We start from the raw sequence: 72,089 nt of genomic DNA, 5'->3' as shown, positions 1-72,089 counted from the left end.
AATTTAATATAAAGGTGGATTTTATGTGTTTTATGTCTCTCATATAATAAATTTGGTATTTAAGTTTTTCCTGACTCAATGCTATCTGCTACTTTCCCCCAAGACTGATGTCAGCCTAATAATTCACTAGATTTTAAAAATTAAATATCAAATCTCTAATAAATTTAAAGTAAATAAATTTAATGCTAATCTGGTGGACACATGAAAGAGTGGGTTTGAAACCTGTTATTTTGCCCAGAGCTCTACTTACATCCAGGTCTGTGTGAATTCTCTGTCCCAGCTTCCTGGGCCTGGCAGCACTGTTCTGAAGCTGTTCAGATCAGGTCCCCACCCCATCCCCAGGAAGCCCAGTCTAGAAATTTTATCTACAGAATCCCCTCATCTGGGTTCCCCAGACTACCAGAATAATGACTCTCAACCATGTTTAGTTAGTTGTGTGTGTTGCTCTCTTCGTGGATTAAAGGAAAGCCATTCAGTATGTTAGGAAATACAAGTTTTAATGGGGAGAAAATTGTATTTCAAGTCCCAGCTACTTCATTAATCCCTCTGAGACTCAAACTTCTCATTAGTAGAATAAGGACAACCTAGCTCAGAGATGCTAAAGCAGATAAAATATGTGCCTGTATTTGGCACAAAGATAGACTGTTGATATTGGCAGTGCAAAGAAGGGACAAACTATTGTTTTAAATACTTGCACTGTTTGAATAAATGTCCTTAGCAGAATTAGAGAAATTCTCAAAGAAAGAACTGCCTTTTGTCTAAGAAAATTCCTTGTTTTTTTCCCCAAGTTGATTGTAAAACTTGAGGCTCCCCGGGATATGGTTTGGAAGAAAAAAAGAGGAGCTTATGTTATAAAATAATAATAATAATAACTAAGAATTAGACCCATCCATTTCTGTTCCTTTTCCTCTTCTACTTGCAGCTTCCCTTTCGGTTCCTGATGATTTGGTCTTAAAGCCACGAGGGGCAAGACAAAGTAGCTGCTCACAGTGGCCCAGAGCAGTGTGCTCAGGCCCCAGTAGGGTGAGGAGGGCGTCCACGTGGAGCTCGGCTCAACACGCCCTCTCAGAGCCTGTGTGTGGTGAAAAGGTCATCTGGGGGGAGAGCCAGGAGACTGAACACATACAGTGAGATGGATTGACTTGTAAATGTATTAAACATAGTGGAAGTAGCTATCAGAAGAGGGAGTCACAAATATGGAAAGAGAGAAAAGTAAACCTTGTGGTGGCTGGATTGGAATTGTAGGCAGCAATGTGAACTCACGGTTTTCCATGTGTACAGATTAAGGAATAAAAATAAACATAAATATGTGTATATACATGTGAGAGAGAGATTACCAAATAGTATTTCATTGTATGAATATTCCATAATTGTTTATCCATCCTGTTGATAAGTCACTTGGGTTATTTATAGGTTGGGAGCCATTATGAATAAAGTTTCTGTGAACAACTTTACAAAAGTCTTTTTTGGGATATATATTTCATTTCTTTTGGGTAAATAACCACAAGTGGCATTATTAGGTCATGGGGTAGGAGTCTTAGTCTGTTCAGGCTGCTGTAACAGAATACTATAGACTGTGTGGTTTATAAACAACGGAAATTTATTTTTCAGTTTGGGAGGCTGGGAAATTCAAGATTAAGGCACCAGCAGAATCAGTGAAGGTCCAATTCCTGTTCATAAATGGCCATTTTCTCCCTATGTCCTCACATGGTGGAAGGAGTGAGGGAACTCTCGGAGGTCTCTCTTATAAGGGTACTAATCCCATCCCTAAGGATTCCACCCACCTGATCCTCTCCTAAAGGCTCACCTCCCAATATCATCACACTGAGGATTAAGTTTCAACATACAAATTTTGTGGGGATGTGAACATTCAATGTATAGCATTAGGTCTATGTTTAATTTTATGAGAAATCATCAAATGGTTTTCCAATGTGCCATTTTACAATCAGCAACATGAGAGATTCAGTTAGTTGCTCCACATCTTCACCAACATTAGCGCTTTTAATTTTAGCTATTTGAGTGGGTTTGAAATGGTATCACATTGTGATTTAATGTGACCTTCCCTGAAGACTAATGTGTTGAGCATCTTTCCACACGCTTATTTGCGATTTATCTGTCTTCTTTTATGAATTGTCTATTTAAATCTTCTGCCCATCTTTTAAAAATTGAATTATCTTTCTGCTACTGATTTGTGAGAGTTCTTCATATATTCTGGATATAGCCTTTCGTCAGAAAGTTGCATTGTGAATATTTTTCCTACTCTGTAGCTTGCCTATTTATTTTCTTAATGGTCTCTTTAATGAGTAGAAGATTACAATTTTGATGAAGTCTCACTTATCTTTCTTTTTGCTTTTGTGACTTAAGAGTCTTATAACTTTTTTATGTCTTTCATATAACTGTAAGAAAATCTTGCCTAAGTTTCAGGAAGATATTCTGTTTTCTTTTGAAACTCTAAAATTTTAGCTTTTCCATTAGGTCTGTGTTCCATAATGAATTAAAATTTATGTGCAGTGTGAAGTAGTGATTGAGGTTCATTTTATCCAGTTTAGTTTTCCAGTTATTCCAAAACCATTTGCCGAAAAGATTTTTCTCTCCCCACTGAAAACCCATGATGTTTATGTCAAAAGTCAATAAATACATATGTAGGGGTGTATTTTTGTACTCTCCATTCTGTTCAATTGATCTATTTGTGTGTCCTTACCTAAATAACACTCTTATCATGATTATAGTAGCTTCATAATAAGTGTCACTATCAGGTAGTATGAGTCCTCCAGCTTTGGCTTTGTTTCTCCCCAAGACTGTTTTGCCTATTCCAGACCTTTGTATTTCTGCATGAGCAATAGGATCAGTTTGCAAATTTCTGCAAAAGCCTGTCAGGATTGAAATTGAAAATGTATTGAATCTTTAGCCCATTTTGAGTAAACTTGACATCGCAACTATACTGCATCTGCCAATGCCTGACACGTATCTTTCCATTTTGTAGGTCTTTAGCCTCTCTCAACACTCCTTTGTAGATTTTAGTACAAAGTTATTATACATATTTTATTGAATTAATTCCTAAGTATTTTATATTTTTGCATTTTATTTTCCAATTGTTTGTTGCTGTTGTATGGAAATTTATTTTATTTTTGTATATTGGCCTTTTATTCTTAGGATTATCTACAGGAACACTCCTGTCATCTGCAAATAAAGACAGTTTCTTTCTTTATTTCAATCTTTAATTCTTTCATTTATTTTCTTATCTTGCACTGGCTAAGATCTCCAGTTACAAGGTTAAATAGAGTGCTAGAAGTGGACAACCCTTCCTTTTTCCTGAAGTTAGCAGGAAAAGAGTAAATATCTCCCCAACGTGTAAGATGTTAACTGTGGGTTTTTCAGAGATGCACTTTATCAGGTTGAGGAAGTTCCCTTCTATTCCTAAATTTCTGAAAGCTTTTTTAAAAATCAAGAAAAGGTGTCAAATTTTGTTATATGCTTCTTCTGCTGAGATAACTACATAGTTTTTCTCCTTTATTCTGTAACTCTTGTGAATTAAGTGTATTGATTTTCAAATGTTAAACTAACTTTATATTCCTGGGATAGCTTCAATTCATACTGATGTACAATTTTTACATATTGCTAGATTCCATTTGCTAATGTTTTGTTAAGCATTATCATGTCTATGTCCTCAGGTATATTGCTCTTCCATTTTTGTTTCTTCAAATGTCTTTGTTAGGTCTTGATATCAATATTTTGCTGACCTCTTAAAATAAGTTGGGAATTTTTCCCTTCTCTCTTTTTGATAGTATTTATGCAAGATTATATAATTTTTTTCCTTAAATGAATCAAATTCATGAATGAAATCAGGCACAGAGTTTTCTTTGTGGGAAGTTTTTGATAATCCTTCATAAAATATAGGGAATTTAGAGTTTCTATTTCTTCCCGAGTTACTTTTGGTTAAGTTGTATTTTTCAAAGAATTTGTTCATTTCACCTAAGTTATCAACTTTATTGGCATAAAGTTGTTCATAGCATTCCACTATTATCATTATAATTAATGTCTGTAGGATTGGTAATGATATCTCTTCTTGCATCCCATATATTGATAATCTGTATTTTCTCTTTTTTAAAAATTGATCAACATTGCTAGTGGATTATCAATTTATGAAACTTTCTGAAGAACCTATTTCCGGCTTTGTTAAAATTCCTTACAGTTTGTTTTCTAATATGTTGATTTCTGCTTTTATATTTATGATTTTCTTCTACTCCTTTGGATTTAATTTCCTTGTCTTTTTTTCATCCTTCTAAAGTAGAAATTTGGATAATTAACTTTTTTTTGGTATCATTAATATACAATTACATGAGCAATATTCTGGTTACTAGATTCCCGCCATCATCAAGTCCCTACCACATACCTCATTATGGTCACTGGCCATCAGCGTAGTAAGATGCTAGAGTCACTACTTGTCTTCTCTGTGCTATACTGCCTTCCCTGTGCCCCTCCCCTACATTATGTGTGCTAATCGTAATGCCGCATATTCCCCTTCTCCCTCCCTTCCCATGCTCCCAACCCCCAACCCAGTCCCTTTCCCTTTGGCAACTGTTAGTCCATTCTTGGGTTCTGTGAGTCTGCTACTGTTTTGTTCCCTCAGTTTTTTATTTGTTCTTATGCTCCACAGATGAGTGAAATCATTTGGTACTTGTCTTTATCCGCCTGGCTTATTTCACTGAGCATAATATCCTCTAGCTCCATCCATGTTGCAAATGATAGGATTTGTTTTTTTCTTATGGCTGAATAATACTCCATGGTGTATATGTACCACATCTTCTTTATCCATTCATCTACTGATGGACACTGAGGTTGCTTCCATTTCTTGGCTATTGTAAATAGTGCTGCGATAAACATAGGGGTGCATATATCTTTTTGAAACTGGGCTCCTGAATTCTTAGGGTAAATTCCTAGGAGTGGAATTCCTCAGTCAAATGGTATTTCTATTTTTAGTTTTTTGAAGAACCTCCATACTTCTTTCCACAATGGTTGAACTAGTTTACATTCCCAGCAGCATTGTAGGAGGGTTTCACTTTTTCCGCATCCTCACCAGCATTTGTTGTTCCTGTTTTTTTTCTATGGATAATTAATTTTAACATTGTTCTTTTCTAATACGATCAGGTTAATGCTATTAATTTCACTCTAAGCACTGCTTCACCTGCAGGTCAAAAGTTTTGAAATCTAATACTGAATTTTCACTATCATTCAATTTGAATATTTTCTAGTTTCTCTTAAAACTTATTCTTTGATCCATGATTATTTTGGAATATGTTTTTTAATTTCCAGATATTTAGGATTATCTAGGTTGTTTGTTTATTTTTAATTTACTACTCTGTAGATTTCAGTCTTTTGAAATTCATTGGTACAAAACAAGTGTGTAACTTACTATATGGAAAATGGAAAGTGGCCCTCAGGGAGGTGAGATTAAGTGCCATGAGAGTTAGAGGAGGGGGAGGTAAATTCCAACTAGGGTCAATCATGAAAGGCTTATGAAAGGAGGTGGCATTTGAGCTGAGTCTTGAAGGATGGGAAATAAGAACATAGAGGACAGAGCCTCAGGCAAGAAAAACTACAACCACATTCAACTTCCCTTAAAAGGATGAATTATGATTGCCTTTTATGAAACCCAACACCACAGATGCTGCTGGGAAAGTAAGTACAGACCAATGGCCACTTCCTATTTTAGAAACTGAAGGAGTACCATATATTTTAGTCTAGTAATAAGGGACAGGTTTGGTAACTTGAAAAGTATTTTCCTTTTATTTTTAGGATACCCAACATTCTAAGCTTTCTTTTCCTGCCCACAGTTCTGGGAGTATAACAAGAGGGATACACTGGGAAGCTTGTATTCCCAGTCTCAGCCTCTTTCCTCTGGGAATCTTAGAATTCTCAGTGACATTGATTTGTCATTCTAGTCACACAGCAAGAGTCACTCTTAGAAGTATCATAGGCAGGAGGCAAGTACTTCCCGGGGATCTATGTCATCTGAAAGTAGCTCCTGGTTGGAGCCCCTGGGCAGATGATGTAAATATGTTTAGGCCTGAAGCCATCATCCTTCAGCCAAGCACCTGTAGGCCACTGTTAGCGCTGCAGGCATGTTGGGAGCTAATGGCCAGCATCCCAGAGCTCAGGACAGGGACAGGATTTTCCTCCCCCTTCACACTCCCTGCTCTCCAGAGCTGCGTTTAAGTGCATCAAGTGAACAAGCAGGGATGATCTGAGCTTCCCTACCCCCATGAGCACTGGCACAGAGCAGGTGTGGCCTTTACCCTGCACTTCTGTGTTATTGCTTCTTAGGGGCTGAGCTCCCAGAGTGGAAGGGCTAGTTTGGAATGTTTTCTCATAACTCCTCTGAGGTGCTAACACCCACATTCCCACTTCAGTTTAATAGTCCTGCCAGCCCTGCCAGATGTTATGGGCTTACCTGTGTCACAGGTGCCCCAGGAAGAAGGGAGTGAAGGACTGACCTGAAATAAACATTAGCCCTTGATAGTCGACTCTCAAAAGAACAAGAAGCCACACCAGGGTCTGTCTAGGCCTTCAGTTTCAGATGGAATCATTGAATATAATTCCTGGCAAGAGAAGGGTAATCTAAAGTCAGGGCTAGAGCTGGTCCTCTGTGAGTCTACTGAAGCCTGTTTGAAAAAATCAGCTTGCTTTGCATTTGGCCTTGCCGAAGTGTGTGGCCTCTGGCCAGAGGCTGAATGCAGAGCACACAAGCATGCCTGCCCACCTGTGACACATTTCCGCCATATGTTTAAAATGAAACTTGCTCCAAGGACCCCACCTCCAGTGAGTGGCCTCTCCCTGATTTTTGCAACTCTGAGTCAACAGGGTTTCTCTCTCCAGGGTAGTGGTGAAGATGAAACTCTCCCTAGAATGTCCCTCTTCAGAAGTTCCTGACAATTTTGTGTCAGAGACCTGGACAGAAAGTGCCTCCTCTGGGATGGCATGTGGTTGTGTTCCAAGGCTGGGTAATCTCAACAAAACCCACCAGGTCAGTTCTTAGCACTGGCAGAGACTGGATCTGGTCCCTCACCTTTCAAGTGTGAAGGCAGAATATATGGGGAGCCTGTGGGCTAGAGGGCCCCCTAATGCTGTCTAGCCTAAATGAGTCTTACAGAGCTTAGGGACAAACACCAGAAACTCAGATCTGGTACCTCCTTCCTGAGGCATTGTTTAATGTTGCTCGTCCCCGTCTCAACCCATCGGTGATTTCTCTACTGCCTCCTCCCTGCCTTCACCTCTCTTTGCAGAGAGCCAGTACTTGAGGAGTGCAAGGTTTGAAAGCACTGAGGCTGAGGCTGGAAACCAGAAAGAGGCTCGGTTGAAAAAACTAATTGCCTCATTGGGCCCTATGGCATATGTTTGTTAGGGGAGGAGGAGGAGGATGGAATGCTAATAACCAGAAAGGCCAAGGAAGGCCTCCTTATAAATACTTTCTACAGATTCTGATAATGCATTTATAAGCCAAGCCAAATACTACAGAGACATGTTCCAAATGTAGTGGGTTTGATGGGTGGGGTAATGTCGATGTCAAACTTATTGGAGATATTTCCAGCATCTTCTCAGAATGAGCCCAGAGCAATAGCTATTACAACAACCTCATCGAAACAGGAGCACCCAGGTGTGCTCCACCCTTCACTTTAGAGGTTAGGCTTTGTGCATTAGCATACATTCCTGACACCAGAACTCCCTCTTTGTGCATAAGATGCTTGGGCTTCAGCATAACTGGTTTGCATTTAAATGCCCAAATATGATTATATAACCTTGATTCAATTAACAGGTCTGACTTCATTCAAGCCTTGCTCCAGAATGAGGCAAACAGTCTTCTAAATAATAATTAGAACAGGACAAACCAGCCTTGCAGGTCTCTAATGCTGGGGCTGGAAGGAACTTACAAGTCATCATATGGAATTGATGGGTCTAGAGGCCCAGCTACCAAGACCGTGTTCACTTGCCTCTGAGGTCCAGGGCTGTTCGTCTGGGGTTCCCTCCTCATAATGACCAGAGAGGGCTCTGACAATTGCTCCCTCTTTTCAACTTAGCAATAATAACATGGAATCCAGGAGAAGTGGTGTTGCTGGCCCAGATTTGTTTCATCAGCTAAAAGCAGAGCAAGGACTTAAATTTGATGCAATGAGCTTTAAGAGCTCATCAGATGCAACCTCCCACCCGGTTTAGGAACTGCTGACTGACAGCCCAGTTCAGCTTGGCCTCTGTCAACAACAGGAAGCCCGCTACCAGCATCAGTCTTGGATAGCTCTAAACTATGATATATCCCTTGTTTGACCCCAAACCCACTTTCTTGAAACTTTCATCCAAAGATCTGTTTTCCTTGGTCCTCCCAAGGATAACCTTGTCATTTCTTAACTTCCTCAGCTCCACTCCTTCAAAATAAATCCTGGATCCTGAAAAGCTTGCTCTGCTGAAGTATGTTGACCAGCAGCTTAGACTCATGGTTTCCTCGTAAACCCAATCACGGGCTCTGCCTTGACTTTCTAATGTTTCAGCTGTCCCACCACTGAACACCACCATGGCCCCAGCTGTGGCAGGGGTCAGAAGAATTAAGAAATCCAGTATGGTAGTACAAAGACATTTTGAAAACTAGAACAAAATTGGAGAGGAAAATTAAATCAATTAAACTTTTTACCAATATAGTGATATATGTTGATGAGGGAATCAGTTTTTTTTCTGGATAGATTTTGTAATGAATTGACAGTATCATTTATGATTAGTTCATAATGATATTATACAATTTTCATAATATTAAATATGGGTCCCACTGAGGGCCAGTTTGCATAAGGGGAAGCTAGATAACACAGTATTTTGATTAGACATCCAACATGAAGAGATTAAAATTAATCATCTCTTCCACAATGCATGGTACCTGGGAGGCCATGCTATAGTGCCCTTGTGTGCCTGCCTGTCTTTGCCACAAGACTGTGAGATCCTTGCTGATAGAAAGCAGGTCCCCTTTATCATTGTGTACTTGGGGTTGACACATGTGGGTTCTCAGTAAATGTTTGTTGGATAAATTGATTTGTAAAAGGTTTTTGTTCCCTGGCTGGTTTACCAGTTTGGAGGAGTTAATCAGTGGTATATTCTAGCTTCAGCTTTGCACTGTGCAACTCAACACACCTGAGTATTCATTCTATACTGGACATTTTAACATCTAGATCAGGAATCGATTTATAGTATAAGAGAATTATTTACTTTAAAAGTGTATTTGCAGCATCTTACTATGCAGATGGACAATGACTGTGAAGGGGTATGTGGGGGGGGGGACTTGGTGAAGGGGGGAGCCTAGTAAACATAATGTTCTTCATGTAATTGTAGATTAATGATACCAAAATAAAAAAAAAAAGAAAAGAAAAAAATGTATTTGGCCCATATCTGCTCTAAACAGTGAACTCTGCTACATTTTAAATGATCCAATTTACAAAACTTTGGTCAGCATTTCTTGGGAGCATATATGACATGTGAATGAATCCTATATAGCCACTAAAGATACTTTAGTACTTGTTGAATGATACGTTTTGAGTTCAGCTCTGCCAAGCTCAGGGATCAACCTTGATACTGTTTTGATCTTTTCCACACTTCTGCTGACATATGCCATCCAATCAAGGGCCTTGAGGAGAAGTAGGACAGAAGGACTTCAGCAGGTTAGGGTCGGCTCTCTCCACACCCCAGAGCCCTAGGCAGGCAAAGCCTGGGGAGTGTGACGTGTGAAGGCCCAGGCTCCCCGGCCTTGGGAACATATGAACCACAGCACTGTAAATTCAAAAGGCCTCTGGACTAAAGGGAAGATCCACATTTAAATGCTCCTGTTTCATCAGAACAGCCATCCTGTGAGGCGCTGTCAGATAATACAGCTGAAGCTTAGAGAGATTAGTGTGTCCCAGAGTCACACAGTAGCGAGTTGAGCTTCAAACCCCAGCCTGCCCACATCTACCCAGGGAGGACAGAAGCTTCTGAGGCCCTTCTAAGAGCAATCCCGGCCCACAGCCTCCTGTGGTGAAGGGCTTGGCTTCTTGGCAGGGCAGCTGTTGCCTTCAGGCTTTGATTTCTCACCACAGGTCCAACTGTCAACGCACAATTCCTTTGCTCTCTGCCTCTATTTGTAGATTACTTAGAAAAACATGTCTGGGAGTCCCAGTTGATGTCAGGAGGTGGGGAGGCAGCTCTGTATGACCGGGGAGCTGCCGAATTCCTGCTGTGGATGGTGCTCTAGGTTCTGAGCCCACCCATTGGGCACCTCTCCCACCTCTTTCCCTGTCTCCCTCTGCCTCCTTCACACTCAGTCTGTGTGGGAAGGAAAAAGCCACAGTGTTTCTGGCATCTCCAGGCTTCAATTATGTCTTTGCAGGTGTCAGATAGAGACCCTGGCTTCTGGTTAACCAGCGTGGGGCTCATCTTGGTCTGGCCCAATAAGCCAAAAAGGGGAAAGAAAATCTATCACGAGTCCCTCTTCACCTACTACAGGGGAAATGTCACTGTGGGACTATGGATGTCCTCAGGTGGTCTTTCTGGCCTCTGCTTGAGTGACCCTGTTTTGTGGTATCAGGGATGACCCCAGGGTGGCTAGGGTGAGCCAGCTCTCTAGGAATGAGGGGCTGAACTGAAATGGGTAATGTTTCACTTCCCAATGTCCCAGCCGGAGAAGCTTTGTATAAGAAGGCCTGATTGTCTTAGCCCCCAGTTCATAATCCCCTTGCCATATCTGCAGGATCATGGGCTTTTATCCTTGGCCCACCCAGTCTGATCACACCTCTTCCCCTATCCTGTCTGTGCCCATGCTTTGCCCTCACCGTACCAACACTTCATCTTCAAACACATCATGCCCTTTGATACCACAGAGACTCTGTTGTCCATTCTATGTAAAGTAGCTCTCCCCAGTCCTCTCTTAGCTGTCTATACCCAGCTCAGATGTCACCTTTTTGCTATAGCTGTCACAACATGTCAGGCAAAGTTAATTACTCCCAATTACTCTGAATTCCCATAGCACTTTGTACATCTCTCCATATTACTTGTCACATGATATGAGAGTATTTGTTCACATGTCTGTCTCACTGGTTGGGTGATGCACTCTTTGGAGGAGAGGGATCACCTCTTATTCCTACTTACATGCCCAGGGCCTAGAACATGGGCAGGGCTCCAAGAATGCTGGTGGAAGGTACACCAGCACAGCAACGGAGGATATTGTTCTGTGCTCCCAGGGTCCTGGACAGTGCCTTGGGCGAGGAGCACAGGACAGGACCCCAGGTGATGGACCTCTTTTCCCTCCCTTACCATGTTCTCTCGTGGGACTCAGTTCAGGGTGTGAAGGAGCGGTCCCCCCAGCTCTAATGCAAGGAATGTTTTTGGGGCAGAGTTTGATTTGGGGGCTCAAGAGTCCTTTTGAAGGGCATCAAGGTTACTTTCCAAACTATGCTGATGGCTCCCCAAGAGAGGCAGGTAGACACAGAGACAGAGTTGCCATCTATGATCTGGGTAACTTTAAACAGGTTATATGTCCTGAGACTAATGTCCTCATCTACACAAATGGAGAGATAATATATACCTCTTGTTGCTGTGAAGATTAATAATTACTAGTTGCTAAATTAATTATAGCGCTAAGGACTCTCCAGATACCACCCAATGAGAAAGTGACAGAGACAGAATCGGAACTTGACCACCCCACCACATAAAAAGACATGGAAAAATGAAAAAGATTACACAAATGTTAGCTACAGCTATTCATTAAAAGTGTACTTAGATCTCAAAACCTTATCCTCTTAGGAACTAAACTGGAAAAAAGAGACATTTTTCCCTGGGCCATGGTAAACAACTGTTACACGGAGTGCAAAGCTGAGAGGGAGGCAGGGACAACTAGTTGTCCACCAGCAAATTATGCCTCACCTTCCATAGGCTTAATTATTTCCAGGAAGTGGCTGCCCAGCCAGGGAGTACATTTCCTGGCTACCCTTGCATGTGGGTGAGGCCATGCAATAGGTGCTCCTACAGAATGTGATCAGAAATGACAGGTTCAGTTGCAGGTCGAAGTCGTTAAGAAGAAGGGATGAAGAGCCAAAAGGTAAAAAGAGCTCCAGTGTCCATTAATGGCTGAATCAATAAACAAAATGTGGTTTGCATACAATCGAAGGAAATCCTGACATGTGCTACAACGTGGATGAAGCTTGAAGGCACTGTGCTGAGTGAAATAATCCAGACACAAAGGGACAGATACTGTAGGGTTCCAATTATATGAGGTCCCTAGAGCAGCCAAACTCCAAGAAACAGAAAGTAGAATGATAGTGGCCAGAGGCTAGAGGACAGGGAGGAATGGGAAGTTAGTATTTAATGGGTCCTGAGTTTCTGTTTGGGAAAATGAAAAAGTTCTGAAGATAGACGGTGGTGATGGTTACACAACATTAATCCCACTGAATTGTACACTTAAGAATAGTTAAAATGGGAAATTTTATGTATATTTTACCAACAAAGGGAGTCCCAACCTTAGAAGTATAGAGGAGGTGGGAGCAACCAGGACAGGCTCTAGGGTTACAAACTGGCAGCAACTGCAGCAGCTATGCAAGCTGGTTGTCCACACTCTGGTCCCTTTGGCTTTGGTCCCTTTGGCCCTGTTGGCCACCCGGACACCCTGGCTTTGGCACTGAGTAAGGAGCCCCGATCTCAAGCCATGCATCTGAAGTGGCTTCAGTGGCCCAAGACACCAGGAGTGAGCCTTGCATTTCACATAATCATCCTGGGCTCATCACAGGACAGGGACCCTGAAAAAGAGAGAAGGACATCCTTACAATGCAGGGGATGAAGCTGAAGCCAAACTAAGGAACCAATAAATGAGATACAACCTCATTTCATTCTCAGTTTTGCAAAGAATTTACTGTTTTCATGAATCAGAGCAATTCATGGTTGCCCTATAGTGATGATATACTCTTATATACACGATTCCTGTGCTCCTAAGCTGGAGAGGGAGCGATAGAATGGGGCCTAGGAAGCCAGGAATTGAACACAAACATGATAGTTGAATCAAAATCTGGCACTGTCTCTAGGGGTGAGTCATGCAAGTAAAGGTCTGGTGAGTTATATTAAAATAAAGGCTGAGAATGATTGATTTTTTATAGATACTTTTTCAGGGATTTAATGTTTGTTAAATGCATGAATGCCTCCTTGTCCCTTATAATAGCTTAAAATCTCTGGAATTCTCCCACAATAGCCATTAACATGGCTGCTGGCTCTTATCTCTCTTTAGTTTGCCCCAGATATCTACTGCACCAGGCTCTGAGGTGTCAGAGACGACAGCACAACACTCAGAGAAAGGAGGAAGCGCAGAGCCCACCTTCTAGGCATCCCTTACTTCTTGGAGTCTCTTGGGATCATTCCCCATCTTCCCACAAGGCGGTAATTGTTTCTGTCTTCAACTCTGGGCTGGTGTTTACATTTTCCTTCACCCAGGCCACAGTGGTATGGAAGCATGCTGCCTATGGTCTGAGCCTATGTAAGAAGCTGTTTTGTCTTCCCTGGAATTTTTTGTATTCTTACGCAGCCTCAGCCTGGGCCTTAGACAATAGCCAGCTGATAAGCCTCTGAAGCCAGCCTTGGAAACGGTGCCAAGGCCGCCTGGATCCCTTGCAACTTCCTGGGAGCTGATCCCAGGGCCTGCTGAGCACCCACCCCTCCTGCCTGCCTGCGCTGGGCAGGGCCTAGCTGAAGGTTTCTTAGGAAAGGGAGGCCTGTCCCCCAGAGCTACCAACTCAGGGTCTCACTTCCTGCACCAGGGGGGGCGTTCTGCTCTCCTGACACCCACCTGCCAAGACGCCCCACCCCTCTCTGGCTGTCTGTGCTCACCTTTGTGGGGAGCACTCACCGAGCCACAGGAAGATTTTCCCATTCCCTTCAGTACTGGAGTGGGTTGGTCGTTGTGGTGACTTGAGGTCATTCAGAGACCTGCCTGATCAGTCTCCTCTGTCCCTCCTGCCCTCTTGCTGCCATGGGAATGGGCTGAGCTATTCCTGACACCTGGAGTTAAGCACCACAGGGAGGCCATGCTCGAATGAGGATAGCCAAGCTGGGCTCATCATGCCTTGAAGAATGCAAAGCACATTACCCTGACCCCCAGGCCCACTTCCATGGGAAGGCTGAGACCCCCAGATGTCTGCATATGCTTGGGCAGGAGGGTAAGAGTGGACTTCCGTTCTCAGGATCACCTCTGGCTCCTAGTTTCTGCTCCCACTGGATTCTTTCAGTTTGGCTCACTTTGCCATCTGTGTGCACTACCCTGGGTCTGCACCCAGATGTGAAATTCTGGCCCTTGTCTTGATTTCCACTAAAACCAAACTAAATACCTATGCAAGCAAGGCCTTTGTATGTGCCACAGACTCCATCAAAGGTTGCTCAGGCCAAGGGGATTTACACTGTAGCAATGCAAACAATTTCAAAGGGAATTTTTGATTTTTAATGATTCTCTTTGAGGCCACCTCCACCTCCAGAGATTTCTCACTGGCCAGACCACCCAACATTGGTAACTAACCTCATGTTTCTCAAAAGAGTGGTTCATGGACCACCATGCACCAGAATCACCAGTATTAGGAGTGGGTGGTCTATTAGGGGAGCAGGGGGCAATGTGTGTGCCTGTGTGTGCGAGTGTGTGTTAGACTCCCTAGGGGGTAGGGAGTTGTATTTCAGGCTTGTTTGTTTCTTTGGATTTGTTTTTTGTTAGGACACATGTTTCTATGTGGACCTTAACACTGGAGATGTTTTCCCAGGCTCTTTACAGTGCCTGCTCCATACAGTGACCTCTCAAGCCATATCCACACAATCTAGAGAGTTGAAAGGAATGATGAATGCTGTCTAGTTCAGGGGTCTTTACGCATTTTGCAGGCATATCCCTCAAAGAATTTTAAGACATTATGCACTTTTCTCAAACATTTTTGGATTAGTATCTAAAAAATTTCATCTTACATTAAAATGCTGCAAAAACTTAAATTCCACTGTAAACTGGAAATTTTCAAACACTTAAAAATAACTATTGCCACTCAAATGCAGCCAAGTAGAGTTTAACTGTTATAGTGATTGTTACTCTCCAGCATCCTTTTAGAAATACCATGAATAAGCTCTTCTTTAACAGTCAAAATTTTTACATTATTCCTTCTTCTCCTTGACTTTGTATTTCCATTTCCCTTCCTCTGTAGAACTTTATCCTGATATAATATATGCTTATAATTAAAATCTTTTATTAACCACTTTATTCTATTTCTCTTAAAATGGTGCACATATTCAAATTAATTTTTTTTCCCTTTTCTGTGGCCATGAAGCTCTAAAGCATTGCTATCCATTACTGTAGCCACTAGCCACATTTGGCGATTAAAATTTTTTTAATTAATAAAATTTTAAATTCAGTTTCTCATTCTGGTACACGAGCCACATTTTTGGTGCTCAAGAGCTACCTGTGGCTTATGGCAGTGCATTGGACAAAGCAAACAGAAAACATTTCCATCACTGCAGATTATATTGCACTGCACTAGTCTACAGTGTGAGAAGATTTTCTTCCAGAATTAGTTACTATCACAATTAATAGTAACACACAATTTGTCAAAATAACATAAATATGTTATACAGCTATTGAACATTATGATAAGGTATTATTATCCAAAAGAGTAAAATGTTATTGAAAATGACTTTCTGAATGAGATGGTTGGTGCTTTTTATTTCCCATGCATTCATAAATGAATATTACTTTCTCTAGAATGAGAGGGGGGTCAGCAGCAATTTCCAGCAACAGCTACTATCCTTACTTTTCATTAAGGTTCTGCCATATATTTATACCCTAAATAATATATTTTCATGCATTTTTGAACCCAATGAATGTCAAATCATATTTTATTTTTTAAGTATTTTTGTGAGATTCATCGATACTATGAATATACCACAATTTACTCACTCTAAACATTAAAGTTTTTTATTTTTCCTGTTATAAATAATACCACTCTGAACATGCTTGTACACATCTGTTGAGATAGAAATATGACATTTTCTCTGTAGTAGCAATTCTCAAAGTGTGGTCTGGAGACCTCTGGGAGTGTCTGACACTTTCTCAGGTCTATGATGTCAAAACTATTTTCATAATAACACTAAGATGTTATTTTCCACTTTCATCTTCATTCTCTCACAAACAAACAGTGGTGTTTTCCAGCAGGTACGTGACATGGGATATTGCAACATACTGATGCAGAAGCAGATATGAGAACCCAGCTGTCTTCTATTAAATCAGATTTGCAAGACTATAAAACAATGCCATTCTTCTCACTAAGTTGTTTTGTTTTGGAAAATATAGTTATTTTTCATAAATAAATTATTTATGCTAGCATGTAATGGGTTTGTGATTGTTACTTTTAAACGAATTAATTTTTTTGGAATTCTTAGTTTTAATTTCTAGTATGGCAAATATTGGTTGATGTAACTCACCTAAGCAAAAGTTATTTGGGGTCCTTAGTAATATTTCAGAATGTAAAGGGATCCTGGGACCTGCTCTAGGATATATAACTAGGAATGGAATTGTTGGGGTTTGCGCATCTTCGACTTTCCTATATAATGCAGTGAGCTTTCCTAAGTGGTTGTATCAATTCACCCCCCCACCAGCAATGCCTGGGAGTTCCTGTAGCAGCACAGACCCATCTCAGAAAGCTGGTGATGGAGGTGGGCTTAAAAAGCACCCATTTCTCCCCTCTGGCCCCCTGCCCAGCACAGGTTTTCCAGGTGGACTTCCCTGGTGAACCAGGTTCACAGTCCACTCCTAAGATGAGAGGCTCCTTTGGCTTTGGGGGGCCACAGCGAGGCTCTGAAGTCAAAGCAATTGTTTGGGGCATTTTACAGACTGCACATTTAGATTCTTTGCCTTCTCCAAACTAAGAAAGACCTGATAAGGATATTACTGGTCCTCTGGCTCTACTGGGCTGAAAATGAGCTTCCCAGCAGAAGAAGGGAGTTTCCCGGCCCTGTCCTGCAAGAGAGGCTTAAAAGGCCTTTTCCTGCTGCAGAAACAGCAAGAGGCAGAGCTGATTTTTGCTTCATTATTCCAAAGCATTCTTGGGCAGGGTCCATAAAGAGCTTATGACATTTCTTCTTTGAAAACAAGCACACACACCTGGGAATAATCGCAGTCACAGGAAGTAGGCCGACTGCGTGCACAAGAAGCTGAAAACTCTCCTCATTTTCAGAAACATGTTTACTTCAGAGTAGGGTTTTCACCAGGAAAAACACTGCGAGGTTGTGTCCACTCGCTTCAGTGCCCTCATCCCTCCTCCCTTCTCACAAACCCCTCACTTCTGTCACAACTTGCCAGGAACTGGCAGTTCCTCAGCCCTGGGAGCCCTGCCAGAGCCCTCCCATTTTCTGAGGGGCTGTTTTTTCTTTCTAAGCAGAGTTGTTTAAAACCGGATGCCTTGCCCTCCAACCCCCCTCCCTAACCCGTGGCCTCCTGGAGCAGGCCCTCCACCCTTGGCCATTCTTGACTTTGGAGCTGGGCTGTGAACCGCAGCCAACCTCTTCTGTGGGGCTCCTGGCCAGTGGCGGGAAACTGCCAGAGGAAATTTCACTGAGCAATGAGGCTCCCAAAGACCTTTTAGCACCTCTTCCCTCAGCCCCTCCTACCACCTCCCCATACCTCAGTGTCCTAGAATCCTTAAGCCAGAAGAGAGACCGGCTCATTCAGCCCGCGTCCCTCACTCCTTCACTCAGAGCACAGCTGAGGGCATCACAGATTACAGGGAGATATCCTAACTGGGGAAACAACTAGAGGAGCTTTACGGCTTTCATTCATGTAGTTGTTTCACACTGCAATTTGAGTGGAAAGTGCTTGTTCATTCATACTTCCATTCATTCATTCATTTTCTATTCAACAAGGTATCTGCTATGCAACAGCTACTGTTTGTCTGCAGTGCTCTGCCCTCGCGGATCTTATGTACTGATGGATGTTAGGAATTTAATACAAGGCAGGAAGGAACAGAAGTCGTGGGCAATAGGATAATAAAGAGAGCAATTAGAAGGTCTCTAGGTTCCAGAGAATGACGATATCCTTCGGCCCTGTTGCAGTGTTATAGGTGCATGCAGAACTCACGGGCCTGCAGCCCAGATCTGGCAATCAGGAAAGCCAGAAAACCAGCCAGGAGTGTAATGGGTAATGGGAGTGGGAAACTGGAAACATGTGGAGGGAGGGGAGCCTCTGAAGCTTTGGGGGTGAGCCGTGGTCCCGCAGCAACAGACCTCTCTGCTGGCGTCTGGGGAGCAGCTGGTGGTCAGAGGGTCTCCCTCAGGCTGGGTGAGGGGCCGTTGGCCACCTTGTCTGGTGAGACTATTCTGATTGTTGCAGGACGGTGACACCATTATACCCACGAGTCACTCAGGATGTTGGCGGGGGAGGACCCAAAAAGAGACAACCACTGGCTTCAACAACTGTGGCGATGTCCATGTATTTGCAAATCAAATTCCATTTTCACAGTGAACTAGTCAGTTGTGTGGGGAGGCTTTATCACTGTACCTGATTATTGTTTCTTGGGCAATGCCTCCAGTATTTTGCTTTTTCTGCTTCCAGCTCATTTCTCACATAGATAGTATTCTGTAAATACTCAATCAGCCATTCAACAAACATCCTGGGTGGCAACCATGTGCCAGGCCCTGAGGGTGACCTGAGAGTCCACTTTTGGAGGAGAGGCAGGGTCCTGCCCTGAGGGCTGTAATGGGAGAGGCAGGCGCCATTAAGAACAGGATGATCCTGAGACGTGCTCTTGCGGAGGGTCTAGTGATCTGAACGCTCTGGGGACAGATGGGAGGGCATTTCTCACCCCACCGTGGAGCATCCTCGAGAGTTCATTCAGGGCTGGTTGCACTGTGCCAGGTGCTGGGATTGCAAAGGGCTTAGCTCAGAAGGGACAGTGAGCTCATTTGAGATGAATGAATAGGAGTTTCCAAGGCAAGCACCTGATAGGAGGGAGTGGGGGAGTTCGGCAGCCACTGTGAACAGCCTATGCAAAGGCTGTGAGTGGGAAAAAGCAAGGTTCACAGCAGGGCCCCCTGGGTGGTTCCCAAGGTCGCCTACGCAAAGGCTGTGGGTGGGAAAGAGCAGGGTTCACAGCAGGGCCCCCTGGGTGGTTCCCAAGGTCGGAGCATGAGTGCAGTGGTGGGGAGAGGGCCTGACTGAAAGGGAACTTGGGACAGGAAGGTGGGGAGGCCAGAGGGTGTGGAGGCCGAGCCAAGGAGAGTTTGAACTTGATCCTTTAATAAGCAAGAAGGAACTACAGGTTTCTAAAGCTGGGCATGACATGATCAGATCTGAGAGATACACTCACATGTACACTTACATATTTTTATATATTACACACACACATATTATATACACATATACCTATAAAATATAATCAATTAAAATATCTAAATATTCTAAATATATTTATCATATACATGTATGTGTGTATGATGCCGGGGTTCTTGTTTGCAGAGTCGAAGAATGAGCTTCACAAACAGCCAAGGTAGGAGAGCAAGGTACAGGCTTTTATTTAGAGATACAGTGAAAGGACAGAGCTCCCGGCTCACGGCAGGAGGGGACAAGAAAGTCCATAGTGGTGTGTTGTCTAGGGGGGTTTCATAGGCAGTTGAGAATTTTTTGAGAACATGAAAAAACTTAGGGGTGGGGACTTGTTAAGTGGTCTTGAATATTAAAAATTAACTTAACTGTAAGGATTTTCCTGCCTTGATTTCTCTCTGGGACACCCGGCGCCTTGGTCCGGGAGCATATCAAAAGGCTGCCTGCCCAGCCCCCATGGTGGGCTGAGGTATTGTCTACTTGCTAAAGAATCTTGCCCTTTGAACTTCCTGGGTGTTAAAATGCAATCTTATCTTTAAGATGGAGTTCTTTCTGCCCTTTACTATGCCGTCTACAGCTGGGTCTGCATGCTAAGTTAGTTGCTTAGTTTGCAGAATTACCTCGTCAGATCTGAAGGAGGAAAGACAGCACATAGGCCTGGGCCTTTTAGTGTGTTAAAGTGAATCTTACACATGGTTACAAATGATTAGCATAATAAAACATGTGCTACTCTTCTTTATCTGGGGAACATTAACTGATCTCACTGAAGAATGATTCTAGAGCTTAATGTTTAACATAGAGTTTTAGTAGGAGGCTTTCCTTGCATATAGTTACATTGCTCTGACTGCAAATATCCTGCCTTGACCCCTCCAGAGGCCCTCACCCTACTCTGACTACATCTATGGTCCCTGTCTCATGTATGTGTTTCACCCATGTAAACCTGAGTAAGTCTGTTACTATGCTTTTCTTCATCCTTTCCCTCTCCCCTGGCCAGTGAAAGGGACTTCAGATTGCCCAAGAGAATTACAATTCTCTTAGCATAAATATAAAGAGAAAAACACAGTTAATATTAAGTTGGGATGGGGGTTTCCCCTTTCAAATGATGCTCTTGAGAATCAAGGCTCTAGGGAAGTGAGTTTGGAAGAGGACAGGAAGGAAAGCTGGGTAGGCGACACCCTTCACACAGGGCCTCCACCCCCACCACAGGGGTGGGGCACAGCACAGAGGGAGGCTGGAGATTCCCACCCAAGGCAGAGAGGAGGGGTCCACATGGGAGACAGCCAGCACCTGGATGTCAAGTATGGTGGGGCTGTGCAGAAATGATGCCCACACCTGCAGCCTGCTCCTCATCTCTCCCATGAACAATCTCCACCCCTGGGCAGCTGTTTGCATCTCTGTAAGCAGCGTTATCCATGACCCGTCAACAGCTGGCATAGCTGCGGGCAGACACACTGCAGAGGAAGGCACACCTCCATCCTGAGACAGATGAGTTCCATCCAAACTGGCTGAGTCAAGGGAGTCTAGGACAGCCCTCACCCGCCTCACTCTCAGAACACCCCAGAAGTGTGGTCCCTGCCACCCCACACAAGATGCGGAAGGAGTGGTAGGAAAGGGGAAGCCATATATGTATATGATACTCTGTATCATTAAAATGTTTTTTGAGGTGACTTACAAAACCCACTTAATGTAAGATTTTGTAAAATTTGATAAAGCAATAAAGTGTTAAGTAGAAAATAGAGTAGAGGTAGAAGAAAGGCGATTGATGCAGAAGGAAAATTAGCACTCAGTGATTTAAAGTAATCTTACAAAATTAACAAAATGGGATAGAATAGGCTCTGAGTTTCCTATGAAACAAAGCAAAATGAAAATGTGAAAGTTACAAAACGGGCACTGTACAGAAGATAAAAGGAAACTAATTCCTCAGTAATAGTGTTCCTCTTCCTTGTTCTGAGACACCCAACTTCTTTCAATTTCCGGGACAATACAACTCTTTTCACAGTTCAGAGGCTTTGTCCACATGATGTCTTTGCCTGAAAGCTCCTCCCTGCTGCACGAAGCATGGCCATCTCCCCCTTCTCTGCATATCTTCGGGTTAAATATTTCCCAACCTGTTATTTTCTATGACAGCGCCCTATGCATTTCTTCACGGCACTCACATATAATCATTTCTCCCTTTGTCTGGGTATTGGTTTGCTGTTTGTTTGTTATTTCTCCTACTAGAATGTAAGCTTCACGAGGGCAAGAACTTTGTCTTCTTTTTCATGACTACATCTCTAGCACCCAGAAGAGTGCCTGGCATATTACAGGTGCTCTGTAAATACTAGCTGAATGAATGAATGATCAAGCCAGAATGACTCACATGGAAAATGTACCCATAAGGAGCTGAATGATCTGCCTGAATACTGCCTAAAATACGAATTGTTTATTAAATTTTAAAGACTTCTGCCAAAATGGCTATTGTGTTTTTAGAATCGTTGTTCTTGAGCCTTCCTTCCTTCCTTTCTGGTTGAGGAGCAGGAGCAATTTTCTGTTGAAACCACTTCTGGTTCTCTCCACCATTAAATCATCTCCTCAGTGGAGGAGAGCACACCCCTTTAACTGTGTAGGGCAGGATCAGCTGGCCTCTAGAGGGCCGAGACCTTGGCATTGACATATTCAAATTGTTTGTACCTCATCGCAGCTATTATAAGCTGCGTGGCTTGGCTTGGCAAGGTCTAAAGTCTCTGAGCCTCCCTGTCTTCATAGACTGGAGAGAAAAGTGTCTACCTCTCAGGAATAATCTGAAATTAAATGACATAATGTATATGAAGTGCCTAACATAGCTTCCAACGTATGGTGAATGTTAATAAGTGGTAGCCATTGCTATGGACCCAGGAAGCATGGATGCAGGACTTTGGAGTCGAATCATGGAGGCAAAGAAGAAGAAACCGATTAAACACATGATTATGAGATTGCACAGAGAGGATTTGTAATTATTTGGACTAGGTGTGAGAGATGAGGCAACATTAATTGAGCAGGACTTGAAATTTCTAGCTGGATGATTAGATGTGCAGTCATGCCATCAGTAAACACTTCCATGCAAAAGCTGCTGTGTAGAAGAACTCTATGAACCATTTTGAATTCAGATCACTCACTGCTCGATTTTTAGCTCTGGATATCCTCAAAATGGGGTTCACCTGCATTTAAGGTCTCCTTGTGAAATCTATTCAGTTCCTGGACAGTGGAAGAAATCTCAAGCTCTAGAGAAAGGCTGGAGTGCTGCTCTTTTGGGATATTTCTAAGTCTAATTCATCACCTGGCCTTTCCTCTCACATATGACTGAATGTTTCCATTTCCCTTGCACTGTAAGAGGGGCCTGATTCTGGCAGTCCTTCCAAGGTTAGAAAGGTAGGGGCTGCAGCCCCTTGGAGTACTCCACATGCTTCTGTTAGGGTCCTCTGTTGTAAGGGCTCTCAGACAGGTGTATAATAAAACCAGGCGTTGAGAAAAGCACAGAAAGTGGCATCCCACTAAAACCAAATGAGCAACCATAATGCAGACTTTCAAGTTTAGGGTGGGTGGTTGCTGTTTTATGTTTTATTGGTTACTGAAAGAAAAGGTGGAGGTGAGAGGAATCATTAGGAAAGCGTTCATAAAATAGGGATCCAATACCACCACCCTTGGCAAAGGGGGAGGAGGTGAATCATAATTGTCACATCAAAAGTCAACCCCTCTTTTATCCTCCAGCTCAATCCCCAGTCATGACTTTTAAAATTGCAGCAAGAAGGGCTTAGTGTAAATAAATGATGAATGAATTAAATTATAGGAAAAAATAACTAAGCATGCTTAATTATATACCCCAGAGAAATGAATGCATATGTTCATCTAGAGACATGTACAAGAATATTTAAAACAGCATTATTCATAATAACCAAAATGTAGAAACATCCCAAATATCCATAGGTAGTACAATGGCTAAATAAATTGTGGTCTATCCATGTTGAAGAATACTACACAACAATGAAAAAGAATGAACAATGGATATACTCATCAATGGATGAATCTAACAGACAACAGGTTGAACCAGAGTTTGAGCCAAAAAAATCAGACACAAAATAGAATGTGGCAGACAAATTCTACAGTGACCCCCCACCAAGTCACAACTTTATATAATCCCTCCTTTTGATTGCAGATGGACCTGTAGCTTGTCTCCAACAAACAGAATATGACAAAGGTGATGGGATGTCACTTCCTAGATTAAGTTATGGTATATGCCACAGGTGCTGGGATATCATTCCCATGATTAGTTTACTTTTTATAAGACTGTCTTTAAACTGGAGGGAGTCTCCTGTATTTCCATGAAGTAAACTGTCATGTTATAAGAAGGCCTATGAGAAGTCCATATGGAAAAAGAACAACAGGGGTTTTCTAGAAGCTTAGAGTGGCCTTAGCCAGTGGTAATACAATCACAAGGAACCGAATTTTGTCAACAACCTTAATGAGCTTGCAAGCAGGGTTTTCCCCAGTCAGGCCATCAGATAAGAACACAGCCTAGCCAACACCTTGATTGTAGCCCTGTAACATCCTGATCAGAGGAACTAGCTAAGCTGTGCCCTGATTCCTGGCCCATGGAAAGTGTGGGATGATAAATACATGTTGTGTTAAACCACTAAATTAGTGGTAATTTGTTATACCACAATAGAAAATTAATGCAGAATGAGCAAAAGGGCAATAGACTCACAAACACTGAGAAAGAACTGGTGGTGACCATAGGGAAGGGGTTAGAGGGGGTGGAGAGGGTGAGGGGGATAAAGGGGCACCTAAATTCTCAATCATAATGTAGATTGGTCATGGTGATAGTATTGCAGCATGGAGAATATAGCCGATGATTCTGAAACATCTCCCTATGTTGACAGATAGTAGCTGTATAGTGGGAGTGAGGATTTAATAATATGGGTAACTGTTGAACCATGTTGTATACTTGAAACTATTATAAGACTGTATATCAATAAAAAATTGCAATAAATGATAGTAGTAATAATAAAACAAATAACAACAACAAAAAATAAAACTAATTCAGGAAATATATTGAATGATTCTATTTATATCAAGCTCAAGAACAAGAAAACCAAATCAATGGTGATAGAAATCAGAACAGTGGTTATCTCTAGACTATAGTAAGGATTATTAACTAGGAAGGAAAAAGGGTTACTTACTGGGATGCTGAAAATGTCCTATATATTGATCTGGGCAGTGGTGACTTGGGTGTATATGTATGCAAAAATTCATTGAGCTGTATACATAAGATTAATGTGCTTTAAATACTATACTGTACATACTTTATTCTTTGGTTTGAAATTTTTAAAAAATAGTAAGAAAACCAAGGAAGAGAGGGAATTCTGAAGGGGGATCCCTTCCTGTTTCTTTACCAGTCTTACATCCAGTTGAGCCTTCAGCAAAGAGTGTATGGAGATTCCCAGGATTTGGGTTCTAGTGCATTTCCTCAGCCTTCCCTCAGCTGAAGTGCACTTCCCTGCCCAATTCTACTCCTTCTCTAGTTGCAAAATGAAGCCACTTGCAGAATTCTAGGCAGAAATAAGAATTTAAAAGTAGGCTCATGGTATTAATTTAACAACAGGGGTTTAACTAGTTCTTCACGACCCAGAATGCCTGTGATGCAGATGTCCTTTGGATGAGGTTCACTGTGACTATCTTCCTCTGGAAGCTTGGTGCTCCTGAATGTCACCTAGTTAGTGTAAGTGAACCTGGCCAACTGTGCAGTAACCGTATCACAAGTGGAGTGTATTGCTCTCGACTGTCTTTGTGTCCACATTCCATTAGCTCCAGTCTGTGTGCTTGGGTATTTGCACATTTGGTGACTCTAGAAGGTCTCCGGTTATCTCTTCGCATGTAAAGTCAATCACCTGGACAAGCACTGCCCCGTCCCACTCCTGCGCCCCCCACCCCCCAACCCCCCACAGAGTTCCCTCCTCTGTCCTATGAGCCTCCTGCCTGCTCTGCTCCCAGCATGACACAGGCGGCCGCATTCTCTGCTGGACCCTGCGGACAGTCGGGCTCTGCCTGTGCTCTCTTTAAGTGAGTACCAGGGAAGTGCTGCTGTTTTTCAGCCCTTTTCAAGATACTTTGTCATCTTAGAATTTTCCTCCCCACTCCTCTGAAAGATTAACCCTCACCTTTTCATGGAGCAAGCTAACTGAGGGATATCCACTCAGCTACCTGGACAGGTGTGGCTCGCACCCTCCTGATTCACAGGTCGGGGATGTGAGGAGCAGAGGGAGGGAATCCAGATGAACTCCATGCCACACCGCTGCCATGGTCACAGTCCCCCACCCTAGAGGTCAGTGCCCAAACCTTTCAAAACACTTAGGACCCTCCAGGGAAGAATCTCAGCCCTGTGATTTCCCACAATCAACCCTGGTCCCTGTCCCAGCATCAGAGCAGAAGCAGATCTTCTGTAAAGCCAATGAAGCTTTAAGATCCAGGAATTCTTGTGTCCACACTCCATTAGGTACACCCTTGTCCTGTACCTAACATCTTGTACGGGCTCTTCTGTGGCTCTCAGAGGGTCCTAGCAACAGATTCACATGGTCATGTGTTTGAGTAAAATTGGCAATGTGTTTGTGTGGGTATAGCAATATATAGGATATGTATATAGTATAATATGTAATAAAGTTATATGCACAACATATATTATACCGTATAGTAGGTAACATCTTATATATCATGGATATATATACATATATATATTCACGCGCGCACACATATATATGTAGTGTATGTGAATATTTCTATATAATATGTATAAGTCATAGGCCCCATCTGTAATACATATTATACTATATACATTATAAATAAGACATATACATATATAAATATATATATTTCTAACAGCAACTCTTCAAGACCACAGCCTCTTCCCACTCCCCAGCTCCTCAGTCATGTGTCCCCTCAGGTCAGGCCGTCCTAGAATGGTCATGGGCATTTTGGCAATCTGGCTAAGAAGCACTCAAGTTGGGCATACATTCAGTGGGTTCAGGAGGGCTTTTGCACTCCCTTGCACATGCTGCGCAGTGGTGGCTAGCCATCCTGCTGCAGGAAGGGCCCTGCCGGCCCACCCAGTGCTCTGACGTGAAGGCGCACTGGAGATACTGTGCAATGAATGTAACCTGGGGCACCCAGCACCAGAACTATTCAGGTAATGGAGGGAAAAAAACCCAAGGATTAAAATGTTGAAGCCAGAAGATAGTATATGGAAAAATTCTTCTAACTCTTACAGCTCTGATATAAAAGAAACTTGATTAAGGTTTTCCCAGACTCCACTACAATTCTAAAAATGCACACGACATTATCAGTAATGAGTTGGAAAGCTGAAAGAAACTATACTAAACTATCACTGACTTAGAAAAACAAATTTCAAGCCCATTGGAGGAACTACTGAATTGTCTTTCTATTTCCTCTAAAGAAAGTGATGGTGTAAAATCATTGTCACATGAAGAGAAAATCAAAATGTATGCAGGCCAAAGCTATAGGAAAAAGTATAAAGGTGTGTCAGGCCAACAAATCAATTAAAAAATTATGTTATTTTTCTGGATTCTCTGTTTATGATATTTTTCATAAAATATCTACTTTGTTGTGATTTATCACTCTAATATTCACTTCTATACTGAATTATTAATCATTTTTTGTGTTCTCTTTCTTTTAGGAAGAGTTGTCTTTGTTGTATTTTCAAAAATATATGTGGTTTTGGAAGGAGATTTCCGCTGCTCTACTCACACCACCATCTTGGCTCTACCCCCGGTGTTCTCTTTCTTAAAGAGGACCCTCAAATTATATAAATGTCAGGCCACACAAAACCAACCAACATCAACCCTGATGGAGAGGCCATTTGTTTGAGACCTGTTCCCACACATCTCACAAGCCCAGGCCTCTCTCCTGGGGCCTTTCCTCCCTGCATCCTCCAAAAGATCTTCACAGACGCCCTGAGTGGCTACAGACATTTGTGTCACAAACAGTCTTTGAATTACAAGGTGGATGGAATGTTAGCACTTACTTGTCTGCCACATGTTTTACAGATAAGGAAACGGAGACCCAGAGAGTCAAAGCAACGTTCACAAGGTCACACAGCAAGCTGGTAGGAGAACTTAAACTTAAACCTGACTGCTAGTCCAGTGCTCTTTACTCTGTTGCTTACAGCCTGTTATTTGTTATTCAGTGGTTTGTAAACCAATGAGTACGTCAAAATTACCTGGTTGTGTGAAATGTAGATTTCTGGGCCCCACCCCCAAAGATTGTGAATCATTAGAGCTGAGTCTAGAAATATGTGTCTTTAAAAACTTCTCCAGGTGAAGCTAAGGCAGAGGTGGATGGGCCTAGTTTGCTCATCCCAATCTTCTTACTCTTTAAATCTTACTCTCTCTCCTTCCTCTTACTCCGCCTCCCAACCCTCCCAATACAATCTAGGAGGGGAACAGGGGAATGGCACATACCAGCTCTCTTCATAGCTTCTGTCTCACCTCTCTCCAGACACACACACACACACACACACACACACACACACACACACACACACACACACACAAGTAGCTTCTGTCTCATCTCTCTCCAGACACACACACACACACACACACACACACACACACACACACACACACACACACTGTCTCTCTCTCTCTCTTAAACCAGACTGCTAGTCCAGTATTCAAAGGTGTTCGTTCTTGAGCACAATACTGCAGCCTTTTTCCCTGACATACTTCCCTGACATCCATTTATAAGGATAATTACCAAGTGAGCTCCAAGGATTGCCTAGAGTCTGAATAGCAAATATACCACAGATCCCATATCAAGATTTTTGGAAAATAATTCCTGGTAGATTTCGCAAATGCTTATTCATTCTCTATATGAAATATAAAATCTGGACCTGTCACATTCAGATTCATTATCGACCATCGGGATAACCACCGGGTGACCCAAAGGATAGCTGGTATGATTGATTTCTGACTCAGGCCTTTACCACCACCTTGATGCTAACTAACAGTGATCTGATCTGTCAGCTCCACATGTCTGGGGCCTTGTAATATTAGCAACCAGAGCAGGACACACACTCAATTCCCAAACAAAGGGGATGCCATTGGAGGCCTTAACAACCATGGTCCCTGACCTTCACCTGCCCCTAGAAGCCCCAGTTAAGGAAGGATAGCTTTTTGCCTATCCCCAGGTATAATGAGGCAATGTATATGAAACTCTTGGCAAATTCTCAGGAGCAATATAACTGTACTGTTTTTACTCACTATTTTCATAAGGCTCAGATCTGGAAGTCCTCAAAAGGAGTTCTTGAGACCAGAGTAATCAGTTAGTGCTCCCCTAAAGCACATAAGTGTGGGCCTGACTAATAACTTGACCCCAAAAGAATCCTTCATAGCCCAATTCTGTTTTTGTAAGAGCTACAAGGAATATTATTAATGGCAATGCTTTGTGTTATTAATAATCAAGCTTGCCAAAAAGAGTTTCCTATGGTGTGCCAGTCCTCAGGCACAACTCTGTGTGGGGTCTCCCAGACACAAGGGCCTCCCAGGGCTCAGAGCAGCCAGCCCCTGCTTGCTGCCGGCTTCTTTTGCTGCAAAAGTCTTGCTGACCTAAAAGCATGGCTATTTTATGTTCTTTGGCCTTCCTGCTTCCTCTATGCTCAGTGTACCAAAACCAAATTCAAATGAGGAGTTAAAGGCTACCTGTTCCTCTAAAGAGACTTGTTTTTAGTGCTCCCAGAAGAAATTTCATCCCTACCTTCATGAACAAGATGGTCTTCATTCTAGAGGTAATAGCTACATAGCAGCTTGTCCCAATGGTTTAGGAAATTCTTTTCTCCATTTTCAGGGTAAAAATAAAGATTACTCAGATTGATCTGTGATTCCATCTTGGCAGAGAGTTTCAGAGTCTGGGAACCAGAATCTATTGGATGAACATTCAAAGCCTTAATTGCAGAATCTCAAATGACAGATATATTCTCACTGGCTGCAAATGAGGACCAGAATATTTATGATATCTTAAACTAACATCCTTAAAACAATAGTGAAGACCATCTCCTGATTTCTCTTCTACCAAAATATATTATCAAACTGCCTCAATAAAAAAAGTTGAAGTTCCATCATTGAGAATATTACCTAGCAAATTAGCAAGAAACATTTGTTGATAAGCAAAGAATTATGCTAAGGATGTTGGTGCCACAAAAATAAATAGGGCACCATTTCCATTGAGAGAACCTTTCGATCCAGTCAGGGAAACAAAACATGTACATTGATAAATATAAACAAAATGTGAGAGTACCACAAAAGACGTTACAAATAAAGCTATAAGATTTCAGATGCAAGAGATTATTTCTGGCCAAAGGGAATCCATGAAAATCTTAAAGGAGCTGACATTTGAGCTGAATCTTAAAACATGTGCACAGTCTTGCTACTGGACCTGCTGCATATTTCTCCAGTTACCTACTCAGTGGGGTTTTCTGCCAGTGGAGCTCATGGTCATGACTTGTGTTAGTTTTCTATTGCTGCATAACACATTATCACAAACATGGTGGCTTCAAACAACACATTTATTATCTCATGGTAGCTTCTCTGCTCTGGGTCTCACAAAGCTGAAATCAAGATGTCAGCTGGGCTGTGTTTTCATCTAGAGTTCTTCCAAGTTCATTTAAGTTGCTGGCAGAAATTTCTTGCAGTTGTAGGGCTGCAGTCCCTATTTCCTTGTTGGCTGTTATTTGAGGGTTGCTCTCAATGTCTTGAAGCTGCTCTTGTCTTGTAGCCACATGGCCTTCTCACAACACAGCGGCTGACTTCTTCAAAGAGGGCAGGAGAAGCTCTGTCTTTAGGAAATGTCTGAACTAGCCTCAAAAGGACTCACCTGATAATGCCAGGCCCACCCAGGGTCATCTCCCCTTTGAGTAACCCTAACTAACTGATTAGGGACCTTAATTACATCTGCAAAATCCCATCCTCTTTCCCATTTCACATGACCTAATCACCTCTGTAAAATACCATCCTATTCACAGGGTCCCCATACTCAAGGGGAGATTATTTAGGACATGCACACCAGGGGCAGAAATCTCAGGGCCCATCTTGAGACCATTCTGCACACCACATGATTCCAGCAAAAGCATAAGCATTAGAGCCCATGCAGAGACACAATTCTTACTCCATGTTCTGGCTGTCTATAAACATAAACCAATAAGACTGTAAAAGGCAAAGAAAAGGATGGCAAATATGGAAAGAGATGTATCAGTTTGTATTTCACATACAGTCGCCACAATATAGTGTGAGTTCATACACTTAATGCTAGACACTACATTACTACAATAGAGTGCCTCATATACTACTTGCACACACACACTACACATGCTATCCTGTGTCATCCCCTCTTGGACTTGGACAGAACTTTAGGCCGGCCTCAGCCAGTAGGGCCTGGCAGAAGTGAAGTTAAATGACTTCTGAGACTAAATCATAAAGATAATATGCACTTCCCTCCTCGCCTCTTGGAACCCAGCCCCCAGTGAGAACACCAGTCACCTAGAAAAGCCATGTGCAGCTGTTGCAGAGGACAGTCTCCACTAAGGTCCCAGCCAGTGACCAGCAACAAGCTGCAGAGGTGTGAGTAGATGAGTTTCCCAGACTCCAACCCCCGACTCTGAAGCCACCCCTCACTTTGAGCCACCCCAGCATGTGCCATGTGAGTGCAGAGCTCTGCCCAAACTACAGATTTGTGGGCAACATAAATGAATGTTGTGTCAAGCCACTTAATTTGGGTAGATTTATTAAACAGCAATACCTGACTGGAATAGACGTGGGATGGCAAGCTGTGTATGTCCCTGGAATCAAGAGGAAAACCCTTCCGTACCCAGCAAAGTAGATGTATTATTAAAGCCTCCAAGGACCAGCACTATAGAAACTGCAGCATTCTAATCGCCCCTGCTTTCCTCCGGGGCCCCTCTCTGTGCAGCAGATGAAGAACCCTGAGCTGTTTAATCCACAAGGAGCTTGATGCACTGTTCTGAGGCAAAAGAGAACACAGAGGGGCTGGAGAGGTGAATGAAGAACAATAGAACTGGAGGAAGGGAAGCAGAGAAAAGAAGATGCTGACTTTAAAATTGGAGTCTGAAATGCAAATACACGTGGAAATGGGGGAATGCTAGAGAAGACAGAGATTTTATTGAAAGATAACTGTAGACACACACACTCACACACACACACACACACACACACACACCCTTAGCTGCTGGCAAGAGAGCCCCCCTTCTGGTCTCTCTTGCCCTCTTCATTGCTCTTGGGAGAAGGAATCTGACTGCCAAATACAAACGGAATTTCCCATTGCCATGCCACGTCCCTGGGTCTATACAAAGCATGTAATTCCAGCTGTTTGGCTGCAACTCAAGAGGCACTGGAATAAGAAAGGCTTTTCACATGTGTTTTTACTTATTTGGTGGGATGTGGAAGAGAGGTTTTCTAAAGGATCCAGAAATCCAGCATAGATAGGGCAATGTGGGTGGCTGCTCTGGACAACAAAAGTGAACAGTGCATGACACACCAAACACACACATACTATACACACGCTATGCAGAACACATTCACGTTGCACACACACACACACTGCACATATACATTACACCTATACACACTGCATGTACACACACAGACAGCCATCTAACCTTCAGGATGAGGAACCTAGTGATACGGAGGATTTTACTTAAACACTTGTAAGATTGAAGTAAAATTACAATTCCTATATTCTGCAATCATCTAACCCAACCTCTGCAATTTATAAGCAACAAAGTTGGAATCTAGCTGCAAGTCAGAGCATGCATTCTCATTCCCAGGCTGGAGCTCCTCCCTCAGATCTCAGGGCTAAGGAAGCTCTCACTGTGCCCCTGCTAGAGTACGAAAAATACCCACATTGGTTAAGACTTCAGCCCCAGTCATTCTCACACACAGACACACAGACATACTCTCTCTCTCTCTCTCTCTCTCTCTCTCTCTCTCTCTCTCTATCTATCTATCTATGCAACTGTTGTTTTGACACAAGTTAAAAAAAAAAAAGAAAGGAAGGAATTTGTGCTTCCTCTCATCACCCATACATAAAACCACAGGCTTCCTTTTGCTCCAACATATACAATCTCATTATTTATTTTTCAATTCAAGCACCAAAACCAGATCTGAAAACTCCAAGGAAAAAGTTGCTGTGGTAGCTGAGACTCAAAGCAAAGTGAGAAAAATGTAGGCCACAACAGAGCCTCTCTTGTCACCCAGATGCCCCTCACTTTCCCACACTCAGAGGTCACCCTTCTCTTTGGCGCCCAGAAGGCACGGTCTGAGCCCCTGACCCACACATCCCAGGAGGACAGACTTGCACTGGATCCTCCACCAGAGGCTTTCTGGGACTCCTCAGGAATGCTAACCCATGGGTCTCAGTATTGCTGGCTGCTGCCCCGGAGCTGTGCTGCTCACTGGCCATTTTATACCGGCTCCTCCAGGGCACCCTGGCTCTGGTTAGGCAAGACATATCCCAATCAAGTCAGCTGAGAGAGCAAGAAACCAATTTCCCCTCGCCCTCATCTTCTGGGGGCTTGGCTCCTTCAGTCGGTTCATCCTAATTACAGAGATGCAGCTCTGCCACCGTGAGGAACTTCTGTGCAGCCGGAAGGCCCTCCCCATGACCCAGCCCCACCCTCTGCTGGGTCGTCCCTTCCACACCACCCTCACCCCTCTTGGGGCCAAGGACCCTCTGTTGTTGGGGTGGTTTGTAAGGGCCTGGGCTGTTGCTGAAGGTGTCTGCCAAGGATGGTATGGATGGAGCTCAGAAGTTACCAGGCATGGGCAGGCATCCCTACTGTTGATGGTAGACACTCACCAGATGGCAGCTGCATTTGTTTGCCAAGACTGCCATAATAAAAGACCACAGACCGGGTGGCTTAAATGACAGAAATGCATTTCTGCAGCTCTGGAAGCCAGAAGTCCAAGATGTTGTGGTGGGTTTGGTTTCTCCTGGCCCCTCTCTCCTGGGCTTGCGGGTGGCCGCTTTCTCGCTGTATCCTATTGCAGCCCTTCCTCTGCGTGCACACATCCCTGGGGTCTCTCGGTGTGTCTGAATTTCCTCTTCTTATAAGCACACCATTCAGATTGGATTAGAGCCCACCCTAATGGCCTCATTTTAACTTTACCACGTTTTTAAAGGCCCTACCTCCAAATATAGTTACATTCTGCGGTATTAGCTTTAACTTACGAATTTGGCAACAAGACATAATTTGGCCCCTAACAGCAAGAGAACTGCCACATGGCTCATCTGCCCCACACACAAGTGATATTCTCAAATAATGCAGGATGGGCCTGGTGGCAAAGTCCCCCCACCCCTTGCTCTTCCCCTCTAGTACAGGAGACCCCCAAGTAGTCTCCCTGGCATGGAAGGGGCAGGGCGAGAAATGCTTCCCCTTTCTCACCCCTTTGCTGTCTTTGCCGGGCATAAACTCTGTGCCCCCCGACCATTGGAGCCTCTTGATTTGAAAGTTTACAATAACCTCAATATTAGTATTTTCTTTTCTTTGTATTATTGCTAGGACAAGCCCACCAAAGGAAGGACCTGAAATGCAATGGGAGAAAGGACAGCACAAAGATAGTATTTCAAGACCTCCTTTCTTTGCACATAGATTTCCTCAAGATTTCTTATCCTAATTTGGGGGTGCAATTTCAGAGTGCTCCATTATTCTCTTCTTGATGGTGGCCAAAGACCTGAGAAACCAAGAGGTAGGAAACCTTCACCAAGACTGACAGTGAGGATGAGATCCCAGAGCAGAACAGAAACCTAGACCTCTCTGTACCTCACTGTGTTCCTCTGTGAAATGTGAATCATTATTAGGTACACAGGCTATTTCGATGTAGAAATCTCATTGTTCACACAAGCAGAAGCTCAATAAATAATTCATTAAACTTTTAAAACATTTTATTTTTTCAGGACTCTAGAGTTATGCCCAGTGGCATCAGGTTCAGATCAATGATTACAAGAACAGCCCTGTAACTCCTTGGGGTTTACATAGTGTATAATTTCTCCTTTACCTGGAAGGCTTAGTATCAAGCCTTCAAATCAAGTACTTGGTTTTATTTTCTATATATATTTTTTCTCTTTCTGTTTACAAAGGCAGAAGCAATGAGTCCAGAATTTCTATATAGGAAGTTCCAATTGGATTAAAAAGAGTGTCAGTTCAGTGGACTTGAAGATGTAATTATATTTTTTAAATAGCTGTTTTATTCACTCCTGTGCAGGTTCTTATGTGAATGTAACATTTGATTTCTCTGGGCTAAATGCCCAAGAGCACAGTTGCCAGGTTGTAGGGTAATTGTGTGTTTCTCTTTCTTAAGAAACCATCAGAATATTCTCCAGTTATTGTGCCACTTGGCATTCCCACCAGCAATGTGTGAGGGATCCAGTCTCTCCATGTCCTTGCCAGCCTTTGGTGGTGGTGTCACTATTTTTTATTTAGCCAATCAGATGGTTGTGTAGTGATATCTGTGGTTTTAAGTTACTTTCCCTAATGACTAATGATGTTGAACATATTTTCAGGTGTTTATTTGTCATCTGTATGTCTTCTTCAAGGAACTGTCTCCTCATGTCTTATACCCATTTTCTAATTGAATTGTTTTTACTGTTGAGTTTCGAGTCTTTTGTATTTCAAGATACTAGTTCTTTGTCAGACACATGGTTTGCAAGTATTTTCTCCCACTCTGTAATTTCTTCTTTCATCCTCTCCCCCAGGGACTTCTGCAGAACAAAGTTTAAATTTTGATGAAATCCAAGTTACGATTTTTACTCTTACAAATGTGCTTTTTGTAATAAATCAGTCTAAGAACTCTATACCTAACACAAGACTGAAGATTTTCTCATATGTTTCTTTCTGAAGTGGAGAACCAAACAAATAAATATCTTCTTGCCTTTCATGTCACAGTGATCACTGAAAGTAACTCAGAGGTTAAGAGAAGAATCTCTGTTTTCTTTCTTTCTTTTTGTTAATGGGATCCTCTCCTCAAACCCTAAGTTCAGGGACTTCCTGGGTCAACTGAGCCGCTCTTGCTTAGAACCAGGGCCCCTAAGGCAAGCGGCCCTGCTCTAAGGAAATTAGGTAATATGCACCAGTGCTTCAAATGCATGAACCAGAACCCTGACCACAGTGGATAAAACAAGGGGTTTATTTCTCTTGTGTAAGAATTGTGGAGGCAACACTCCAGGGTTAGCCAACCCAAGGTCCTTGACACTGTCAGGGACCAGACTCCTCCTAATTCTCTGTTCCATGCTCGGTGCTGCTTTGCCCTCAGAGTCCAGGTTCCTGTAAGGAAGCGGGAGGAAGAACAAAAAACAAAAGGTATAGGCCAGCTTTTTATGGGGAAAACAGTGGTTGTTCTGAAAGCCCCATAATTAGGCTTCCCTTTAAATCTCACTGGCCAGAACTACATTACAGAACTACCTTGAGCAGCATGGAAGTCTGGGGAATAGAGCCTTTCATTGGCAAGTAGCCCCTCACCCCAAAGTGAGTTCTGTCTGTATGGAAGGAGGGGAAACTGGATATCAGGTTATCAGCGGGAAGTGTCTGACACAGTGTAAACACCAAGCTCCCTGCACTGGCAGGCAGAGCACTTGCAGCTCTTATTTGTACATAACCCAAAAATCAGGCATCTAAAAGGCATCTATCTAAATAAATGACCGTGCTCTATTTACCTGCCTGTATTGCAATGTGTGTGTATAAATATATATATATATATATATATATATATATATATATATATATATATACACCTAGCATACCTTTGGGAGTTCCTCCTATGGATATAGCATTTAACACACTGGTTATATAGGGGTTATCCAATGTTCCTGAGATCTTCTGGGCAGTAAGCATTTAAACCCAATTTTCAGCATATGAAATATAAAGCACGGTGTGTTTTGAGAATTGCAGTTGTTACAATTATAAAAGCTAAAAACACTGATCTAGAAAAACTGCTTTTTCTCAGGGACAAGAAGATTGGTAGACATTTGAGTGACAAGTTATTTACTGAATTCCACTAATTCATGCCTTTACACGCAGCCTAAAAGGGGAATGGATTGTCTTCTTTAGCTTGCTGTTGCTGAATGCACTCTAGTTTTTCAGAAGAAATTGTTCCAAAACAGTCCAGGGAGACCTTATTATGTATTAAATGACTTGGATTTCAAAACCTGGGCAAGTTTCAGATATAACCTCCCCAACAAGGCAGACAAAAGAAATGTTAATAGCAAATAACTGAGCCAGCGAAAAAGAACAACTCATTCCTTCTGTAAAAGTCCAAGAGAAATAATCATTAAAGATACCATCATTTTCTAACAAGCTGTACTACAGTTTCATGAAAGGCTTTCAGGAGCTTTCCACTTGTGTGGTGTGACAGCAAAGCCAAGAGAACTGAGCTGGCATCTCTCCCCTCTGATTCAGGCTGGGTAGCTCTTCTCAACAGCACTTGTTAATCTTGTTAAACTGTAAGTGCCTCTTGGTTTTATGAGCCACCCTCACTTTCCCTTCCAGCCCTCGCTGACCTTGCTGTCTTTGTGCAACTTGAATGTCACCTCATGGGAGAAGTGTACAGTTAATTCAAGGACAGCACCAGGCTGGAGAGTACATGTGGCGCGTGCATCACAGGGAAGCACAGGGCCTAGGTTCCTATCAGATGACAATAAAATCCATTTTAGCTCTGTCCATGACCATATATCTTTTGGAGACTCAATTTTGATGACTGAGATTGAATTTGGATGTTGTGTTTTTGTCTCTGTTTCCTAAAAGAGGAAAATGAATTTGTCCTCAGGTTGGTTCAGCTGCGTGGAGATCACGTGAAATCAGAGAATGTGTGTAGTTGGTTCAGCCACGTTGGACAGAAACCTAGCAGATTTACACAACTACTAGATGCGTGGACATTATGATCCAGCAACTTCACTTTCAAGTGGTAAAATGCTTTGATTTATCATAAGGATGTGTCCTGCTTTTGCTGGTGAGTATAAGATTTTATGAAATAGTTCACTTTTGGATACTGAATCCAGTGCTTAGGAGACACAAATGTCCTAGAAGCAGAGATGGCTTCCAAATACAGTGTCCCAGGATTAAACGGGCCCCTCAAAGTCCTGAAAGAGCCCACCTGGAATAGGGTTTATTTTCATCATGTCTCATGCACTATGCCCAGCTCAGAAGTGACTGCAGAATGGCAGTTCAGAGGGTCAGGAGAGAGCAAGAAAGATTCCAAAACATCCCTTCTTTCCACCCTTGCTCCTATCTCCACCTCCAAATTATGACCCTCCTATTTATTCCTGACTCTTATTCCAAAACTCTTTCATAAGGTTTGTCAGGTTTGAGAAAACATTCTTCAAGTAAATCCTGAAGTCCAGAAAGAAATGATTTATTCCCCACCCCAAATACAAACCATTTACTCTAGGGAATAGCTATGTTTTTCTGAAACCAGGCTCATTTTCAAGAAGATGGCATTAGAACTATACTATGCTTCTGATACACAAATGTCTCCTTACATTCTCCCAGTTTGGTTCAGCAACTGAGCATTTATTCTAAGCAAGATCTGTATTTGGCATCATGAGTTCTCTTGTAGCTCTAAATTACTTTTTAACATCTATGTACTTGCTTTGCTTTGTGAATTATTTGGAGTATTGTTATATTGTGGGCTCTAAGGTAAGTTTCTAAGGTCACTAGTGTTATGAAAATAAGCAAATCATGTTGAAATATCCATAAGAGAATGTGACCTCAAATGTGACAAAGGAATGAACCTGTTAACATAAGGGTCAATAATAATGACATCATCAGTTCAGTCCCAAGAATGACCTTTATTTAGATCTCAAATAGATCCTTTAATTCATCTGGCTCAGAGGACACATTTGGTCTGCTAGGAAGTTTACATGTTCTCTTGCTGGATTTAATCCCTGATGACTATTTTTGCAAAGAGCATTTACTACCAAGATTTTGTTTCAGCCTTTTGGACCATGTCTTTATATACAAATAAAGACAGTGAGGTATTAAAACAGAATTTCTCTATTGTGCTCAAAGAAGGGATTTCACCAAACTTAAGAAAAAGAATGTGGAACCTGTTGATCCCACTGGGGCTAAAATTCTTAAGGATAATGACTTTTATTACATGGACTCTTCTAGACAAAAAAAGAACTGCAAATAGGGGAAAATGTATATTCTGTATCATCCAAAATAAAATTTTTCATCCCTGGATTTCTTCCTTACCTGAGCCTGGTGTTCAGAAACAAGAAGTCTATTTCCATAACCCAGGAAATGATATTTAAATATCTTTAAAAGATTATGTGTAATTCCAAAAAGAGTGATGGAAAACCGTATTCTGTTGCCCCTGGATTTCCTCTTTCCTGCAGTCTTCTCTCCAAGTCCGCGCACATCCCCCCTGGAGAGCCATCAAGACCCCTGTCTTCTACCATCTCTGCTGCCCTTCTGACTCTGGGGAGTGTCATACTGTCTAAAAGACCCTCTGGAGAGGGGCCAGGGCCCACCCCGCTCACACCTGACAAAGCTTCTTCTCCTCCATGACCCTCTTCCCGTGGTGACCCTTTTCCCTCAGCCTTTTTATCTAACACCTCACTCCTGTGACTGGCAAAGCACAGACCTTACTGGCCTTGCCCTGTATTTTATGGCCTCTCTTCCACCTACTTACTCTCTTACCCTAAACTCCAAAGAGGCCCTTCCCAACACATGCTGTCTTGGACTAGAATTCAGGCTTCGTCATTGCCTCTCAGCATCTAGTCCTGATTCTTAGATTTTTACAGGCAGGATTTAATATTCAAGTGAAGTAAGCAACCCAAATTACCATTCTTTTGATGTTGTTCCTAATAAATGCACCAGTACCAGGCAAGCACATGCACCACCACCACCCCTCCACACACACACACACGCCTGTATGCACACAAGAACTCAATAGCAACCGGTATTATTATTATTAGGCTATCCACAACCCTTTCTATGAAGTAATAGCTAACAGCACAGCTGAGTAGTTAGGCGCTCTGATTCTGGAGCCACATTGTCTGAGTCAAATTGCAGCTCCGCTGCCTGACCTAGTTTGGCAAGTTCACTAATTTCTCCATGCCTCAGTTTTCTCAACTGTAAAATGGGATTAATAAAAGGACCTACCTCAAGGGGTTGTATCAGGAGTTACATGAGTTAACATTTTAGCAGCCACAGAGGTGCACCGCCCAGATCCCCCTGCAGGGGGAACTTGGTGCCCAGATGCAGCTTACGAAGTCTAGCTTCCAGGGTGCCTCAGCTGCAGAGAGCTGCCTTGCTGTTGGTCTGCAGGCTCCTTGGGAGTTTCCCAGGTACACTCTGAAACCTGCCCCTGTATGAGGGTAGGGAGAGACTGAAGAAGGGGGCGGGCCACTTCAGGTTGGTAGGTGGCAGGTTTAATAAGCAAGGGAACTTGCAGAGGTGGCTTGTCTTGGGTGGCCACAGGGTGAGTACATCACTGCATGTACCCACCAGGTCAGAAAAGGTTTTATGGAAGTCTTAACTGGGTGCAGTCACGTAAAGTCCAGATAGTCTCAAAAATACATCATTATCTTGGCTATGTACTTGAGGCAGCTTCTGGGAAGCAGGTAGAACCCACATTCCAAGGATGGGGAGGCAGTGAGGAACCCCTGCTTGCCTGGGTCCAGCTCACAAGTCAACTAGCAGTCACACCTTTTTGATGACTTTTGTCTCCACTTGCTCAAGACCATGCCCTTCCTGAGAGAGCCCAAGTTTGGTGACAGCAAGGCAGGGGTATAAAGGCAGGCCATCAAGTCCGAAGCAGGACACTGACAGCACTCACCTCCAGCTCCCTGCCAGGTGGGCAAGGCTTTGGTGAGACTGCTTTGCGTTGCGATTTGATCTCTTCCTGCTTTCTTTCCCTTCTCTTGGAAGGTGTTAATCCCTACTAAGTGCCTCATACCCCAGACTGTCTCCACTGCTGCTTCCAAAGAGCTCAACCTGAGATGGCATTTGCCAAGTATTTAGAGAAGTACCTGGACCACAGTGAACTCTGTGTTTGCTAAATAAAGTTAAATAGGCAATCTGTAAAGGCATCTTTTTAGCCATCAATGGCCATCCCTCTTAAAGAAGATGCTATAGTTAACATTCAGTATCAGGAAGGTTACTTTAAAGAGGCCGAGAGTCTACATAATCAGGGTGAGGAAATTATAACACTGCCAATGTAGCTATTGTATTGCTATGTTTGTGCTTTGGGAAGCTTTTTCACTATTATTTTTCTGTGCTTGATCTTACCAATTCAACTTTTCATTGCTTACAATGATACCTTCTGGCATTTTAAATTTAGGTTCAATGGCTTTGCCTAAGTTGAATATGAATTTATATTTAACTCATATGGCATCTAGAATTAAGACTGCTCAGTGGTGGGAAGATGCCTCAGGGCAGAGTTCTTTACTTGTCAACACAAGGATTGTTCTCAGCCTGCGTAACAGGGGGAAACAGTGGACACTGGCTATGAGACCCTGGGGAACTTAACAGCTCCGAGTTATATTTCATCCGCAGATGAATATCTGTGGCTGTGCATTATATTCACTAGTGCATTCATTCATTCATTCATCAATCAGTACGCCTTCGTGCCCAGTTTCACTTCACTTTATGAAGAAGAAAGACAAGATCCACACTAGGAAATAAACAAGACAGTTAAAGATGGAGGTAAATACCATAGAGATGAGGATACAGTAACGAGCCTTGGACAGAGCCTATATTAGGGAAGATCTCATATGGGAGGTGACATTTGAGGTAAGAATTTAAGGATGAAAAACCAGAAAAGTGCTTGGGGAAGCACATTCCAGGCTGATTGAATAGCAACCGAAAAGACCCTGAGGAATGAGCTCGTGTGGCTATTGGGAGAGCCTCCAAGCAGCTGAGCACAGGCGAGTGTGGCCCCCAGGGGAAGTTGGAGAGATAGAGCCAGATACTTCAGGGGCTTAAAAGCCATGGCAAAAAAAATAGGGTTTCATTCTATACACCATGAGAACTTACCAAGTGATCTGAAGGAGAGTTGATGTTATACAATTTATGTTTTTTAACATAAAACAACTGCTGTCTAAACACACACTGGACATTGAAGAAGGGAGCTCAATTACAATTTATTAAAAGATGTGGGTTCTCAGGTTCCTGGGTGATGATCTATTTTAGCATTGTACAATAATTTGTAAGGGCTTTTAGGTGAACCTCTGGCTGTTTATGAGCCACTATGAGGGCACTGAGAATGAACATTACTATACCTGAAAAATCATTCATCCTGCCCACACTGAGAAATCTCACCCATCCTCTCCTCTCACTAACCTCATTCCCACTTATTTCTACTTATAGCATATCATCTGGCATTGGATAATCTGTGTAAACCATGTGGAGCCACCCCATAGTTGTTAACCTCTCTAGAATACTTGTTAGCTCTATTGCTTTGGCTTACAATGGAAGATACTCATTTTACGGCCTGCTCTAGCTCCAGCATCAGTCTATCAACAGTGAGGAAAGGAAAGGAAGAGTACCGGCTCCCGACGACAGGAGCTCCTGCCTTCCGAAGAACCCTACGTAAATGTGATGCATTTGCTCTCAATTTCCTCTTTCGGGCTGGCTGAGAAGCTACTCACAAAAAACAGGCCCAGAAGAGCCCAGAGCTAATGGAAGGAGGAGGAGAAGTCTGAAGGGCCAGGAATGAAGTGGGCCAAACTGTCCAGGGTGGAAGCTGGGATTCCTGGGGAAAAGAGCTATTTTGAATCATTAAGTGCCCAAGCAAGTGATGTGGAAGGTGGGCGGGACTGGCCAGAATCCAGTTGTGTGGGGGAAGATTCCAAATCAGTGTCAAGGAGAGTATCCATGAGGAGAGAAAGCTTCAAAGGATAGAAATACAATACTTGTATATCTGTGCCTCAGTCATCTCCAAAAAAAAAAAAAAGGATGAGATTCTTCTCTTCTCTTGATAGAGTTTCCCTGGCATAAAGTCAACAGGATCAAAAACAAGCACAGACAGCCTCTTTGCTTCCTCTTCCCAAGTTACTTTTGTTTATGCTTAGTAAATAGATTGAGGATTGCCTTTTAAGAAAAGCCAAGCATTTCCCTCCCTCCCACTCCACCCTGCCTTCACACACACACACACACACACACACACACACACACACACACACACACACACACAAAACACACATGGCAGGCAATCTTGAAAAATCATGCCTAGCCTAAACCCTCCTGGATTTAAAGTTCCAACTAATTCTTAGGTTTAAGGGCAACATTGAGCCAACCAAGCCCAGGGTTGTGAATGAATGAAATGTGCTGAGTTTAATCACTGTAGACGGCTAATTTGGACTTCTTCTACAATTTAAAATATTTCTGCAACTCTTCATTTCATCTTTCTTTATGGGACAAATTAATCACTTGAATACTTCAGGCCTAAAGTCAAGTTGTACCAGATAAACTAAATTTAGACAGAAACTACATTATCTGATTGGAGGTAGAATGGAATCAGTCTCTGAATTCAAAACTATTTTCATTTTTATTGGGTTAAGTTGACACATTGGTGGGGAAACTCTTAGACCCATTCTGAAAATTGTCAGAGGGAAGAAGCAGTGTGCAGGGAGGGACCTACAATATGAGGAGAAAAGAGATACCCTTAAGGAACTCATATCAAAGAGGAGGACAAGTATTTTAAAGGCAAGTATGTGTATGGTTACTTGTGTTGTTTTTTTTAAGAAAGTAAAAAATGATCATAATGACAGCCAAAAACAGACCCTAGCTCAATAAAGAGTTGTTGAATAAATAAATGAAGTCTGTTGTCTCTGAATCTCTTTAGTTACTCAAATTTAGATGCCAAGTTTAAATTCCCAGGTCTCTCCTGCCTATAAGTTTGTTCAGAAGCTGTGCTATGTTGCTCCCTACACTGTGTAGTTCGCCTTTTAAATAGTCAGAAATCTGTGTCACACAAACATGTTTCCTCTAAAAGTCAAATGACCACCTGGCAGCATGCCTCCTGAATTTTCCTCCCCATTAGTTAGGATTTCCAAATGACTGCTAAATCTGGATCTTGGTCTCCTTCCACCCGGGCAAGCCATGCAAGTTTCCATGAAACTACAAAACTCAGAAACCCTTTATGCCACTTGACAAGAAAATAAAATCACAGAGGCAATGAAAGGGAGGACTATAAACCAGCAAATGAGAACAGAAATGTCAAGCATAATGAGAAGAGTGAAATTAGGCACCGAGCTCTGCCACTCAGTCCTGCCATATTCCTTACAGGAGAAAAACTGGCTGAGGAACAGATCTGCCCTGTGGAATTGCTGAAAGATGAGGCTGGAGAGAAGACACAGAAAAGCATCCTTGGCTCTCAGCATATACACAAAACTCTGCTGGGAAGCATGTTAAAATATCTTTCATTCATGCTGCTAGTTCCGAATGCTGAAAGCAGTGTTCTTTTCTGTTTCCCTGGGCAGACTGGTTTACTTTCCCATCAGCGAAGGCTCTTGTTACCTTTCACAGAAGTGAGCTCCCTCGGGAGGTGAGTGCACACCAGTGATGTCTCAGACATGCTAAAGGGCCCACAGTGACATCCCCGGGCTCAGAAGCAGCGCATACCTTGAAGCCCGGAACTCCTCCTGGGAATGGACGCATCATTATCTTCAGTGGGGAGATTTTCAGGAATCAATCCTTCCTGCACTAGTAATTAAGACCTAAGTAGGAGGCTGCTTTGTTTCCTCATAAATAAAACTGAAAGTAATGAAATGTTAGAAACTGGCACCTGCCAAGTTTAATGGTTATCCCCTAATTACTTTGGTACAACACAAATTTGTGTGTGTGTCTAAAGTAATTATTTGATAACTGTGACCATAGTTCCTAAAATAAATAAGAAATGTATTGAAAGTAGAAAAATAACTTGATAAATGTTTGCCCTCCTGCCTAACTAGGTAAACAAAAGAATGCTGAGTTTGTAAATTTCACTGCCTGCCTGAATATTTATCATGAGCAGAGAGTGGCCTGACAAAATCAATTATGGAGAGTTGAAAGCCTGACTGGCCTGTGAAACTGTGCAGTATCTTATTCCCAAGTAGGCTGCAACCACTCTGCTGGGGCCTGGGGTAGGGAGGCCATCAAGCCACAGGATAAACATGTTAAACATTTGGGATGCCTCAATTTTACTTTATTTACAGGTGTGGGGAGCATATTATATTTCTGTCAAAATAAACATGACAATATTGTGGAACAGAAATGCAAAACTGACACACATTTCTCAATATCACAGAGATACTTAGGGCTGGCAGGCACACCCACAGGGGCCCTTACAGGTCCTCCTTCCTACTAGGGGTTGTTTGTGGAACCATTTGTGAAGTGCTCCAGTACCATCAGGAAGAAATGACTTGCCAAGTAAAAAGAAAGGTGTTCCTGATGTGCAAGTTTCAGATTAGATTGGATACATTTCATATCATATATATATATATATATATATATATATGATAAATAGACTCTTAAAGAACTTTCTAGATCATTGGTTCTCTACTGTCCCCCTGGGGACCTTTGTCAATATCTGAGAACATTTCTGTCTCTCACAACTTGTTGGGGGTGGGGGAGCACTGGCATCTAGGGCTCACCACTGGAAAATGTACAGGACAGCCCCCCCCGACAAAGAATTTCCTAGCCTAAAATGTCAATAATGCCTAGAGTGAGAAATCCTGCCCTAGCCAGTGTGTATATATATACAGAAAACCAGCAGTCTAAAGGGCAAAGTCAGGCCTAGGAGATCAGGGCCCACAGGAGGCCTAAGAAGGCAGTCACAGTGCAAGGCAAGGAGACTCTCGTCTACCTGGACCATGGCAGGAAGTAGAAGGCAGCCTTTGGGAACGCGGGTTCAGCTGGTTGCCAGAGCAGGGAGAGGAGTGGCTTTAGAATTCAGGCCACAAGTAGAGCTACAGTGCTGTTTTTGGTGATGTGCTTCTGTGGGACATTGTAAGACGCTGCTGTGCATGTGATTAGAGGTCCATCATCTCCTCCAGAAAGCTGCCTCACACCTCTGAACAGGACAGTTTCCACTTCAGGGCTCAAGCTATAGGCCTGAGGGCTTTATTTTCTTACCCACACTACATTCTGCCACTGGTCCCCAGACGGAGCTGTAAGCTCCTCCAGGACAAGACTCCTGCATCTACCATCTCTCTCTCTGGCCCTGCCTATCACAGCCCACAGCAATACTCACAAAATGGTGGCTGAAACGATGTCAGCATGGTATTCTTCTAGTGATATCAGAGATTCTGCATTACACAGTTGAATAAAACATACTACTACATGGGAAGGAAATAAATAAATGGTCTACTGTTTTCACTTAGGAATATCATTTAGCAAGGTCCCTCTTCAAAGGCCTGTTTATACTTCTTTTTTTGATGTGAATCATCTGTTTGACTGCCTTCCTCCAACCTTTTTTAGCCTTTTTAGCAGGTTCCAGTAGTAATGCAGTTTCATCTTGAAATTTCACTGTTGCATTTCATAAAATGGTCATAATCTTGGTTAGTGTGTTTTTTAGATACAAATGCCTGTCAGCAAAGCAAAGAGCAAAGTTTGCCTGTCCTTCACTACACAACTGAAAAAAAGTGTTTAACTCTAATTCATTAGTTTACTAATGACTTTTCCTTCTGAGAGGTAGTTTGACTCTGCTCAGGTTTAATTATGACAAAAAATTCATTTAGGCTTTCTCCCTGCTTTCCATATTCAAAATGAACCATTCTATTCAATGAACTGATAGAAAAGGAATTAAGCATTTTTAGAATAAAAGGCCATTTTCCACATTCAAGTATTCTAGGAAAGTTCAGTAGCTCCTATTCTTACATTGCCATATGCAAGAAACCCATCTGAAGCAATCTGATCATCTTCAATCCCACTCAGAAAACAAACCAAAGGGTTATTCTCTGCCCTACAAAACCTCTTATAGAAAGATTGAATCCAAGATTATTTTCATTCAGCCGCACCTACTCTCAAACCCATTTACATTTAGATGGTACTTACACAGCTTGTCTGGAACCAGAAGAACTTTCTAAAAGCTAAGAAGAAGCGGTGAATCATGAGCCCAACCCCTTAATTTTTCAGGTGGGGAAACTGAGGCTCAGAAGTCAATTATGAACACTTGAACACTCAAAGCTACATAAAAATAGCTAGGACTTGACAAGGGCCCCCAGCTTCTCACATCATCACCACTTCCACTGAGTGTAAACTGCCATTCTGTCTTGCTGAACTGGTGCAGAAGCCTCCTAAATCCTGCTTCTACCCTCCCTCCTACACACCGCTCTCCCTGCGACCATCACTCCCCCCGGCAGGCAGCCCCACACCACTCCGGACGCATCTACGATAGAAGGCGAACCATGTCACTCCTTGCTCTCTCTCAAGTGAAAGCGAAACCTCACAGTCTACTCATCCTGTCCGTTTCTAATCACCCTTGGTCACTGTACCCCTTCACACACTTGGCCCTGGGGACTTTGTCCTTGAAGCTCCCTCTGCCAGCAACCTCTTCTTCCAGATATCCAAGTGGCTGCCTCCATTCCTCCAGGGGTCTTCTAGAACGTCACTTTCCTGGGGAGGGCTTCCTGACCACCCTATGTAAATACCACCACCCCAACTCCTCTCTCTCTCTCCCACCTTACTTGCTTTACCATTTTTTCCAAGACTTCTACCACCTGACACATTATTATATGTATTTTTTTATTGACTGCCTTTCCCTACTAGAATGTAAAATGAAGAAAAAAGTGCCTGCTAGAGTCCCAGTGCCTGGTACATGCCTAATATGTGCCATGTACTATTCTAAGGAAGGCACAAGAACCAATTTATTTAATCTTCCCAATAATACAAGAGAGGTATTATTGTCATCGCTGTCATTGCTGGTTCACATAAAAGTTGAAGCACAGGGAAGTTTAGTACTTGTTCAAGAGCACACAGCTCATCAATCATAGTCGGGATTTGAACCTCAAGCACAAGCTCTTTAACCACCATAATGGATTGTGTCACTCTTGGCTACTGACAAAAAAACTACTTTAGTGGTTTTTCCCTATACCAGACTTTTAGAAATTGAGATATATCTAAGTGCACCTTCAAAATGTCCATAGTTTCATGTGACTGCCTAATATTTTTAAATAATCAATAAGGTGTGATTTTGAGCTAAGACTGGTCAACAAGAGCAAAAATGTGAGCTACATTGCATTTAGGTCTCTAATCCACAGCACACAAAGCATATGACTGTGGCTTACAGGCATGTGCAGGTAATTCTCCCTACTTGACTGAGATTACCATGATTAGCTCAGGTCTATAAAGGGAAAGCTAAGACACAAAAACCACAGTGATGTTCCAGGCCACAAAGCCAGCAGCTGTAACAGGAAGGGAGCCTCTGAGGATCCCTCTGGGATTACAACAGGTCACACATGCTCCCTGCTTATTAGTGTAAAACACCCTGGTGACTCACACAATGGGATGCTTAAGCCAAGATGTCACGTAATAGAGGCTATGTTGATACAGTTTTATCTGAGAAGTTACATAATCATCCTTGTGTGGAACTGCCACAAAGGAATTTGTGCCTTGGAATAAGAGTATAGCTCTTTAGAATTACTCTTCAGAGGCTATCAGGAGATTTTCCATGAGAAATCTACTACTCCAGCCTGGGAGGGTGACCTGTGAGACACAGGGCCCAGCGGGGGCTCTCTGAGGACAGTCGCTGTGCCCAGCTCAGTCTGACACCCATCCAGAGACCTGCCAGACACAGCCTCCTGGGACTCCCAACCTGCCCATGCTCCAGGGAGAGGCCTGCTCTGTACCTAGCCTTCTGGGATATGAAAGTCCCTACAGCGAGTCCTTTCTGCCTCTTGCTTTGGGTCAAATATTTCTTTATGCAAGTCTAAAGAAACTTTCATTACCTTTCTACCCTACAGAGCCGAAGAATCTTTCCCCTCACCTTGCTGGGATTTTCTGAAAGAATTCTCCAGCTGTGGAATACCGACTCCATCACCCAGTCTTCCATTGACCTCGGCCTCACCGTCCAACCTGCCCCAGGACGCGCGGCAGGAGGTTGGCTGCAGGGCGGCCCCGGGATGTCACAAGCACCTGTCACCTGGCAGGCCCTCACTACCCCAGTCCCACCCATCTTCCTGTCGAGGAGGGCCCAGAGGACCCCGCCCTCCCGAACGCCACAACCTGGACAGGCCCGGCCCTCTCCTCCCAGCCTTCCGCCACCTTCTAATGGCCGAGGGGCAGGGCACGCTGAGCAAGACGCGGCAGACCAGCCGGGTCCCCGCCCTGTTCCCGGTTCCCGAGCCGGGCCCCGGCGGCCTTTAAATGCCGCCCAGGGCCGCCGCGGCGCGGCCCTTGCCACCTTTCTTACTCGGGCGGCGACCGCAGCACCCCGAGAAGGAAAGCACCCCGACTCGGCAGCCGTGGGGCAGGCAGCAGCCGCCACCTCCGACCTCCGGGCCCGCGCCGCCTCCTCCCCCGCCTCCCCCGCCACCAGCTCCCGGGCCTTTCCCGCTGGCCGGGTCGGCGCCGGGCCCCCGGGCGTGCGCACGCGCGTGCCCGTGTGTGCGCGCGCCCCCGCCGGCCTCGGACCCGCGCCCCCGCCCGGCGCAGGACCGCCCCGGGATCCCCACCCGCGCGCCGTGTCCCGCGTCCCCCGCCGCCAGCCGTGCACCCAGCCGTGCTGGGCAAGAAGATGGCGGGATCTGTGGCCGACAGTGATGCCGTAGTGGTGAGTGTGCCGGGGCGCACGCGAGGCGCCCCGTACCCGCCGCCCCGCACGCCGCGGCCGCCTGCTCCCACCGGGCTGCGGCGGAGAGGAGGCTGAGGCCCGGCGCGGCACCCCCCGCGTGGGAAGGTGTCCCGGTACCTGTTAGTAGAAGCCGGCTGCGCGCGGCCTGCGGGGGGGGGGGGGGGCGGGGGACCCTCAGGTTGGCGAGCCGCTGGCCAGAGGGCGAGTGGGGTTGGACGGCGGGGCGAGGGTGACCCACAGCCCTCTCTGTACAGTGCAACCGCCGGCCAGGTGTGTGCACTTTGCACGTGTGAGTGCTAGTGTGTGTGTCCGGACGCGCGCCCTGCGCCCGCCCCCCCGGAGTCCTGGGGATTCCCCCTTAGAAATGGGTTCCGCCGGGGGACCCTGAGAGAAGTTGAGCGCAGCCTCTCCACTCCAGCCACGTCCCCGAGGACAGGCCTGCGCGACAGCGTGTCCAGAGGCTTTTGCTGTTGGAGAGAGGCCTGCCCTCCACCGGGCCGGGGCTCCGGCTCCCGGTGTGCCTCGACCTTGATTTTGATCTAGATTTGAAGGGTCTGGGATCTTAAGAGGCTTATACCGGACAGAAAGGGCAGGTTTTGTTCGGGGGGGGGGGGGGGGGGGTTCAGTGGACTGTGAGGTGGCCGCGTCTGCAGACGCTGCCTGTGTTCTGTAAGGGCTGCTGGATTGCACCAGATTTGTTTAGGTTCTTCCCCATACCCTCCCCTATCCCCATCCCCGACTGCCTCCCCTGTCCCCATCCCCCACCCCCCAAAACAAGAGCCTTTGGAAAGCCAATCTGTGTGCTTCTATTTTTAGAAACTAGATGATGGACATTTAAACAACTCCTTGGGCTCTCCAGTTCAAGCAGACGTGTACTTCCCACGGCTGGTAAGTGCTTTCGTTCCGTGCTGTGTCTGTATCTAGACCTTCTTCCTTTATAATTGCATTTTGGAATGTGTCAGGTCCGAAGGAGCTGAGGGCTTCGCTCTTCCCTCACAGACTGTAAACTTCCTGTTTCTCCTCTAATTCTTTGCAGATAGTTCCATTTTGTGGGCACATTAAAGGTGGCATGAGACCAGGCAAGAAGGTGTTGGTGATGGGCATCGTAGACCTCAACCCTGAAAGGTAAGGCACAGGCCTTGTCACCCCCAGACCTATCAGGCAGTTACAAGGCTCTGCCTGTTGTGGTTTACTGCTCTTCCTCTTCCTCTGTGTGGCCAGTGTTGCTAGCTGGAAGTGCCAAGAAAGTACCATGTTCCCATGAAAAGAATGTGTATGAATCTCAGCCATCATTTCTCCAGACAGCTATTTATATCAGTGATTATAAATATAGGCTCACATCATTTTCTCTTTTACCCTTAGGGAGGCCAAAGGACTTTTTCTTTTTTACGGTTTTTAAAAATGATGCTTATAGCAAGAACTGTTACTATACATGAGAATCAAATTTGATAAGACATTATGTCCTCTGGTCAATTTCTGGATTTGTTAAAAATTGTGAAATAGATTAAGATACAGATTTGTAGGTGGTTTAGGGTATCTGAAATCCCTAATTTAGTCATTTTCAACGCCATCAAAGTTGTCACCAGATCGGTAACAAAATAACTGGTTTGATGGCAAGCCTACTTCTCCACACATAGTGTAACCTCCTCTGTAAAGAGTAGTGGCCCATTAAAAGTAGACAGACCCCGAGAAAAAGGAGGAAATGTGGGTACCTGGGTCACTGTTAAATATTGTCATATCCAACTCTGAGTAAATTAGATGATTTTCTTTTCAGCTTTGCCATCAGCCTGACCTGTGGTGACTCGGAAGATCCTCCTGCCGATGTGGCAATTGAACTCAAAGCTGTGTTCACAGACCGGCAGCTACTCAGAAATTCTTGTATATCTGGGGAAAAGGGTGAAGAACAGTCAGCAATCCCTTACTTTCCATTTATCCCAGACCAGCCATTCAGGGTGAGTACCTCAAGAGCTTCCGTTCCAGCCCCTGGCAGGCTGATGATGCTCCACTCTGGTGCGTGCCAAGAGTGCGTTAAGCAGCCAGAATTTTTGCATGTCCAGGAAATTTGTCACCCAATGGTGAAAAAAACAAAAAAGATCAAAAGAGCTGTGTTTACTAATACGAATTAATACTTGCTGAAGTAGCTCTTGGCTCTGTTAGCCAGTACATTTAGTAAATAGACCGGTGTTTGTATGTCCAGATTAAGAATAAATTTCTATGAAGCACTGAACATAGTACTAGGCATCTAATAGATACCTGTCCCAAAATATTTGATTGATTAATATTAAGAAGTACCCAGAATTTTCCTCATTTTTTTCTTGACATTTAAGTAGCACTAAACCTTATTAGTTTTGACTTTTTTTTAGGAATATGGTGATTGTAATTATATTGTCTCTGGTTCCCTTTGCTAATGAGGCCTGTCTGTGTCCTTGTTTCCCTCCTGGTTTAAGCAGCCTCCGTCTCTTTCATTGTCACAGGCTCTGTGGATGACAGATTCCTTCCCTTGGGTCTGGATGAGTAGAGATTTGCTCTTCATTGTCTGGCATGCAGGAAGCATAGCCCAAACTTCCCATCTAATCAAGCAGCATTAGCAGCCCCTTCTTTTGTGAGGGACAATGCGGAGGAAGAGGTGCAAGTCAGTGTGTTAGGAAAGGATTTACTGAAATGTCAGACTTGATGTTGAGGTTGTCTGAATTACACCTTAACATACATCACAGTGTGACAACTCAGTTAAAAGCTCTGTGATGCATCCATATGTGCCTAATAAAGCAGAGTTACCTTTACCTGTTGCTCTTCATCTAGAAATTTACAAGGGCCTTACAAAGAAGTAATCATTTCTTTTCTCATCTTACAGTCTGGGGGGGGGAATAAGAATCCATGACTTTCATGTCAGTGATAGAATTGATACTACTGCCCTTCTAATCATAGTCTGAGGAAGGCACCCTCCTCGTCCCTGCCTTCCTCCTCTGGAACCGTAATGGCCCCTCAGGCTCCTGTTGTTGTGACAGTTTCTTAATGATGAGTCTTGATGCATAGCTCATGAGTCTGAGTAACCAGAGCTCCTGACTGCCAGGAGGAACATAATGCTCCCCAACAACAAAATTGAAATGAAATTGGCCCTTCTTGATGATAAAATTTTAGTAATAATATGAATTAAATATGACTAATATCACATATGGAGTCTCTCCTGACATGGTAAATACCCATGCTTTTAATAAATACATAGCACAGAACCAATTAAACTCTATGGAGAATGACTTAGGTTAGGAAAAGAGGAAGAAAAGACTTTTACCATATGGAAACAGTATTTCTGTTTGGCTTAACAAAGCCTTATTAATTACACATCCTTGGTCCAATGGTAATTATTGTGTAACCTTCTCTCTGTTCTAGTGTTTACCCTGCTTGAGTGTCTGGACTATTATTACATGCTAGTAATGGGGACCAATTTTGCCTAGAGACGGGCTCCTCTGAAGGCGGGATAGAATTATCCAGGGGATGGCAGTGGAGGATTCTGGGCGAGAAATAAATCTATACTTTACATTACTTCCTGGAGTACAAGGAGAGGGGAGAAACAGTAAGACATAAGCAATTTTTAACTATTTGAACGATATTGACTTCTGGGGAGCAGTGGATCACAAAGGGCGTTCCCCACTCCAGCAACCTCAGCATCACTTTGGAACTCGGGGGAAATGCAGATTCTTAGACTCTAGACCCACGAAATCAAGTATTTCATAGGTGGAGTCCGGCAATCTGTGTTCTAACAAGCCTTCTGTATTATTCCAGTGCACTTCAGTGTTTGAGAACCACTAAAGATGCTGCCTTTTTCTAAAATGAAGTATTGTTTGTTTTCATCAGCCGTGTTCTTTGGCATTGTGAACTGAGATTATTATTTTGTGTCTTCCAGGTGGAAATTCTTTGTGAGCACCCACGTTTCAGAGTGTTTGTGGATGGACACCAACTTTTTGATTTTTACCACCGCATTCAAGCATTATCTGCAATCGACACCATAAAGATAAACGGGGACCTCCAGATCACTAAGCTTGGCTGATGCAGTTTAAACCACCTCTGTTTCAAATAGGATCAGTTGCCACAGCTATCTGTCAGTCTGGAAAAGGTGTCCCAGCAAGATTTGGAGACCTGAAAAGACAACAAAAACAAAAGGCAAGCTTAACTGTCTCTTCTCTCTGTACAGTTTAAACCCCAAATGGTTTGGCCTTAGGAAGCTGTCGGAACAAAGACACCGAGCCATTATTCCCAAGACAAAGTAATACATTTATGCTGGATTTTATTCAGACTATATGGACTTGTAATAATTTGTGATTTGGTAGCAAGTTATTCATCTTTTCAAAGCAAGGTGATGTTTAGAAACAAAAGTGCTAAAGACTTAAAACAACAGCAGAGACGGTACACCGAAATCAACTCATTTCTACACTGAAGTGGAATTGTGTAGCACAACCAACATTTTAGTCAGGGTATTTACATAGAATATAGGTTGTTCAAAGTTTGGTTGTTTATTTCGTTTTTCGTTTTTGTTTTTTTTTTGCACTGCATAATGTTAATTCAGATTTTTAAAGCTTTCCTGTAGTTATTTATTTTTACTCAACATATGTATTAGAGAATGAGTAATGTCTCAAGAACAGCAAGTTATGAACTTTTGAATGTACAAATATCTTAGGTCTGAGGGGGGAAATTACATATTACAATCATGAAACATGTGAGTTTCTACCTTAAAGAACTGAGTCATGTCCTCCATATCTCTAAACTTAGGATCTCTTGATATAAATTGCTATAAGTGCGTTTGGGAAAATTTTGCAACATATGGATGAGACTGCTTTTCAAGTTATTGACAATTATGTAAAATTCTATTTATGTTGCTTTTTTTCTCCTTACTGTGAATTAGCACAGTATTGACTTCCTGAAAACTAATTATCTACTTTTCTCTAGATTTACATAATAGCTCATTAAGTTGTTATTAAACTAATTGAAAACATATCAGGGGGGATTGCATAGACAATTTTTTTAATGACTATCATATAAACTTTTAAAAGTATGATATGAAAGTGATTCTGGAATGCAGTGTAAACCAGAAGCAAATGGCCCCAAATAACTTACTTGGAAATAATTTATATCAGCTTAAGCTGTTAGCTCATTGTATCACTTTTATTATGTGACCCTCACCAATATCCCTAAGCAATGCCTCTGGAGCTTCAGAGCACAGGATGCTTCCTACTGTGTTGACTGGGCTGAGGTATTGGGATAAGACAGGATCCAGATTAGGAAATGATCCAGTTAGTTTATCAGGAAGGTTAATTCACAGAACTCCAAGTCTCTGAGTCCAGCCAGTAGGGCGATGCTTCCAATTAAGCCGAGTTACCCTGCCCTCGTGGAACTGATCAGGCAGCAGAGCATCTCCAGGAGCGAGGAGCCTGCGGCAACTGTGACCACAAGGCAAGGGATGGTTGGAGCCCTGGGTGCTGAGCTTGGTGCACCGCACTGGCCCAGGCGGGAAGGCCCCTTGGCATTGCTTTGGTCAGGTAGTGGGGATAAAGGGGTGCTGGGGTGGGGGTGTATTTATATATAATTTAGGTTTTGTTTGTAGAGTATACTGCGTCTTGTTATGACATGTCCTTGTCCTGCTTTGCTTTTGAGTTTTTTTACACAACATTCAGAGGCACTGAAGTGGCCACATCATTTTCATGTGTCAAGAATGTAGACAGTGTTTCAGTACCAAAGTCTAAGCAAAAGCGAACTGAAATTGTGAATTTTTCATAGAGGATATATTTGGATTCTTCTTAACTTTGAAACTGTTTCACACAGCTTCATTGTGTTATATAACAAGATATTTTATCCAACAAGACTTGCTGAGCCCTATAAAGCTTTATGTACCAGCTGGCTTAACTGGCCATATTCAGCCAAGAGGGCTGTTCTGTGGCTCCAGGTATTTTCAGGCCTGTGATTAACTTCTTAGGGCCTGTAAAGCCACTAGATTTTGAGGAGTGTTTGTAGAGAGACTTAGAGAGCACCCTGAAATGTATCTGTAAGGGTTTCTATTCTGCTTTTGGTTCAAGACCCTCACAGGAGGTTTCCTTTGAGTGCCATCCTTTCCCACCCACTGCATAATTCAGCAGAAACTAGAGGAGCTCAGAGCACAACTGATTGCAATTGACACAGTTCTAGCTACCTATCAGCTGATGGGTTAGCTGCCAAGCCCTTATGTGGTTTAGTGTAACGAAACATTGTTAACCCTTTGTTTCTGGAGGAGGTGGGTCAGAACCTCTTGGTTAAGCCTATTGGAATCAGTGTAGATGATGTGATGGTTTGATTCAGGTCTAGCTAAATTAGCAGGGGGCTAATCCAGCTGCACCAATCAGTAGCTATAAACTGGAAACAGTGTTCACATCCTTTCATGGGCATGTGAGATCTAAGGTGGGAATTCAGGATAGAAAGTGCAATTTAAAGCTTCACAGGAAAGCATTTGGGTATGTAAGGAGTTATTTCTGACCAGAGCCCTAATTTTGCAATATGACCCAAACCAAGGAGTGTAAATAACAATCAGGCTCTGGGGAAATAAAAGGTAGGCTTTAGACAATCTGTCCATTTCTGCATCAAAATTGGAGTGAATGTATATATATGTCTAGTTAAAACTTAATAGAAGTGACTTCTTTCTGGGCTATCCCAGAATTATCTTAAAATGATTGTTTTTATAAAATTCAAAATCCCATTTCAAATCTTGCCAACCTCAGTTCAAAACTCCCTAAGAGATCACTGTCTTGAATTGATAGTGATTTGTTAAAAGAGTAAATCCTTTCATTTGTATTAAAAAGAAAGTATCCAAAAAGAGGGATGGAACCCTATTGCCCCGAGAGGAACAGCCTTGGCATTTTCTGGCATTAATGTAAAAATAACGTTCTTATAATGACATATTTTCAAAGAAACACTCTTATTTACTGCGTGGTGTAAAATGTTGCTGAATGTGTTCTTACATTATTATGTCACTGCTGAAAGTTATTTGCACTATAATAAAGGCATTTTCTACAAAATGCTTTCTAGTGTGCTACATGCTGAATTTGGTGCTGGGTCTGATGTACTTAGCATAGATCGTATGGTATAGCATTCCCTACACTTCCACACTCATATTCCAAGACTACTTGTTCATGTGCTTCCTGCACTGAGAAACTGATCGAGGGAAGGGAAGTGACTCAGGGCCCTTAGACACCTAATGAGTTTATGTTATATATGCAGTGGGTTCTTTTTAAATATATTTGACATACAGTAAATTCACCTTTTGTTGTACAGTTCTATGAGTTTTAACACATGCATAGATTTGTGTAACTACCACCTCAATCAGGATACAAAATCGTTCCATCACCCCAAAATCCTTTTGTGCTACCCCTGTCTGCTCCCCCTTCCTATAGTTTTGCTTTCTGTGAATGTCATATAAAGAGAATTATACAATATATAATCTTTCAAGGTTGGCTTCTTTCCATTTGTATAGTGCATTTGAGAGTCATGTTATGTGGATCCGTTTTTCCTTTTTATTGCTGAGTAGCATTCCACTGTGTAGATGTGCCAGTTTCTGTATCCATTCACCTGTTTAGGATGCAGTGGGTTCTTAATAAATCATTAAATATGGTCCTAGCACAGTGTATATACATAAGAAAGATAGCATTCCACTTGCCTTCTCTTTCCTGTGATTTGAATGATTAAGAAAGAAACTTGAGCCCTCTGCCTACATGTAAAACTATGGTTTATGAAGGTTTGCCAAGCTTCAGTTACGAGTGGTGAGTGGAGAGCTATTTACTCACATGCTGGATCTGGGGTCCTACTTACATGTTAGTTGGTTTTATTAATCCCTTCCTTTCTTTTTTCATTTTTATTTTTTAAGGATGCAAAACTATGAGGTTGGTCTTGTCACAGCTTTTCCAGTAAGTATAGGAAGGAGAGGCTTCTTAAGGTGGGGCAATTTGCTGAGGCTGTTGGGCAGAGACAGGAGCGCTTCCCCTACACCTCAGCCTAGCTGGGAAGGTCCCTTATGGGATATGACATTGTACTTGTTTTATGACAGAATTTTGGATTAGATGATCTGAAAGATACCTGTAATTGGAGCCTCCAAGTGCCTCAGACACTTAGGGCTTCATTCAACAGGTATTTATTGAGCTGTGTCAATGTTCTAGGCACTAGGATACATCAGTGAGTAAAACAGAGAGGTGTCTGATGCTTAAATAAAAATCACGCTGAGAGCATGCTTAACGAGGCAGAAGTCGAGCCTCTCTCCTGGGAAATTCTGTATCTGTAGTTCTAGAGTGGATCCCAGGAATTTGTATTTTTAAGAAACGTCCTGGATGGTATAGGTATTCCTGGATCCCAAATTAAGCAGCTCTGCCTTTGTGAATTCCATAACCATTCAGTGAATCAGTATTGGATTGTACGGGGCTGTGAGATTCTGATCTGTGGATACCTTAATATAAAACTGCATGTCAACACAGGGCATCATGCTCTGCCAAAAAAAATCATGCAACTGTCATAACATTAAAACTGTGTGTCATTATCCCTGATTTATCCTTCTCTCCTCACTCCCACCCCTACCTCAAATACAAAAACACTATAGTAAAAGGAAATGCCTTTCAACTGAGTTTTGCAAAAGTCCTTGTTTTTTGGGTTGGGTTAGGACCTCAGGAGCAGCCTGACACCTATTTTAAACAGTGGATGCTCCCAGAAAGATTGAGGTTCTGGGGGAAGTCTGCCTTCCTTCTTGGCAAGCATTTCAATTTAGTCATTCATTGGAGAACCACCAAGGTGGCACCCAGTTGTTCTGTGAGGCAAATACACCAAGTGGCTTCTAACTTGTAAAAGGTCACAGGGTAGGTGGTAATGGCCCAAATGAGCTGTTCAAGGCATTTTGGAAAGGAATTTCAAGTCTTCCTTTCCCACAAGAAAATGCAGCTAAGTTTGTCGGCAATACTGTGTGGTGGCCTCGCTTCCTAATCGCCATGTTAATTTCACAGTGATTTTATTCCAAAAAAAAGTCTCCTGCAAAAGGCAAAGAACTGCCTTGCAAGACATACATGTCATAATTAATTGAAATGGGTGTATACAAGGTGCTGGAACAACTCTTAACCAAGAGAGAAGGGGAAGAAATGGCCACTGATGTTTTCTCTTGCTTAGATAGACCCGCCCGTGTCCGAAGGAAAGATGGTGACTAGGTGAGCAGACAGAGAGAGTAAGGAGGCTTCACTGTTTGACAGAGCAACACAGACCATCCCTAAATGATGGGCCTGGGAGGTGGCACGCTGGCCACAGGCCTTGGGGATGATGTGGGGTTTTGGAAGCCTTCCAAGCTTTCATGAGTAAGAACGGTGATGTTTGCTAGTAACTCCAGCACCTCCCTTTCTGTCAGTATTCTGTCAGTAATTCTGAAAAGATAAATGCAAATAATCAAAGCTTACCTAAACAGTTGGTCTGGGAATAGGAGGAAGAGAAGGGGTGAGGCTGTGGTGAGGATGAGTAGGAACGGGGCACCCAAGCCTCAGGGATGTGCTGTGTGTGCTTTAAACCTCCAGCCTTCATTTGTTTCCTCCGGGAAATGGCAGTAATGACACTTGAGACACTGTTTGGAGACCCAGAGGAGACAACAGGTTGTACAGGAGTAAAACATTTCCTAGAGCTGATAAAGCCTGAGTTAAAATAATCATACTTCCAATTCTGTAATAATGGTCCAGAATTTTGTAAAGGAACAGTTTTAAAAGTGATAATCCTTGACTGTGTCTAATCTGTCAGATACGCATTTCAGATTATTTCATTTAAACCTATCTTATTTAAAGCCTAGTCAAAACTAGCAGTATATTAGGCAGTATTTAGAGTGATGTTGGTAAAATATACTGAGGGATTTTTTTTTTACTCTGAATTATTATAGCTGTTCCAATATTAGAAAGCATGGGTTTCTCCCAATGTAATAAAAATGATATTTTGTTCACCATAAAATGATTTTTAATGCTATATTTAAAAAAAACAAGATAAGCATAAAACGAGAGAAACTACCCAAAACAAATAATTTTTTAGAATAAGAATCTTCATGGAGTAGTGTGGTCTGTTATGCCAAGATTCTAATTAGCCATTCATTTATTCCACATTTCTAAAACCCTCAAACAAACTTTTGCACACTATGGACCACAAGATCACAGTCTCTTTTTTTTTCAGGAAGGTTGGAAATATACCTGCTCTCCTAAGGCTCTGATTAGAGTCACATAGTGGGATTGCCTCATAAAGATGGAGGTTCTTTAAGGAAACTAACATTCTCTTTGCTTTTGGAAATGATGTAAATTCCTGATTTGGGAGTCTCTTTCCATCCTCAATAACTTCAAAATTAAAATTTTTAATTTAATTTAAAATTTAGAATTTCAGCTTGCTACATTGGAAGGGCAAATACTGGCCTTTTATATAGTTTGTGCCCTTAAAGCATATCTGTACAGTTAGTTCATGTCCATAATTCCTCTATCTTATAAGAGAATTGCTCTTAATGAAACTAGAAATGAATGGAGCACTTTTATATGAAGGCACCATATTAGACTCTGTGGGTTAGGAAAAGAGATAAAAGACATAGGCCATCTGCCCTTGAAGAATTTATGATCTAACTGGAAAGACAGGTCATGCGCATATAAAGTACACAAAACCACGAATGTCAATATATAGGCCCAACTGAGTAGGCAGAATATTGCGTGCCACAGGATTTCCAGAGGCCAGAGCTCACCCCTTACTGGGGGACTCAGGAGGGTATATGAATCTAAAGAACTTCAGCTGAGTCTCCAAGGGCCTGAACACCCTTTGCACCTCTGTGCTGCACCAGATGTCCCAGTATATAGCAACTTCAGGTCTGGTCTGAGAGGCCGGTGTTGTCAAGAGGGCAGAGGGCAAGCTTTCCCAAAGCTCAGTAATGTAGCTGAAATTCTAACCCCCCAAAGAAAGAATTAGCTGATTACAAAACCTGTGGGGCTCTGGTGGAGAGGAGACCCTCTATTTAATGGAGCCCCTGACCAAGAAAGGGCTGCTTTGTGGAACATCTATGGGGAAATCGGATCATAAATGCATCTACTGTATTCCAGCTCCACACATTGGGAACCAAAACACAAAACAAAACAAAAACACCACATATAGAAAAGAACTGTTAAATACTGTGGGCAATGCCACTCGTTATCCCATTGTAAGAGCAGAGAGCCTGATAATGGGATGACACTCAGATGGGCCTTCAGCTGGTTCTGCTTCCTGCGTCTCTCCTAGCTGAACCCTCTATCTCCCTGAAGTGTCATATCTGCCCATGTTGAAAGATACCAATATTTCCTGTGCACTGCTCCTAACTAAAGACCAGATCCTTCTTCTGGCACTCAACCACAGAAACAAAATCTGCTCCAACACTGGATGAAAAACCGCAGTGGTGGGTTTGCTGAGAACTAGCCTCCAAAGCGATCCCTTCCTAAGGGATTTTTTAAGGGGATTTTGACATGAAGCTATTTTTGCCATGTATGCTGACTTTTGTGCCTAACCCATGTGTGAGACAGACTTCACTTCCACTGGTTATCCTGAGCGAGTAGTTTTCTTGTTTATACCTAATAGCTGGTTCCTTGATAGCAGAATCTGTTTTATGAGCTGACTGGTTACAGGGCTGTCCAATAAAATTCCTGTGGTGTTGGAAAGGTTCTGTAATCTGCACCGTCCTTTATGGTAGCCAATTGTCCCATGTGGCTATTAGGCACTAAAATGTGGCTAGTGCTACTAAGGAACTGAATTTTAAATTTTGCTTAATTGTAATTAATTTAACTTGAAATAGCCACTCACAGCTAGTGGCTACCATACTGCAAAGTACAGGTTGAGCACGTCAGACCCTGTTGGGCTTAAGTTTGCTCTAGATCCTTAGGGAATAGTGTAAGTAGCAGAAGTTCCTATTTGAAGCTAAGTCCCATTCACCCAAATCCAGGAAAGTCTAGGTACTCTCTATCTAAAGGCTAATGGAGGCCTATCCATATCAGACACCAAGGTGCCCTGGGAAAGAACTCACCCCAGAGGAAGAAAGAGGTCCCCAGGCAGTTTGTTTCCAGTAGGTGGGCAAGCTTCAGCAGGAAGTGGCAACTCGCCCTCAGTTCTGTGTTACCTCTCACACAGTCCCAGGCCCAACTCCAACGCCCAAGGCCTAGAACTGGGGTCCTGCAATGAACACCCTGCTTTGGGAGAACCCCCCTCCCTCCCTGAGGGTGAGGCAGCAGCAGCCTGGCCAGCACTCAGTCGTGCATCCAGCCGACGTTTGCTAGCACCTCCTCAGGCCACGCTGGCATGAGTGCTGGCAGCTGCTCTAGTACCTGTCCGGGCCTCAGGCCTCATCAGCCTCTGTCCAGTGTCAGCGGTGACACTGGAGAGCTTCAGGGGCATAGCCATCCTTTCAGAATGGCGATGGGGACCGAAAGCACTTCCTTAGGGTTATGACTAGCACCACTCACTGTATTTGTGCTTGTCTAACGCACAAGCAGCAGGTCTCCTGTGAACAGGCTCAGGTTTACATGAAGCCAGTTTTGAAGGAGGACATGGTACTTTGTCATATCTTCAAAAAGCCAACCCACACCAGAAAATATTCCAGAGCAAGTGATCTTACTGGCCATTTTGTGGGAAGAAGAGCATTTCAACACCACTCAACAAAGTAATAAAAATTCCTGTTAGACACTTTTTTCTCCCCAAGTCTCTCCTTAGCTTCCAGCCCTCCCCCACCCTCTCCGAGGCAGCTTCTAAATCGCTCCACTTCCCGCCCGTAGGGGGAGCTGTTTGGCCTGTACCAGCTCTCCCAGGGGGCTTTTTAAATCATTCACCCGGAAAAGGCCATTTTCTCCACAGGGGAGATTCTGCCCCTAAGAGAAACAAGAATTCTCTACCATTTCATTTGTCAGCTTCTTTAACATCCTGCCTTATTTCCAAAAGAACCTAAGGCAGCAAAAAGTGAGGACATTAAGACAGGTGGGGAGGAAAATGCCAGAACCTCCTGGTTCTTTCTGTCCTCAAGACTTGGGTTTAAGGTCTCCCTCTTCAACTTCCCCACAGCTAAACTTTAAAGAAGGTGCCTCTTCCCTCTCAGCGTTCTCTTATCTGCTCATTTGCTTGTTTAATGTCCACATCTTCTGCAAGATGACCATTTCTTATAGGATATGTTCCATATAATCTTGCTCATACTGTACCCCAAGCATGTGACATGATGCCTATCACAATAAATAATGAATGTTGGTTGGATCAATGAATGGTAGCCAAGATATTGTATTAGTTATCTATTGTTCTGCAATAAATTATCCCCAAAGTTAGAGGCTTCAAGCAACAAAAATTATTATCTCACACAGCTTCTGTTTGTCAGGAATTTAGAAGCAGCTTAGATGGGTGGTTCTAACTCAGGGTGTCTCCTGATGTAGCTCAGCTCTCAGCCAGGGCTGCAGTCATCTGAAGGCTTGACTGGAGCTCTGTAATTAGCCCAATCTGTAATCTTCATGTTAGGCAACGTTTTTGAGGGGAATCGGTGTCTCTCCACTCAGAGAAGCAGAGAGATTGGGGTTTAAATCTTGCTGCTTGCCAGCTCTGTGATCTCCTTGGATGAGTTTTGACCAGTCTGAGCCCCATTTTTCTCTTCTGTAATATGGGGTTGCAAATATCTCCCTTACAAGAGTATTGATAGGATTAACCAAAAGAAGGCACTTAGCATAGTGCCTGGCATGTAATGAGAGCACAGCACATGGCTGCTGTTAGAATTCCTTCCATGCTGTTTTACATTCTAGACCTCAGTTTAGTAGCTCTGAGGCTCCCTGAATAGGAGAGGTGCAAGATTCTCATGCTGCAGATGAGAAGAGCCAGTCCGGAGAGCTTAGGTGACTTTCCCATAGTGTAACTTTGTGCCTCACTGCTTGTCAGGATGCTGGGCGGGACCCTTTGAGGAGACAGGGTGGGAACCATCCCTGGAAGGATGAGTGGCTGGAGGCAGCAGTGTCCTGCTGGGCTCCCCAAGGCCTTGGGTGAGCTGGGACATATGTTACTGTCTGGTTGATTCTTCAGGGGAGGTTATGTGTGACCCACCCCCAGTGATGCTTTGAAGGGATTAATTGCTGGCTGGTAAAACAGCAAGGCCAAGGCATCTTTATTCCAACAAGCCACAGAGTGCATCCCACAGCTGTACCCAGATGGACGACAACCACTTAGGCCTTAATGAGCTTGCTCAGAGCTAATTCTGGGGAGTCCTGAGAGCCTTACTACTTATCCCATGTTTTTGTTGTTGTGTCTAGGGGTTTTATGATTTTGTTTTGTTTTTTGTTATGGGGTGTTTGGTTTTTTTTGTTTGTTTGTTTACTTTTTTGTTTGTTTTATTTTGTGTTTAAGATTTCCTCACTGGGCAGGCTCCTGCTTTGATTAATCATCCGTTCGGTCACATCCTACTTTCTGGGTACATTTTCAGTCATCTGCAAATGTGAGATTATGAGACTCTGTTTGTATTTGTCTGGTTTCAAGCTCTCTTCAGTTCTTCTGAATGACCCAAAGAGTACAAACTTCTTTTTTTAATCCATTCTAGAAGCTTTTAAAACCTACCTAGGGCTCTAGAGGGAAAAAGCACCAGGTTTTCTCTTTCCACAGAAAGTAATTCCTTGGTTGAACAATGAACAAAGCACCTGACACTTCTTAGGTGAGAAGGGTGGGCTGTGGTGCCCTGCCACAGGCTTTTATGAAAAACTGTGTATGTGAGACACCACCATCAACATTAAATGGAAAGTCAGTCTGTGTTTGACTATAATAGATTCAAAGCACACGCTACCCTACCCCTGGCCTACAAGAGAGAAAACTCCTACTTACAGTTTGCTTCAAGTGAAGTCTCTGGGCACAGGAAAGACAACACATAGACAAGGAAGATCTGGTTGGGTGATTGTTTGCAGTGAGTAGGGGACACCACAAAATCGTGCTCCAGAATGTCACTCACCAACCTGACACAGGGTGTGGTGTGCCTACCAGGACAATCACACTCTGGAGATGAGGCCCTACCTCCAGAAGACACCTGAATTCAAAGAAAATATCTGGAAAAACAGCATATTGGCCTGTAGGACTGGAACTTGGAAGGCTAGGTCTAAAATGAGAGAGAAAATTGACCAAAAGCATAAAATTCATTCTTGGGGTGATCTAATATTGCCATTTTACAGGGGAGAAAACTGAGGACCCGGGAGATGGGCCTGCTGCTGAAAATCACACAGTTTGCCAAAAGTAGCTGTAGAGATAGACTGCAGATCTCTTGCTTCTTAGGCCAGGACTCTTTACAGAGAAGAGCCAGGAGCAGGAGGAGGCAGCATGAGAAGCAGAGGTGAGGTGGGTGTTTCCAAGGCTACTGAAGAGGCTCAGAAAGGCAAGGAGTCGGCTAAGCACTTCACCTCTTCTCCAAAGATTATCCCAGTTTAGGGAACAAGGAAGGTGACCCTCCAAGAAACTGAAGTTTCTTCAAGGGTAAGAAAAACAGATACAGAAAGAGAGAAGGGCCCATTCAACAGAGTGAAGATGCCCTACAAAACAGAATGGCTGAGATAAAGCTCCCACTGTCAGGTGAACTCAGAAAGGCATGTGTGAATAGAGCCCTCTGCTATAAGCACAGTGGATGGTTCAGATTTATAGAGATGCGCCCAGCAGAAAGTCTGTTGAAAGAGACCAGAGATACATTTATCATCTGTGATGACCCAGTTACCCAAAGACAGGTGCCAAGGGGCCCAGCTTTGCTAGGCGTGCCCAATGCCCACACTCTAAACAGGCGTCAGCTTGCAGGTATGGCTCTCCCAGATCCTAGGATTCTCTACCTGCAGAGGACTGTTCATCTCTATGAAATGGGGAAGCACAATGTTTCCTAAGAGGCCTATGAAATTAGGTCAGAAAGTGGGAGTGTAAACCAGAGAGGACATGAGGTGGACAATGAGGAGCATGGCTGGACCCCAAGTTTCCCTAAGTATATTGAGGCCCCCACTCATACCCTAAAATAGAGCCCCAAGCAAGTCCATGTTGGGGACAGACAGGACACATGCTTGGCTCCCTGGTGGACAGAAGGCCCAAAAGCAGTCACCCAACTACGCATGCTGCAGCCGCACATGCTGCTGAGGCTGCTGAGAAGAGAGAGGTTGCTGGGCTCTGCAGCTCCATCTACTCCCCCTGGGTGTCTGTAGTTCTGTGAGACAGACATTTGTCCTCACAGGCAGGCCCTTCAGTTCCTGAGCGCTTCCTCACCACCCACGCTCCCAAGAAGATGAGCATTTTGCTTCTCCTCCCAAAACAGGCCAGTTACTCAATGTGGAAATTGCAGGTAGTGGTGGACACCAAGGCCAAGTGTGACCAGGTCTTAAGGGAAAAAGTGTCTGGAATAGCTTAGCTCGGTTCCTGGGCAGCTTTCTCTCCATCCTGCCCCACAGCCCCCCTGGGCCCCTCCCTTTGGATAGTGTACTGCAGTCGTGAATAACCCAGGGATTTTAGTGACTGAAAACTAAATTTTCATGAGTTTGTCTCTTTGCTCATGGTAGCATGATTATCTCAAAGACTCAGGCTGAATGATGGCACCTCTTGTCATTTAGAAAGTCACTCATTGCCCTGCAGTAAACCCTCAATGGATGGACCTAGTGTTTCCCTTCTGCAGTCGGTTTACCCCATGGTATGTAACTGAGCAGGAACAGGATGAGAGTATTCCTCACAGGGAAGTGGAAAAGCCAGACCATAAGGATTCAGGAAACTGACTCCCAATTTTAAAACAGCTAGTTACTAGCTGTGCAACCTAGGGCAATTCGTACATATCAGAAACGGTCTCTGTGGCCTTGGTGTGGGTCGCTGTGGTCATTGAATTATCCTCAGTGTGAATGTGCTTCACCATCAGGCACAATACTTTTTGGTCATCTCTCCATTGATGGTTCTCAGGTCACTGATAATAGCCATTTAGGGCTTTCTCCAAGCAGGACTCGGGCGCTCTCCCTTTCCAGGTGAGAAGGGGCCAGGCTGCAGCCTTGTATGGCCCTCAGACTCACCCTGCACTACGCTGGGTCAGCGTCATGTTCCTGAAGCCATCATATCCTGTGGCCCATGGTCTCAAAAGGGTTCAATTTCTGATAAAAACATTGTGAGAGGAAGTCCCTCTGCTTGTCAAACAACACTGCGAGCTTTAGTGTGTGTGAACATGGAGATGTCCTTTTTTTCTGCTCTTGTCTGAACTACAAAGGGCAGCTCATGTGCCAAGAGGCCGGTCCAGATCAAAGCCCCACCAACACGCTTCCCACGTACCTAACAGCATGCTGCCTTCTGAAGCACTAAGATGCCCAGGCCAGTCTTTCCTACAGGAGTCTTGCCTGGACAGGAAAAATCGACAGGCTTCCTAAGAGCATTTGATGAAGCAGAAGTGAGCACTTTTGAAAAAATGAGACCTTTGAAAATCTACCATCTCAATCAGCACCAGTAGGAGCACATACTGGAGCAGCCTTGCAGGCAGGCCATTTGGCAAAATGCATCAAAAACACATATGCCATTTGGGCCAGGCACCCCCAGGGAACAGCCTCAGATATACCTCCAGATGGAGATACCAGGGAGTGATTACAGTCTGTTTAGAGTACAGGGAACACTGGAAATGACCTAAAGGGAGAGCAACTTCAATAAATAAGTGTGATAATGAGATGGAATCTTAGGCTGCCACTCCAAATGACGTCCCAAAATATTGTAAAGTGAAAAAAGAAAGAGAGAGAGAGAAAGAGAGCAGAAGGAAGAAAGAGAAAGAAAGGGAAGAGAGAGGGAGGGAGGAAGAAATGTATAATAAAATCCTATTTTTATAAAATATATGAGGGATATATTTCAAGAGGTAGTGATGAGATTAAGTGTGAGTCTTGTCTTCCTTTAGCTGCTCAGGACTTCCTAATTTTTCTGCAGGAAATATAAATTCAATCTTTCAACAAGTATTTACTGATTAATACTAGGTATTAAGAGCTGTGCTACATTAGTACTGAGGGATCAGATTCCTGTCCACCAGAACATTTAAGTCTACTGCTACTTGTGCAATTTTTAAATGTTTTTAACAACCATACTCTTTAGTATGGTAGCATTAATATTAGTAATCATACTATTTAGGAATTTTCCAGTCTAGATCCCAGCAGCTGAGTTCTATCAGAGGCTGTCCAATAGTTCTAATCTTCAGCCCAGAGCTTTCTGGCTCTTTTGCTCACACCCCACTCCTGCTGTCCATGCAATTCAAGGAACTCTCTGGAAGGACGGTAGGGAAAGCCAGACCTGCGGTGGCTCTACTTTTATTAAACATCAAAAGGCAATTACTGCTTTATGAGGGGTCAGTTGGATACCTGTGGTGAGAAACAGCAGCTGGATGAGGAGCAAGGGTGACTGTGGTACAAGTCTACTGAGGCCTCTGGGTGTTTTTTAGGGATTCACCAACCTCTCTGTGCCACACTGCCCTTGTGGAAAAAATGGGAACAACAGTGTATGAAATGAGGGAAAAAACTTCTGCCCCTGACTACCTGCTCATCTCCCTGATCCTCCTAAGAGCCAGCTTCCCCTAGGATTGGCCTCCGCTGATGTGTCAGTATGCCATGGCCACCCCTGGTTGGACAGAGTGGATCCAGACCACCCAGTGCCAATCAGACCTCCTCTCCTGGGGTTTAGAATGGGCACCAGGAGACTCAGGTTCAGTCTGGCCTGGTTTTTTAAAAGGAAGAAATGAAAATCTATTTCTGGGCTTGGCCATCTTTGATAGGGGAGAGCTGGGTTACTGAGCAACAAAGCAGCTTGCTCAGAAAGGCAGAGCTGAGACGGTCCTGATGGCTTTCCTGTTCTGCACTCCAGGCCTGACTTGAAGCTGGGCTTTATTTCTATCACCAAGTCTGGGGAAATGCCCCTATATTTTTATCCTAAGTTCCCCAATTTTGCTTAAACTAGTTTAATTGGTCTCTGCTTCCCATAACTAAAGGTTTAATGAACACCCTTGCTCATAAAACTTCTGTGAGAATTAAATGGACTCATTTTATATAAAATATTTGGAAAACAACTTCAAAAAGGTCATCCCCTGATTTTGTATAGTTAGGGTAGGATTTCAGGGCCTGACTGGTTTTTTACCTCCAAATTCAAATAATTCTGCCGATTTCAAACCCCTCCACCCTGAGTTGGAAAATATGTGTAGCATCCACTTCTGGGGCTTTATGAGGGTCCGTGGCACAAAGTAACATGATCCTTGGGTTCTGTATTGGTTACAGTAAATAACCCTGGCTGCTGTGAAAAACCAACCCAAATGCTCAGTGACTTAACAAAATGAAAAGTTAATGCCTACCTCATGTTCCAAGTCTGATGGTGCTAGCAGAGAGACTCTGCTCCACCCCTTTATCTGGGAACCCGGGTTCCTTTGACCAAGTAAGTCACTTTGCAATTCCCAGGGCCTCAGAGTTCTCCACTCGGTCCTCTGTTCCAGTCAGCAGATAAGGGAAGACCAATGGAGAGCACGGAGTTCTCCTGGGAAGTCTTTCAGGGGTCAGGACTGAAAGTGGCATACTTTATTTTTTCCCATACTCCATTATTCAGAGCTCAGCCACATGGCCCCACCTAACTATGAGAGAGGCTGGAAAAATAGAGGCTACCTACATGTCCGTAAGGAAAAGGAAATGGGGTTTAGTAAACACATGGCCTTCCTTGACTCCATTTTCCAGCCTCATTTACCCACTTGTGTGCTTAGTTATCTCTGTTGCTGTTTAACCAATAAAACAGGGACTGTGGGCCAAACCCAACTGAGGGCCTGTCTTCCTAAATAAAGTTTTATTGGAACACAGCCACACCCATCTGCTTACTTACTGTCTGTGGCTGCTTTCATACTCTAATGGCAGAGTTGAATAATTTTAACAGAGATCATATTGCCCACAAGGCCTAAACTATTTACTATCTGAAACTTTACAGAAAAAAATGGACTAAAGTGCACAGTTTCCAAATTCCAAAAGTGTGCCCATCTCTCTTGATTGTGTCTTTTCTTCTCCTGTGTCTTTCCCCTTGGGGGCCAGCATGGTGCTCTGGGCACACCGCCGATGAGGCAGCCTCTGGAGGAGGGTTCCTATGTGCTGGGGAAAAACTGGCATGCTCACCCATTCCTCGTTTTATCAGGACATTTCAGTCATTTTCATAAGACTGCTGAAGTTTTTCATATTTTTAGGCTTAAGGAGGCTCTTTCTGAATTTAATTCCTTTCTCTTATTCAACCTTCAAATATTCCCAAATCACTTGGAAGCTTTATACATGTTTTCAACAAATGGAACAGAGAGCAAACAATATAAGTATGGTCAACTAAAGGACAAAAAATGGGTTATGGGGGTGCAAACATTGGAAGAGGAGATGAGAGATGTTAACACAGGTCTCACAAACTGCAACCCCAACTCTACCCGTCTAATTTCATCATATTGTTGTTACTGGAAAAAGACTAAGTGTGAAATGTGATTTATTGCATAAGTTGTGCTATCTTTGTAAATTCAGAGATTATATGTCACTTAGATCACTTTTAATTACCAGTGATTATACATTGCATCATTGTCCTTTATTATATATAATGTTATTAAACTTTGCTGCATGATCAAGGCTTCCTGGATCCTTTATTTAATAAAGGTTTTGAGACTTCAAAAGAACCTGCAACCCCTCTCAGATGGCCTCTTCTTGCCTGGGGTTTCTGTGACTCACAGCAGCACCAAGCAATCCGCTGGGGCTCAGCCAAGCCCTGCCATGGTGTTTCTAAGGACATAGGTTTGATTTCAAAGAGTGCCAGCACCGCCCTGCCTCTTCCAGCACTCAGAAAATAACTTTACAACCTTATGGTTTGCTGGCTTTGACCAGAGCCCATGCCCTGTTTGCAGATCTGCTGGAAGGGGCCTAGGACTTGTGGCAGAGGCACTGTCTTCTCAGCCCACAAAGTCACTGGTGGGCAAGTGGTATAGACTCTGCCCTCCCAAGCCACAGGACGACTCTGGGGTTAGGGCTGGGCAATTTGCAGGCTCTTCTGGGATCCACATGAAAGAGCAGTTCTAGTCTATAAAGCACAGAAGAACTTTCTGCTTTCTGGTCTTTTTCACTAATCCCCCTTTTTCATGGACTATTGAAGCCAGCTTGGAACAGAGCTTCAAGTTGCTTTTTCTGAGACCAGTGGAAATCTTCCCATCCTCTGCCAGCTGAAGGGTCCTGCTAGAATGTAAGCTCTGTGAAGACAAGAGACCTTTGTCTCTTCATCAATAGATTCAAGAACAGTCCAGTTACAAATTAGGTGCTCCATAAATATTAGTTGATTTATGGATTTATCATCTGGATAGATGATTTACCTATATGACACTTGGGAATGACTCTGTGTCTGCTCCCTGGTATTCTTTTAAAACTATGCCTTTTAAATTTCTCAAAGAAAAAATATTTTCTTTAGGTAATATTTACACATGGAGAGATGTATAGGACTCAGTGCACAATTTGATGAGCTTTGAAAATTATTTTCCCTGTGCAACTAATATTCCACTCAAGATTTAAATTTCCATCACTCAGAAAAGAACAATGCCTTTCATTAACTGGCTTGGGGTCCACCCTCACTTATGTATTCCCCTTTAGAGCTCTTATTTCATTTTACCCTATTATAAAGACTTTTGTCTACTTTCACCTATCAAATTATAAGCTCAGTGAAATTGGGGATACCTGTCATGGCCTTTCCAGAACCAAGCAATTGCTGAAGTATGTTCCTCTGGATTATCCAAAAATAAAGCTTAAATCAAAAATGTATTGAGATGCATGTGACCTATTTCTGAGTGCAATGCAGATGCAGAGGCCTGGAGAGATATCCTGAGTGGAGGAGGAGAAGCTTCCTAGTTGAAGGAAGAACAGAACAGGATGTGAGAAAGGCCATACAGGGATGAGACACCTCACAATTTTGCCTCAGGTCAGATCTGTTCTTGCAAGCAAAAGGATTCCCTTCCTAGTCATCCAATGAAAGATTGCCATAATTCTCCTCTACCAGAAAACTCCCACTCCAGGTTTGTGATTTAGCAGTGTCCTGCACCCAGCAGATGTTTGACACGTGATCCTTGAATAGAATTTATTGAGTACCTGTCTTATCACATGATACAGCTGCACCTGACCCAAATATCTAGGACCAAAGGACCCTGCAGGAAATGGGCTAAGATCTACAACTAGTCAATAAAAGGTCCTATTGATCTGGAAGCTAAGATCTGGAAGCAGCCAATAGCAGTGTGGTAAAGAACACAGGCTCAGGAGCCAGGTTGACTGAATTCAAACTGTAGCACCACTACTGGATTTGCAACTCTGTGCATATTATTTAACCTCTCTGTTCCTCATTTGTAAAATAGGATGGCAAGAGGGACAAACGTTTTATGAGGATTAGTGAACATAGAGAGCTTAGCACAAGCCTAGCATACATCAAGTGATCGATAAGGGTGCTCAGTAGGAACTCTTGGAGCAGGGTGAGCCTTTCAAGAACACCCCCAGCTATGGCTGCTGAGCAGAAAGTACCTAATCCATTCCAGGGCCATCTACAACACTGGGAGGAGGTGGCCTCAGCAGGTCATAGCCCCAGCAGAGAGGGAGCCTTGGGAAATCTGGCAGAAGCATCAGAACAGCCCAAGGAGCAGGGACAGAAAAGCTCGGAATTCAGAAACAGCCGAGATTAAAGACTAGCCTGGGAGAAATCCTTAGAGTGAAGATGAAACTGAAAATGAGCCAATTGTCCCAGAAGTGAGGAAGGTAGTTCTGCCTTCAAACTTCATGCATCCAATTTGTTCCCCCAGGTTTTTAAATTAGGCTTCTGGTACACACCAGGTACAGGCTCAATATTGGTGTGGGTACAAATACATCCCAGGTTTGTCA

At 43.4% G+C, this 72,089-nt stretch overlaps 1 protein-coding gene and 1 long non-coding RNA gene across 2 annotated transcripts; one reads left to right on the top strand and one right to left on the bottom strand.

The window, feature by feature from the left end:
- Positions 1 to 35,588: 35,588 nt before the first annotated feature.
- On the bottom strand, positions 35,589 to 48,522 carry LOC140843354 (uncharacterized). Its single transcript, XR_012121014.1, has 2 exons — positions 48,385 to 48,522; positions 35,589 to 35,741 (listed from the first exon to the last, which is right to left on the bottom strand). It is a non-coding gene; the product is annotated as an uncharacterized lncRNA (long non-coding RNA).
- A 232-nt stretch (positions 48,523 to 48,754) lies between these two features.
- Positions 48,755 to 56,230, top strand: LGALSL (galectin like). The gene is made up of 5 exons (XM_036996618.2): positions 48,755 to 49,170; positions 50,008 to 50,079; positions 50,228 to 50,316; positions 50,966 to 51,143; positions 53,093 to 56,230. Exons 1-5 carry the CDS (start codon positions 49,135 to 49,137, stop codon positions 53,234 to 53,236), a joined length of 519 nt encoding a protein of 172 aa, XP_036852513.1. The 5' UTR covers positions 48,755 to 49,134; the 3' UTR covers positions 53,237 to 56,230.
- The last annotated feature ends 15,859 nt before the right edge of the window (positions 56,231 to 72,089 follow it).

Source organism: Manis javanica, chromosome 1 (genome assembly GCF_040802235.1).
Source record: "Manis javanica isolate MJ-LG chromosome 1, MJ_LKY, whole genome shotgun sequence".
NCBI classification, from domain to species: Eukaryota; Metazoa; Chordata; class Mammalia; order Pholidota; family Manidae; genus Manis; species Manis javanica.
This window is presented reverse-complemented; position numbering and strand designations above follow the sequence as displayed.

Excerpts from the sequence above, each read along its gene's own strand:
- LGALSL (XM_036996618.2), top strand. The coding sequence starts at position 49,135 with ATGGCGGGATCTGTGGCCGACAGTGATGCCGTAGTG. Across the intron at positions 50,317-50,965 it reads GTAGACCTCAACCCTGAAAG|CTTTGCCATCAGCCTGACCT; the intron begins GTAAGGCACAGG and ends TTTTCTTTTCAG. Across the intron at positions 51,144-53,092 it reads TCCCAGACCAGCCATTCAGG|GTGGAAATTCTTTGTGAGCA; the intron begins GTGAGTACCTCA and ends TGTGTCTTCCAG.